The sequence below is a fragment of the Pieris napi genome, chromosome 19 (assembly GCF_905475465.1).
Source record: "Pieris napi chromosome 19, ilPieNapi1.2, whole genome shotgun sequence".
Taxonomy (NCBI): domain Eukaryota; kingdom Metazoa; phylum Arthropoda; class Insecta; order Lepidoptera; family Pieridae; genus Pieris; species Pieris napi.
This window is the reverse complement of record NC_062252.1, coordinates 9574338-9646426: the sequence shown is the minus strand read 5'-3', so window position 1 is coordinate 9646426 and position 72089 is coordinate 9574338. Positions and strand designations below refer to the sequence as shown.

General features: G+C 34.2%; 1 protein-coding gene across 1 annotated transcript; it reads left to right on the top strand.

Moving 5' to 3' along the window:
• The first annotated feature begins 37039 nt into the window (after positions 1-37039).
• On the top strand, positions 37040-65793 carry LOC125059442 (Down syndrome cell adhesion molecule homolog). The gene is made up of 6 exons (XM_047663870.1): positions 37040-37171; positions 43599-43810; positions 46752-46965; positions 58216-58393; positions 64684-64820; positions 65381-65793. The coding sequence occupies exons 1-6, from the start codon at positions 37096-37098 to the stop codon at positions 65461-65463; spliced, it is 900 nt and encodes a 299-aa protein (XP_047519826.1). The 5' UTR covers positions 37040-37095; the 3' UTR covers positions 65464-65793.
• Positions 65794-72089: the final 6296 nt, after the last annotated feature.

Here is a 72089-nt window from a genome sequence, read left to right as displayed (position 1 = left end):
TAAATTGATAAAAAAGTATCTAATGACCAAAACCCGACCAAATGTGAAATAAAAATAAAAATATGTTTATTATGGAATATAAAATACAGGTATCACTTATTCCACGTTATTAAATTTGTATCGGTTGACATCCCTACTCGGTACAGAAGACAGAGGGTGTAGGCCGAGAGAAAAAGCCGGCGAAAAAACTCTCGGTAGGTACTCTTATAAAACCTACCAGACGTGTGCCAGTTGAGACTTTCGGGGTTTGAAGTTATCGCAGTGATTGTAAAATGTAGGTATCACTATAGTTCACATAATATGTTAATTTTTTAAAAGGCCTGCGACGCATTTGCGAGCCTTCTGGTAATGTACACTATACATACATACACACATACACTTGTAAAGGTCTAGGACAGTGTTTTCCTACCTTTTTTAGCCATTCCCCACCTTATGTAACATACATAATTTTTAACGTAAAAACATAGAATTGCTCACTTAAGAAACTTAAATGATTTTATGAAGAAACTAGTGGACCCGACAGACGTTGTCCTGCATGATATTTCAAGCGATTAGTAAAGCAAAGTATGAAAGTACGCGGCATCTGGCGGGCTGATTTGTGAATCTAAACCATTCCCAGATCCCCTTGAACACACACAAAAAATTTCATCAAAATCGGTCCAGTTGTTTGAGAGAAGTTCAGTGACATACACACTCACAGAAGAATTATATATATAAAGATTACTAGGAAATTCCAATTACAAAAAAAGCCCCTCCAGTAGGGCGTGGTACGTTGATAAACACTGGTCTAGCATCATATATTTTCACGCGCAACAGCTTGAACTAGAAAATGTAAGACAATTTCCACTGCACCCGTCTCCACGTCAGCAGACATAATTATATGTCTACGTGGGCAGGAAAATATTACTCTATCGTATTAACGCTTGTTGACATCTGATTTATGATACTAGCTGAATTATATTTACGCTGCATTAAAATGAATGATTCATGTTTGCCTGTCTGGCGCATGGAATTGCTTCTGTCGCCTGAGATGAAAAAAATATTTATAAGTCAACTCACATTCAACATATAAAGTCAGTTTATATATTGAAAATTAATAACTAAACTAGTTTGGGTCATTTAAAAGTGATCAAATTTACCAAGTTTATTTAGTTCAGCCCTGCGATTCTGTAACTCACTTTTCGAACTCACACAGCGGTTTTCGCATCGGCGGTCGCTTTCAAATCAGGGCATGGGCAGATTTCATTTGAACATAACTGTCGCCGCACACGGGCCACACGCCACAGCCACAAACGCCGCCACGAGAAGCTAGAAGCGGCTACAAAGGTAGCTGAAGCGCGCGACAGCCACTTCTGGCCAGTGGTCGACACTTGCGGTCGGTGGCTGCTACTTTTTTTAACCCTTGCCTGCAGTATCATAATGGACTCTGAAGAGGAAGGTTTAATTGCGCTACTTTTAATAAAAAGACGTCGTCGTAGAAGTCGAAACCGTAGTTATTGGATACACAGAAAGACATTAAATATCCCCTCACCACGACAGGTCGGTAATCGATAACTATTGAACTATACATGATGAAGCATTTGGCAGTTTTATTCGAAAAATTTCCCACAAACAATTAGCAGATTTCTTCCCAGGCCTTCACTTTTTCTCCTCTATTACTAAAACTATCACTTTTTGAATCCCAAATCGTAGGACGGGATTGTATCTCTGATATAAATAATTCTATATCCATATTTATCTACCTATATGAAGCACAGACTACGTGCGTGCGTTACCGTCGACTTCAGGTTAACTGAGGTAAGAGAGAGAGGGGCGCGGAATCGCGTGAGTGGCGTGTGGCGGCTTTTTGTGTCGGCGTTTAGTGGCCGGTGCGAGCCACAAGAAGCAAGCTGCGACGATTTGTAGCGTGTGGCCGCCACCGGCGCAAACCGTGTGCGGCGAGTCCATATAAAATCTATGAAAATTACAGGAAATATGCCAGTGGCGGCGTTTTGTGGTTGTGGCCGGTGGCCAGTGTGCGGGGACCCTTAGATAGGCAATGACACGACTGACGGGGTTGTCACAATTGTTTAAAGCAGAAAGTGTAATTTATATACAACTAGCAGACTCGGCCAAGCGTTGCTGTGGCTAAGGTTTTAGTTATATTACATAGTAGTAAACTATTCAAGGGAAAAGGTAGGAGAAAACCAGTCATGGGGACTACCATGCTTTTTTGGTGGTAATGCCATTAAATTGTAGCTTATATGAAACGTTGGTACTTTCAGCACAGCGCTATCTGTTAGAATTGTGTCAAATAATAAACAAATAATTTGCAATAAAATTACATTGCGGGTATAAATGGAGATGTAAGCTATCCTATCTTTTAAGTTAGATCAAACTGCACACGGTGTGCAAATTTGATTGATATCGGTTCGGTAGTTTAAGAGTCCATAGCGGACAAACAACGTGACACGTAATTTATATATATTAAGATTAGCGGATCCAAAACGTTTTCCTGTATACACGTCTTACATTAAAAAAAATCTAATATTGTAAATCATTCTCGACTCCACTTGAAAACACCAAAACATTCATAAAAATCTGTCCAGCCGTTGTAATTACGAACACATGCACAGAAGATTTATATAAACCAGTTGATTATTTGCTGTATAGATTAACCTAGATACCAACTGCAGCGCCATCTGCCCGGCTTATTTATGAATCTAAACCATCCAGGGCGCCACCCAAACCCATACAAAACAAAACATTCAAATCGGTCCAGTCGTTTGTGAGTAGTTCAGTGACATACACTCGTACAGTAGAATTATGTATATGGATAAATCAGATTTGAATAATGCCCTGTTTTATTCATTTCTCCCTTTCCCTCAAAGTGGTAAAGATTCCTTCAAGCCATTAAATATGAGTAGGTGTGCCTTATAGCTTTGAGAAAATCCCACCACCTTGAAACTTCGATCCTACCTGTAGGGCTCCGTCTGTTACCTTAGGTCTCTTGATGCAAATATACGTAATTATTTATACATTCATTATTATGTTCTGGTACATTTGTATGACTTACGGTGCGTACAGACTATATAACATAACATGTTATACAACATGTTTCAGATAATGTGGCCACTGAATGTTATAAAACATGTTATTGATATGTATGCTAGGACGAACCCAGCATCTACGTTTTTTTGTTTTTCTTTTGTTATTTAAAATGGTTATATAACATTGTTACATTGCATTGTTATTCTAATGTGTACAGTATTGTTTTATGTTATAATGTTGAATAACAAGGTTACATAATGTGGACGTGTTATAAAACACAAGTTATATAATATGTTACATAGTCTGTACGCACCCTAAGGACCGTTGGATTGTTAGCTTATTACTATGATACATGACTTCATTTTAAATTGAATTAATAACCGAAGTGAAATGAATAATTTTTTCATAATTCAACGATTGATGAAGTGTAAAGTACATTGATTAATTGATTTGTGATTTCAATATTATATAAAAGTTTTTTGTTATTACAAAATTAAACTTAGCTATCATGTATTGGTGAAACACCTTTTGAAATCTATTTAGTAGTTTTTGAGATTATTTATAACAAATAAATAAATCAGTGGCACTACAGCCTCTTTAGGTCTGGGCCTTAGATTTCTGAATCTGTTTCTTGATCGTTTTTGAATCTAATAGGCAAGTAGTGAACAGTCTAAAGTGTCTGACACACGCCGTCGACTTTTTGGGTCTAAGACATGTCGGTTTCCTGACGATGTTTTGCTTTACCGTTCGAGCGAATGTTAAATGCGCACATAGAAAGAAAGTCCATTGGTGCACAGCCGGGGATCGAACCTACGACCTCAGGGATGAGAGTCGAACGCTGAAGCCACTAGGCCAACACTGCTCAATTCTTAACAAATATGTTTCTTTAAAATATTAGTATAGATTACACGCTCTTTACATACGATTGATTTATTAAATTTCCTTAAAAATTCACTCATTAATTTACTCTTTTAACTAAATAATTTTGTTTCGTTCTGTCAAACGGTGTTTACGCTTTGATGAAGAGAGATATTTATTTTATTTGTAAGAGTGATTTTTTTCTTTATAAATAATATTAATATGTTAATTGTAAAGACGGAGTTTGCCGGATATTCTATAATATTTAGCCGACTTGATACCTCGAGATATGGCGCTAATATTTCAGTATTCAGGAACCATTTCTGGAAAATTTCCTTTCTTCACGGAAACATCATAATGGGACTACAGGGAATACTCGTAATTAAATTCTAAGAAACTTTCCTATCATAAAATTGATTTTATTGTATCAGAAACTGAAATCGAGTTATTATTAGTTTCAGTCCCTATTATTTTAGTTCAGAACCAATGAGGCAGAATATAATAGAAGTACTGACCCGGCAAATGTTATTTTGCCATATATTAATACAGTATTAATATCGCTTTTAAAAAAAAGAGGCTGATAGAAAGGTGAAAAGTAAGTGTCGGTATGTATTACTCGTAATATTGTTAAATAGTGTTGTCTTAATCAAATTATATAAATTATATGGGCCACGTATATAAGTTTACGACTCATATTTTTTGTGCATGTCGTGTTATATACGACATACACAAAAAAATCATAGAATTACACTATGTTATATGTGTATATAACGTAGCAATTTTGCGTTTATACCCTATTATCAGGGTCCTTCAAGATAAGAGCGTACCAAATCCTAAAAGGCCGACAACGCACTAGCGAAAAGTCCATGGGCGGCGGTATCACTTAAAATCAGATAACACTCCGCCCGTTTGCCTCCTGTTAAATAAAAAAAACAATCTCAAGCGTGTAAAACCAGGTTTAAGTATGTTAGAGGGTAAATCGAATGTTTGGGCTCCATATGAATACTGCCTTATATTGGAGTGATTACTCGTTTTCTTTATTACAGATTGTATGGCATCTATTCCTTTATATACCCAACAGTATTTGTCTTAGGGATGGTGGGCTACAATAAAGATCCCCGTTAACGAAGGTGTCACGCCTTCAGAATGCTGTCTTAGACACTATTGTCACCTTTACTATGTTCGCAGAGTGAGTTAACAGTAGCGACATTGTTTATCTTATGTATTTAATATTATATATTTTATTAAAAATGTCACTATTGTATTAGCTTAGTATTGTAAGGATAGTGTATGTATTTTTGTGATATATGAATACTGTCCTAAATATACTATATATATTAAATATTGTTTTTATACCGTGGTTAGACCATAGCAATGTAAGGAAATTCAAGCCTTCCCACTTTTCTGACAGGGATGGTAAAAGCTAGTATTTGAAAGTAGTACTAAAATATAAATAGATTTTTAGTTTAAAGCAACGACCGCTTTTTCTACCAAAAATTGGAGCGTGAAATGAAATAACACGATTTAAGTTATAACGGCGACCTCTTTGCAGACTAGGACTGGCAAAACCACCACTTTCACCAGTGTTGGATTTAGTGAAATTTTATGAGTTTCACACATTTTTATTGACTCTTGGAATGTTTCCACTATTAGTAAAATATCTCTGATTTTATTTTAGTACGAATTACTTTATGTCTTTTCGGTTTGATTTTTTGACGTGATAACGTCTTTAAAATCGTTTTAGTCGGGTGAAATGTTCAGAAACTTGTGTCACACCAAAACCTCACGAGCGCGATCGCAGGTATAACGAGAGAGAGACGGACCGATCCCCCGTCTCATCTCGAGGGCTGCCAGTCATTCCGTGAATGTATGAAGAAAAATGTATATCATAGTCGAATAAGTAAACTTGTCATTTTACACCCGAAATTTATCATCAAAAGTTCACACTTTTAAAACGATAGATGTAATTTAAAATTTGAAAAAATTGTTATCTTCATTAATTCCTTACTTCCCAAAAACTTAAATCACCAATAAGACGTTATCACGTAAACATCTCGATCGTAAACCTACTTTACAAACAACCAATATTTTTTCAGTGTTATAAAATAAATGAAGCAGCAAAATATATCATTGTTGTAGCTGTTAGTTAGTCTGTAAAATAAGTTTTATATAAAATATGTTTTATATAAATTAAAGCTATTAACAACTCATATAATTTTAAGACTACAATACAAATAATTGTAGATAAAACAATTTATTTTATCACCACAATTAAAAGAGAACCGAGCAGTAGGTTTCAGTAGTAATTACTATGTTTTTAATTTTACACAAATACAATTCTAGAAACATTCTTCTCCTGGTTTTTTGAAAACATATGTATATGATACAATTATGTTTTGAATAGTTAGGTAAATTATCTTTATCAGTGATTTATCATATCACATAATATTGTTTATTATTATTATTAATTCGATAACATATGGTCAATAAATAATAACCAAATATTTTCGACGTGACAGAAAAGAACAGCCCTGCGATTCTGTAACTCACTTTTCGAACTCACACAGCGGTTTTCGCATCGGTGGTCGCTCTGAAATCAGTTGTGAAGCAGTCATTTTATGATTTGGCACTCTGAAAAGGTGGGAGCTTGTAGTTTATTGTTTATCAGAATGCCAAATCATAAAATAACTGCTTCACAACTGATTTCAGAGCGACCGCCGATGCGAAAACCGCTGTGTGAGTTACAGAATCGCAGGGCAGAGCTCAAAAGGTTTATAAGTTTTGGGTATTTGGAGCTTTATTCAATTCATTTATAATCCCGCATTTAGCTTGAATTAATGGTAAAACCTTTGCGGTGCAACGAAAATTTAATTTTAATCACGTAAATTATTAAAATGCAGTTCAATTCAAAATATTTTAAATACAGTAGAACAAATATTGAAAGATTAAATTATCACATAAAAATCGCGTTAAAAATAAAAATTATATATCAAAATATGAAAACCTTTTTCCCGCATTCAGTTGTAAGTGTTTTTTGTTTGCAGTTGGATTTCATTTGATAGAACTTTCAAGTAGACAATCAAAATGCGAATGTTAATGGAAAAAAATCCCGATGAAATTTTGTGTTTGTTTTTATTAGATAATTATAAAAGAAAAACTAGTGAGCGGTGTTGGCCGAGTGGTGTCAGTGTGCGACTCTCATCCCTGAAGTCGTAGGTTCGATCCTCGGCTGTGCACCAATGGACTTTCTTTCTATGTGCGCATTTAACATTCGCTCGAACGGTCAAGGAAAACAACGTGAGGAAGCTTGCCTGAGACCCAAAAAGTCGACGGCAAGTGTCATACACAGGTAGCTGATCACCTACTTGCCTATTAGATTTAAAAATGATTATGAAACAGATACATCAATCCGCTGATTAATGTTTTTAATTATAAAAGATAAAACACCTTTTTATTTTTTGGGCCTGTAACCAAGTTTGATTTAGCTTTGTTGATCAATCATAGATGACATTTGAATGTATGTTAAATTTTAGTTATTATAAACCGTGCGTGGTTTTGGGGAGAGTAAATATTATTTTAGGTTTGTTCGGAAATCATCCACAGTACGCTTCACTAGGCATTTGCTTTTTCGAAGTAGGTAGTTGTTGGATCGGCTCCCAGTGGAGAAGATCTCCTCTTATTAAAAAAAGAGCACTCTCCTTTCCAAAGAACTGCATATAGGCTGAGGCTCTTAGGCTTCCTTAAAACAGAACAAATTGGCTGATTGCAATCATCAAACTCGGTTCTCAGACGATGTTATGCAACCAAAAATACAAGTCGAATTGTAAACCGTTCTTCAGACAGCTTGAAGGCCGGCAACTCACTATGGTAGGGGAGCCCAAGAGGGGATTTCGGGATTTACTAAAGCGCGGCAGATTAATATATAGGGGGATACCTTGTACCAGGTTAAGTACCTCCACAAAATATGAGGCCCATATATAAGGCCGCCCGTGAAGGAGACAGGATCAGATTAGTAAAAAAAAATTGACCATCAAAAATTCCCGAGCGCGTCAGATTAAGGTAGGGTGAGTTAATTACATCCTAAAAAGTGTATATTCCACTAATCTGTCAATTTAAGAGTGACGGAAAAAAAGGGGAGGGCAACAAAGTTGTAAAAAAAAAAACGTCATCTCGACATTCTCGAGCGTAGCTAATTTTTTTTTTTATTTTGAAGGAAATAATTCAAGAATAATGAAAAATATATAATCTGACGATTTCCGCAAGCCGAAATAACAAAAAATCGTCGATAAAGTTAAATGCGTGCAGCTGCGTGATGCCTACATTTCCTTAAACCGATCGGAATCTACTAAGCGGCGTTCTAAATATTTCCCTCAAAATTACATTTCCTGTGAATTTGAACCGATTCGGACCGATAGATTTTGAGAAATTTTGAAAAATCTTAAAAAAATAAGAAATATATTTTTTTTAAGTGGTTTCTTTATCGATCAACTTCAAAAACTTATCCGCCTTTGAGCTTGAAAAACCACGTCGATCGCCACCAAGCTGGTCAAAAGCGGTTGATTCGTTCGAGAGATATCGTGAACGAAAGAAACCCGAAAAAGTGTTTTTTCGGGAGTACTCCGAAATTTGTGGTTCGATCAATTAAAATTGCAAAATTACTTATGAGGATGATAAAATTACGTGAAAATTGCTTAGTCCATTCAAAAGTTATTGCGGTTTGAAAATTCCAAAAATAGTGTTCTATGAAACTTCTATCAGACTTTCGAGCTGGGAGAGCTCAAATGCATAGAAATGTAATTTCTTTGAACTCAGCGAGCTCAAAATATCAATTTTAAGCGCCCAGGAATGGAATTAGCGGGAAGTTGCAGGGATGGCCCTTTAGGTGAACCGTTTTTCTAATTTTTGTTTGTCAGATCAGGCGAATCCCTCTAGATAATCGTCAGATTATGAGACAGTACGTTTAGAACATATAGATGAACCACATATATCTTAATCTGACGCGCTTGAGTATTTCAAAATTGCTATTTTTTATGAAAATGGCCGTGGGTTTGCGTCCCATCGAAATCGTCAGATTAGTGAATGAGAGCTTTTTTTTGGTGCACTTAGAAAATCTGACGCGCTCGATAATTTTTATTTTTTTTTCATTTTCAACCCTTAAATACAACCACCCGCATCATGCAAACGATCAGATTAACATACGTACATTATTAAAAATACGTAGGGCATTGATGCTATCAATATCTGACGCGCTCGAGGATGTCCATGCAACAGTTTTTTTTTACATTTATAACAATCTATAGCCGCTTCCCCCACCGATGAAAAGGTATATATCATATAACATTTTTTTCTTCTTATTATCTTAGCTTTGCATCCCAATAGGTCTCTACGACGCTCGAGTAAATCCCCATTTAGCATCGTGGGCTCCCCTACCACTAGGGAGACTTCTGGCAATGTGAGTATATCGGCGCCTGTATCACTCGCCAGTGCACCCGTTTGCCTCCTATTACATAAAAAAGGCTTTTTATGTCACTTAAATTTTTTTTAATACGCTTTTTATTAATAATTATAAGGCAAAATCTTCACACCTTTAACGCTCATATAGAAACTTGAACTTTTAATGGTTAAAAATAGACTTTTGCGGCATTTTTCACGACACGAGTGTCACACGGTGTAAAGTAAACAGGCCGTTAAAATTATTTACGGTCGCAGATCATTCATTTTTATTTATGTTTATATGCTTTTTGCACGGATGTGATTTAAATTCTGATTTTAAATAATATCAACTAAAAATAATAACTAACCTTAAAATATAATAACTAAAAAATAGTATTATTATATCAACTTAATTGTCTATTTTTAATTAGTTTTGAGGGTAATTTGAGATACTTTTTCAAATTGTTGAGGTAAATGCATAATTTGACACGGCCGCTACGTTTGATTTTATTCTCTTTGAATTTGTTGTTTTTGGTTAGACGTTGCGTAATGGTGGATTGTAGTAATGTTTATTAATTATTATATTATACACACATTATATTATACATATTAATTATGATAGTAAATGTTTATTTAATTGCTTATTACGTCCTCAATATTACATTATTTCGTGAGGGCGTGTGAACTTTTTGTGTACGTACCGAGTGAATATATATATCGGTCGAAACTTTCTCTTTGTTCCTGTATTAATTGGTCCCAGAGCCTGCCGGAGGCTGACTGTTTGCTTTGTCAAATCAAGGATATATCGAGGTATGTATTCAGGGATTCATATTTATTGTGTATCGCCACCGTACCGTTCTTTAGAATATCTAGAACTATTACAAGGCGAATTAATAATAATTTATTTTCAAGAATATGGTACAAAATGTTAGGTGGTACAATATAAAGTTCACATATTCTGCCACAATGGCGTGCAACGTCTTAAAACTAATTTTACATAGAAGTTACATACATTATGAGTCATCATTATAGATAATTCTTATATTATTTATAGTGATAAAATATTTACATTATTAAAATATATTAAAATATCATCAAATTAATATTATTTATAATGTTTCACGCGAATCATAATTAAAGTAGTACATTAAATCGATTTTAAAACCTCTAGTAGGATAATCTTTTATGAATATTAAATGATTAAAATCAATCAATCAACAATTCATAAAAATTCATACAATGCTTTAAAAATGCATTTAAAAGTAAATATTTTGTATTGTGAATAGTTCTATTGTTAATCGGTTGAAGTGAGTTAAAAAAATTAACTTTCAAAAATCAAAAATCAAAGTCGAATCGAATTTGACAATCATATTTACCTATTCCACGAATCAAATTAGCAATGTTCGCCTAGTCTTGAGCTTGTGACTCATCCCTGAGGTCGTAGTGTAGACTTTTCTGTTAATGAGCGCTCTTACCGCATGGGTCAGGCACAGAAGGCTGACCTTGCCTTAATAGGCCTTACTTCCTTGCTTTAGTGTTTGACATAATATCCCCCCCCCCCTGATGGGGCAGACGGCGTCAATAGTGAGTCTCCATCGCGTTCGGTCTTGAGCCTCGTATTTCACCGCGCTCCAAGTCTTAACGGCTCTCTTCGCCTCATCTGCAACTGTATGACACCAGGTTTGCTTGGGACAGCCACGCTTTCGCTTTCCTTGCGAGTTCCAATCAAGCGTCTGCTTGGGGATATGATTGGGATCCCTTCGGAGTGTATCCTAGTGGCCTATCCATTTCTATTTGGATCGCTTGAACTGCTGGCTAATGAGCTCCCAATGTTGCTCGTTAGAGATCTGCTCTGATACCCAAGATACGGCGAAGACAGAGGTTGACGAAGACTTGTTGGAAAGTTGGCGGTTCTTGAACATACTTCGGGTCCCTGGTCGTTGCACACACGTGTGGTCACACTTGTGTAGGCAAAACTTAGTGGCGTACTTAATCAATTTTATTAGAGGCCTGGATATGTGGATAGCAATTACTTATAAAATAATTTTGTTTTAAGTGAATGTAATAAGATTAGTTCCGTAAATGGGTTTTGGCAATGACTCTCGACCGAATGGCCAAATTGTATGAATTTTGTTAAGACATTAGTCGGAGTTTTCATCCAATTATTACGCTTGGGTTGTCTCTTGAGACCATTGAATTTTAAATACATTTAAATGTATTTCGTATAAACTAATTTAATTATTTATCGAATCAATTAAACATGTAATTTGGTCCAGTATTCGTGTATCACAAAATGTTAGTGAACTGCCAGATTAAAATGATTTTGCAATTCATTAATTTCCAACACACAAATATAAAGTATTTACATTTTTTGTAATTTACATAGTAATAATAATGATAATTAAAAATTGATAAATAAAAAAAATTAAAACTTTGTGGCGGTGTACCTGTGTACAGTGGCGTAGCTAGGTTACCAAGGGCCCTGGGGCAAATTAAAAAAATGGGGCCCCACTGCTATGTAAATTGATTAGGTTTTATCAAATAAAAATATGAATTATACAAATACTTTAAAAATGCTAAGCTACTTAAGCTTTTTTGTGCAGGGCAGGTAAAAAAAATATTAAACAGTAACAACATAGAGAAGATTCAAGGGTTTATTATATAAAGGTTGGGCCTACCTACCAACTGACTAATTAACAATTATGTTTAGTTTTCGCAAAAGTATCAATGACTTTGTTTAAATCCAGACTTGATGCGGTTTTGTTTTCAATTGCTATCTAATTCGCGTTATACAATGAGCTGTAGCCGAAATCTTTAGATTTGACACGATTTATTGACTTTAAAGGACATCAATATGAGTGGTAAAATCAAATAAAATTGAATCACTATATTGACTAGTACAAAAAAGTTTATTGACATTAGCTTACTTACTCCTGATACAGCATGAATTTTTTAACCGTTCTCAAAAAAAAATCTTAACTCGAATTTGCAATAAAACGCACATATCACAAAATGACAACACTGTCAACCTACAGAAAGAGTTTAGGGGAATTCCCTACGCCTAACTTTTGAATTTCTCTCAAATTGATTTAAGTGGGGTTGCATGCAACCTGTCATATTTATTTTGAAAATGGGAAAAATTTCCAAAAGTTCAGAACGATCGAGATTTCTGGTAAGGCTTCGAGGGCCCCCTGAGCTTGAGGGCCCCGGGGCACTGCCCCGCCTAGCCCCTAGGTAGCTACGCCACTGCCTGTGTACCTGTACACAAATTTAAAAGTTTGTGGCGGTGTACCTTTAACGCTGGCAGGATTTACTCTCTGTATTGCGATTCTTATTCGTTGAGCGAGGAAAGCACCTGCTCTTCGGTCACCGGTACTATCTACTAGCCGCTAACTTAAATCTTTAATTGGCAATCAGTTTTAAATTTAAAAAAAAAGTCAGTGGTGCTACAACCTTTTTAGGTCTGGGCCTCAGATTTCTGTATCTGTTTCATCATCATTTGTTTATCTAATAGCCAAGTAGGTGATCAGCCTCCTGGGCTTGGCAAGTCTTTTTTGGCTTATGGCAAGCCGGTTTCCAATTATTTTATATACGTATATTATATTTGATATATTTGACCCAGTTTAAAATGACAATAGACAAGAACAGATTATACGTAATAGCCCTGTTAATGTAAACAATTCCCACAGATATAAAATATTCATACTAAATACATTCAGAGCATTAATGTTTGTCAGTAACCATGTTTTAATGTGGACAATTTTGTTGTCTATACTTAATACATTTTTGTTTGTTTAGTTTAACAATAACCTAGGTATCATTTACATTGCATTCCCAAAAAAAAAGAATAATAATACTTCAAAACTTATACAAAAAAACTTTATTAAATTGAATTAAAAACCAAACTATTTGAATTTATTTTTATATTTATTTTACTATGTAGGTTAAGAAAATTGTAAATACTGTATTATCTGAATATCATAGTTTTTTTAGAAATGAAAATGATTTAGTTTATAATTTAGTACAAAAATATGCGTGATTTAGTGAAAATAATAATTCAATTAAATTAGCTAAAAAAGGTCTTGTTTATGTGGACGTAAAATTGTTCGTTTTTATCTAAAGGTTCGCTTTTTATCTGTACCAATAAATTGTTTATCTACATTTTGGATATCCAAAACAATACTGTTGTTAGCTGTATTGACTTTCATATTTGTACTTAACCAGACTAAATTTCAATTGAAAAACAAAATTCGCAAAAAAAAAGACAAGCAAAATTCTTTAGACAATTTGTGAGCAGACAACGTTTTTGTCGGAGGTCGTTACTTTAATTGTTAACGTACTTTGTTAAATTAACCGTTAAGTTATATTTATCTTTGTCTCTGTTTGGAATCAATTAGTTCTACTGTCTTTTGTTTATGTGAGTACAGATTAAAAACTTCATTAATGCGAATTATCTCTATGTCTAATATATAAAATACTCGTGTCACAATGTTCGTTCCCATACTCCTCCGAAACGGCTCGACCGATTCTTATGAAATTTTTATGCATATTCAGTAAGTTTGAGAATCGGCTACTATCTATATTTCAAACCCCTAAGTGATAAGCGAGGTCCACTCCAAAAAAAAAAATTATTTTTTCGACAATTTTTTTTTTACATACAAAAATACATACAACTCCTAATTTTCACTCTGTACGATCAACTCCTATTTTTTATTTGTTTAATAAAATATTATGAAAAACCTAAAAAGTTTTCATTCCAGAAAACCGAACATTCTCTTAGGTAGCATACCAAAATGTTCCGTATACAGATATATATATGTATATAAAATATAAAAAGTAAAATCACATTAAGGAGAAACGAAGTTCGCGGGGGCAGCTAGTATACTATATACGCGCTGACCACATTTCATACAGCAAATCAAAACGACAAGTTACGCAAATTTTGTGTCTGTCAAAAAAGTCAAATAGTTGCTGCCCTATACGAATGTTTTGAAAAAAAGCTAACTAAATTTTTAACTGCCGTTAAACTTTCAAAAGTCAAACTGCCTTTTATAAAATAAAAAATACGATGTATTTTAAAAAGTACCAATAAAATACTGGATTTAAATAACAGTTCATTTGTTTCAGGCTTATTCACAATAAAATGGCGGGAAATGTTAGCAATTAAGCACAGATGATAAATCGCTTTGTCACAGATAAAATACAATTGAAATAAATCGCTCGTAAAATGATATTAATTAAAGTGGGTTCAGATTTAGACTTATATCTTAATGAGTTTAAATTATTATGATTTATTTAAGAGTTTCTTTGTCTGTTTGAAATCTCGTCTTGCCTGTGTAGGTTTGTATGGGACAAAAACATTTCTGACTCAGTTTTTTTTGACGTGATAACGTCTTTAAAATCGTTTTAGTCGGGTGACATGTTCAGAAACTTGTGTCAAACCAAAACCTCACGAGCGCGATCGCAGGTATAACGAGAGAGAGACGGACCGATCTCCCGTCTCATCTCGAGCGCTGCCAGTCATTCCGTGAATGTATGAAGAAAAATGTATATCATAGTCGAATAAGTAAACTTGTCATTTTACACCCGAAATTTATCATCAAAAGTGTGAATAAAACGATAGATGTAATTTAAAATTTGAAAAAATTGTTATCTTCATTAATTCCTTACTTCCCAAAAACTTATATCACCAATAAGACGTTATCACGTAAACATCTCGATCGTAAACCTACTTTACAAACAACCAATATTTTTTTTAGCTTGCGGGACGACCAAAAAGGGCAGTCTTCGCAGCCCATAGACACCCATTTTTAGTGGGTGCGTTGCCGGCCTCTAAATTAATTTATCATAATTTTAAGGCCTGCACGGTTTGTGCGTCAGCCATACAAAAAAGTTAGGAAGTGCGTTATTAGATTAAAAGTTGGAGCGGAATTTGGAAAAGGATCAGATAAAGTGAAGGATATTCTGTGCCAACCAACTCCACACGTTGTTTCACACAGAATCGAACTCTAAATCAAAGAAACGTAACCATTAATTCACGGTTGATTTATTATCAACATGTGATTTTTATTTAGAGGCAAGGTGAAGAAGAACATTTTATTTAGTAAATATTTACATAAACATCTCTAAGCCTTTCCATCGTGACTTTTGTAATTATACAATTGTTATTTTATTTATTCTTTTTTGTAAATGTATAATTATCATTTTATGGATTTTAGAACCCAGCATTGTGATTCATGACTCTTAAGAATAGCTTTCGTTTTTATTATTATTTTAGTTTTGTAATTGTATGACTACAGTGTTGTGTATTTTTTAAAAATTTATTATTTACCTTTTGAACTTTACCCTAAGTATTTATTTTTACTTACTAGAGTTGCCTGTAAGAGATCGCGTGTTAGCGATAAGGCCGCCCTAAGGCTAAATTTATGTTATCTGATTGTAAATGTACCAAATATGTATAGAAACAAAGTGTTAATAAACTTACAGAATAAATATTGTTTTGCTGTATACTTCTGTATACACATATGTATATATTAATAATTCACGAATATTCTCTTAAATATACAATGGATTATTTGTGTTTCACTACATTGAACTGCACTCATTGTGGATTTACTTTTTTTATTTTGGTGTAACCACTTTCTGCCAGCCAAATCCAATAGATCATCCGCCCACCATCGCCGTGGTCTCTTTCCTAACTATGGTCCTTTCCAGGGTGTCGTGTGTTGGATCCATCGTTGGTCTGCCAGTCTGCCTAAGTACGCCAGCTTTTTAATCCTTTGTTACACCGTCAGTCTGCCCAAGTAAGACAGGGCAGACTGACGGTGTAAATACTTTTACTACGTATTTTGTCAACCTAAAGACAAATATTGACTTTATATACATTTTGCAGTCTTTATTATTATGATATTAAACTGGCAATTACATACACTTCAATTAAAATAATATATCGTAAGCGATTCACACAAATACCTTTTGTTAATGTCTTTTATACGTGTATTACGCAGTTGCTGAAATAATTGTAATAATTAAATGCCATTTAATCCGATAACGCTGCATTTCATTTAAATGCCCGGACCATGGCTCTTTGTGGACAGTTTGGATATGCAGATTACGTGTACGGACAAAATAGAAATGTCTCCTTAACGCTGTTTTAGGGGCCTCATAGCCTAGCGGTCTTATTAAGTGGAAGCTAAGTGAGGGGTACCGGGTTCGATTCCCGGTTCGAGGGCAAGTTTTAATTTAATTTAAATTTGTTCTCGGCCTTTGGGAGGGTTGTGCGGTACCGGGCGAGTGCTTAAACCGTACATAGAGGACACGGTCGAATTTCTAAAAAGACAAGCATGAATTATTAAAAAAAATCCTATACTTACTTGACGCTGGCTAATGCACAAATCGTGCCAGAGCCATTAAAAAAAAAAACGTTGTTTCAATTGTTTTTTATTTACATTGAGAAGAAGACGCTAGAAGCACGACGCCGTGTATTTAAAGGTACCTTGAAGAAATAATTATTCAGATTCAGGAACAACGGATGTCGATGTGATACTGCTAGAGTTTTAACTAATATAGGCTATAATTTTTTTGTCTGTAGTAGGTTTTCGGATATACAGGATGGTCAAAAAGTCTTGGATAAAACGCAAAATAAATCATAATTCTGCAGTGGTTGAGCTTAGAGACCTCCCGTAGAACAATTTTTTGCAGCTGATGACCTCATCTAACCCCTATTTGCGTTTGATCCACGGCTTTTTGGCCAACCTGTATATATTATCCTCATCAACGAGGCAGAATACGAAACTTCACCAGACCTCGACGTCCGTCGTTCCATAGAGCGTTTTAAGGCAGTCTTTGCCACGTACTATCACTATGTGATACCAGCTGCCCACTAAAATATTTCCGAATTTGACTTAGGGTCAAGAAAATTCAAATTCTTAAAACACTGGCAATATTAGTGTCCATGGGCACTTGTACCACTTTCTGAGCGTCCTGCCCGTTTGCATAAAAATGCCCGTTTCACATAAAAATCCTTATTTGCAAAATATTTGAAAACTTGCGTTTCTAAATATGTTATTTTAATTTATTATTATGAAAAATTTTCCTCGAGTAACTTAGATCGTACATGGGATAATCTTTTATAATTACGATACATAATGGAAAAAATACGACGATAAAGAAAATTGGTAATGAAAATTAGGTCCCCATTGACGTATTTCCAATACATGTCAAAGCCTTAACGGTTATTTATTACTAAGTAATTTATTTTCAGATCGTAGTGAATAGAAAATGGCTTCTTTAAATTACCTTTTTGATTTGTGTAAGTCGTTCTTAACCAAAATAATGTAATTTTTCACATTAAAAAGTTTATGTTTTCGGCAATCATTTCTCTTCGAAAAACGAGGTTTTAAGATCTTTTGAACTAAAGACTAACTGAAGTAGGAATAATAATCATTTTTTTGCCTCTTCACGGTATTGCATTTTACGGGTTTACATGCTGCAGGTACTGACCATCTTTGTGAGAGGCTTGTGCCTATATAGGACTATAGAAGTCCTGTGGTAACTAGCCTTCCATCGCGGATAGAAAATTTACAAAGGGATGACTACATACTATGACTAAACTAAAGTAATAAACAAATGAAAATAAAACTAAAGCATGATTTGTTGTATTTAATTAATTAATTGAATATCAAATGGATATGAATAGAAAATTTTCGGTTGCATTGAAATCAAGGCTTTTTTAGAAATTTAGTAACAGCTATTTGTATGTATCGGAAAGTTGCGTATGTAGGCCACGTGTTGCACCACGCTAATACCTCCTTCAATTAATTATAATGGGTAAAATCCAGGGTAAACGGCGTGTTGGGTAGAAGGAAGAATATTTTTTTTTTAAATATAATAGGGGGCAAACGTGCTTGCAGGACGACCAAAAAGGGCAGTCTTCGCAGCCCATAGACACCAAATTTTTGTGGGTGCGTTGCCGGCCTTTGAGGGAGGATTACACTCGATTTTTAAACATTTGGAGCTCGTATCTCTGAGGGAAGACCCCCACCGGGAGTAGATTCCACAGTTCGCTAGTTTTGGATTTGCAACGTTAGGGAGTGGACGGGTATTGCAACTGCGGAAGAGTTTCTGCATCTGGCACAGGACAAGACACGCTTTAAGAGACTGACGGTCAACCTCCAGTAATGGTGAGGCACTAAAGGAAGAGAAGGAGTACTATATGTATTTGTGGGGGTTACTATATATAAAACAGAAAAAGACATTTTGTAAGATTCGTTTCCTTAGTTCTATTCCCACAAGACAAACCATAGACATATTGTAACGTACGTAAAATTCGCCGTTTAAGATGACCTTGGGAATGTAGCATCAATTTTTCTTTAAAATAAATTTAATTTAAATCTGAATTTAGTTTAATATAATGCAAATTCCATCGCTAATTGGTACTATTTTTAACCAAATCAGAAGGTCAAGAGCTTTTTTAATAATTCCGTGAATGCCACCCAAATTAAAATATATCTTTTCACAGATTTGAATAGTCTGTTTTCGCAGAAAATTAATATGAAATTAATCATGGAAATGCTTATATTACTTTTTACTTTTTTAAAGATACCTCGAAAGAGGTGTTATATTTTAATATCTTTGGCACCATTGATTTAAAAAGTTAAGATACAATTAAGGAATGTTTAAGCCAAATGAGTTATAAAGACGAAATATTTAAATGTTGAGTCTACTAGTCTGTGGTATTGGCGCTTAAATAGTATTTAAATAAGGAATACTTCTGTTCTGAAATCGATTCCATTAATTATTTCAGAGCTAATTTAAATACGTCGCGCTTTGTATTTATTAGATTTTGTTTTATGCTCTGATATTTTTTATATTAAGAGAATTATTAAGTGCCTATTTCATTTTTAAATTAGGTCTAAAATTTGCTCAGATCAGATGTAATTAGTAATTATTTCGCCCGTTATATCAATTAAATAAACGAGCATTTCTACTGGTATGTATAGACGCTGCAATTATTTGAAATTCAGCTACCGCTACTGCCAAATGCTTTAACTAAACCAATTCTAAGCTAAACATTATAATTATTGTGTATGAAACGTGCGGTGGTTTGTAGCTGCATTTTCGCTGAAGTTAAAGTGAAATATCATTGATATGCAGAGGAGACAATATGACATCATAAGAGAATTTCAAAACGATGTACCGCGCCCGAGGGACAGATAAGGAATAATATATTTCGCGGGCTTTTCACAGTTGCCCACAAACGCAATGCGGCATTATGCAGAATGGAACGTCCCTGCTCTTCTATTTTTAAATTAAATACGTTCCTTTCCACTGAATGTATGCGGTTTTTTAGCCTATGCACAGTGGATACAAGGCTTTTTGTACTACATTTCAAGACATAGGCTTGGAATATTAAAGCTTTAATATCTGTGGTGATTTCAAGCGCAATGCTATTGAGATTGCTTTTCCGTAATTAATCTGCCAAATGCATCTCGGGTTTCAGTACTTTAATTTAATGGATATGACAATAATGGAACCTATCATAACTATATGATATTAGAAATTGTAGCGCACTGGATTAACAATTTAACATTAAGTTCTCCCAGCGGTTTTACCCACATTAATTTAATACGAGTATATTAAATATCTGTGCGAGTTAAATTTAAATGTTTTACCGAATTTTATGAAAATTAAAACTTATTTAAATTATTGGCGGTTGCTTTAACACAAATGATTAAAGGATAGTTTTAAAAAGTATCACAAAAAGTAGTCTACCTATAATAATATTATCTACATGTTAACATTAACTTAAATAAATAAAAAGGATTGTGTGGTTTTATGAAACCACGGTAAAAGTGAAACTTTTTTTCACATTATATACATTTAACTGCAAAGAATTGCAATAATATTCCATTTAGGGTATAAAAATCGCTTTATCAATCTTAATTTTATACTTGGAAAATTGGAATGATAATGGGAAATAATAAAAGTAGACTTAAGTCTCCAACTAATATTTTTATACGTATGACAGTATACACATATGACTGAGTACGACATACATAATACTTAACAATTATTTAGATTATATACACATATCTATACACTACACGGTCAGCTGCTGCGAACTGTAGGCGCCGCCATATTGGCCTTGGCTGCTATGAATAGCGCCTTTCACTTTATCCATACTCCGCGGCCGACCGTCACGGGACATGCAACAAACAGACGAAAAAGTTTGAGACGATGTAATAAAAGTTTCACAATAATAAAGGTGGGTTCCAGGAGGATTTTTGGACCAACAAACATTTTACAAGAATTTGATTTTTTTTTTTTATACGAGGTGAAAATGCGCTTACGCAGAGCCGCATCAACGATGTCGAGCTTGACGCGGGGACTGTGGAGCTGGGTCTACACTCAAAACCCTCTGCTATTCAGAGGGGTAGCGAGACCCCACCCACTAAAAACACCTCAGCCCTTCACACGCCCTTAATATGGGCCCTCGGGGTTCGCTAGGCATTCTACCCTAGAGAAGAATTTGATAACCCAGAACGGCTTATGACCATCCATATTTTTTATCTATAATACCCTTAAACTACTATTATTAAATACAAAACGATATAATATATATAATTTATCACATTTACGTTAACAAACGCTTTAAGCATTGTTGTCGATTATAAGAAGAATGTGAAATTTTCTTATTTTCTAAATAATTTCATCAGTACTATCAGTCAAGTAAGTCTGTACTATCTTATGTTCCCTGTACGCACTGTCAAAAGTCAAGAATGCGCGTCGAGGCATTTGCTTTGTTCATAACTTTGGTTCTTTAATTAATGATTCCAAACTATGAAACAATTAAATCAAATTAAACTTTTGAAAGTTATAAAAGAAAGCTCAATGATTAAACAAAGCAACCATAAAAAATCAACAGCCAATAAACTCGATCATAATATTTCCTGATAATTATAATATTCCTGACATGTAGAAAACACACACAGAAAATTAAGTTCGTTTAATATATTACGTATAAAACAAATTTTCTATTGACAATTTTGTAACTTTAAGATTTATTAGCAACGGGCGACATATTGTTTCAAAGGCGAAAACGAAAACAAACGATTTGTATGGTTATAACTTATAAAGTAATAAATAACTTTATCTTGACAACCTCTATGTGGTCTTGAGAGAAAGAAAATAATTTATGTTGTCTCAGATATATGACGAGTAAAATGTTTAATTTTTAGTTCGATTTCGAAATTGACATATCTGATTTATCTGATAATATACTATGACTCCTTCAAGAAAAGAGCGTACCAATTCCGAAAAGGCCGACAACGCACTTGCGAGCAGACAATGTGAGTGTGGGCGGTGGTATCACTTACAATCAGGAGATCCTCCTGTCTGTTTGACCTGTTATATCTATACTGGGTGGCGCAAAAGTACTGGCACTAAAGAAAATTTGTTTATTTTTTTTATATGACATTTCCTGTCATTCTGTTGTTGAAAATTGTGTAGCTGGCAGCATTTCCTCGCTGTATTGCGATTACTTATTCGTTTTTTTAGATTAGTTTTAGACCATACAAATGATTTATAATGATCGCATGTTTTGATACTGTATTTAAATTCTAGGTACATATTATTACAGCTTATTGTTTCTTTATTTCAAATTAAGATCTGTGGTGAAGTGGGACAAAGGAATATTATCAGAAAATGTATTTTTTTATAACTAAAGGGGGTTGACCTTGTGAATAATACATAATACATATATGTATATTATATTACCTGGAGCCATGGAGCACTCGATTCTTCAATTGAAACTAAAAGAAGAGTAAAAAACAAGGTCATACGAAGCCGTAAAAAAATAAAAGACGTTGCAACATATACTAAAATTTAAATGGGCTGGTCGCATTGGCTGCATCTGTGATGGCAGATGGGTCAAAAAGACCCTTTCTTGGAAGAGCCCAGTGGGAAAAAGCCGCCCAGAGAGGATGCCCACTAACAACTTGGGAAGAAACGAAAAAAGGGATAGCGGGAAAAAACTGGAAAATTGTCGCAACAAATAGGGACAAATGGAAGAATCTGGAGGAGGCCTTTACTCTTGCATGGACATGGACTTACTGTAGTTATAGTGTACTCGAATAAAGGCTATTTTTATTTTTATTTTCTTTATATTGTATTACCTACGGTAATATAGTCTCTACGTATGTTTGAACAAGTAAATACTCCATCTAAAAACTCGACAAAAAATATTATGTTTAAAACAAGGTAAATGTGAATTGTTTAAATAAAATACGAAAATAACCGTCAAACACAGACGTACCTTGTTAAGATGCAATCTGTAATGTAATATAGCCTTCCTTGGATATCTTCCAAGACATTTTTTGCCGAAAAATATAATATTCGTACGAGCTTCGGGTTAACCATTAGGGTTGATAAAATATTCTTTTTATATTTTCCTTGATCTAACAAGGAATTAAATTTAATGAATGTTGAGTTTCCGGGTTATTTCCACCTGAAAATGTGAATTGCAAGTGTATAAAATTAATATGTTGTAGACTTTGTGGGAGATAATCTTTTCGTTGTTAAGAAAAAATAGATTTAAAAAATTACATTTATTTAGTAAAGAATTTAAAACCAAATGGTACATTGGGGCTAAATTTGCGTTGCAATCGCTTGATTTTTTGCATTGAACCGAACCTAAGACTCAAGATAAAGATCCTACGAGGTAAACTTTGAGTCTTTATGCGTCCATTTATATGCTGAGCCAAGTTTGACACCACAAGATCGGTCCACAGATAGAGGAGCATTGCTTGAAATATAATAAAAAAGACAATCCTTATTGTTCTTCAGTCACACTCTTCATTTCTGAAGGTCGTGTTAGTGGTGCCGCACTCCTCAGCTCTCTCCTGTCATCAGCAAGCCTCTGCGCCTGGATGATGGTAAGACCTGTAAGACCTTTACTTGATCGGTCCAGGTCCACGTCTGGAGCCCTCCATTCTGCCAGTCACGATGAGTTTTTCTAAACGTTTATATTAATTATTGAATTTCATTGGGATTTAATGAAATTGAGATTTTCTGTTGCACTGCTTGCACAATATAACACATTATTTTTCACAGAGTAACAAAACGAGTAGCATGAATACAGCTGTATAACACAAAATTTACATGATTGTAAGTACTACCCTCTGACAGATCATCAACAGAATCTTATATGTATGTTATATAAAATTATATATTTAACAGTTAAAAACATAAAACTATTAATTTTGGCTACCGTTAGGCTATAGGCTACAACTGGCTGGACTGGTTTGAGATATAATTGAATTTGTTTCGTGCTCTTTTGAATCGGTTGGTTTCAATAGACCAACAGCTATTCATCGAAATCGATTAACTTTTAGAACACAGATTTATTTGATTGTACACCCAAATAGCTTTATTGCTAATTCTATGCCACACAACAAAGTCTAATTGTTTTTGACTTTTATAAGTGCGATGAAATATTTTGTCATTTATAAATAATTCTAATGTTATATAAAACCGAGTTTTAAATTTAACTAATATTTTATTTTATACATCGTAAATACCATTTAAATCTTGGTAGCTTTGAGGAAACTCCTGTTTCCTGAAGCTCTGATATTCAAGTGACAAGTAATATGATAGCATAGACATTCCATATTTATATACAACCAATATTGTGGCTACAAGTGTAGGGTAGATAGGCATTGTTCACCTCTTATAATATAAATTATTCATTGGATAATTTAGCTCACAATACCTCGGGTATTAAGTAAATACGCTCATTCTTACGAATTGTTTCTTCTTTTGTTAGCTATATCTTGAGCAAGGTGATTAAAAGGATATAGGCTGAGTGGGGATCATCATCATCATCAATGATTATACAGCCCCTGTTGAATCATTGATGATGATTATACAGCCCCTTGTTGGCCTTAGCCTCCTCAATTACACTTTGCCATCGCAATCTATCTAGTACTTCCTGCGTCCAATTGCGAGCCCCTATTGTTTCGAGGTCCTTCACAACTCCATCCCACCAACGCAGCCTCGGTCTACCGGGTTTTCTCTTGCCACCGGGTTGTGAGTTCAGTAAGGACCTTGGGGTTCTGTTGTTCGCAATTCTGTGCACATGTCCCAGCCACTTGAGCCTGTTGCACTTTATGAATTGGACGATGTTGGCGTCGTCTAGGATGTTATAAAGTTCTTCATTGTAGCGAATACGCCAAACACCGTCGTCGCAAACAGGACCAAAGATTCTACAAAGAATCTTTCGCTCGAAATTAAGGAGAGAGATCTCGTCTTTCTTGCTAAGGGGCCAGGTTTCAGAACCATAAGTGAGCACTGGGTCGCAGCAGAGTTTTGTCCAGAACAAGCATGGTATTCTTTCTGAGAAGTTGCGATCAGAAATATCTACAAAGGATCTCTCGAATTTCATTTAAAAAAATATTATTATTATGTTTTTAAGACATGACAATTTGTAAAAATAAATATGTTTCATCCCTAGTGATATAAACAAATGTGTGTTGAGCGTTGTTTAGCAAATAGCTTTCCCGAGTTGGGTGCGGTTAGGGCAATATGTGGCCTTAGGGAAACTATCTACTGTAATAAACCGTATTCTGGGTTATTCACCAGCGAAATCTCTTCAAAATGTTCCCCGCACGTAATACATCACTGTTATTCTTTATTTGCGAAAGGCGAGTATGAACTCAATTTTGAATTTTGAATTTCGAACGTATATTTTGATAAGTATGTCAGTTTTGCGGTACACGTGTAAAATATATGGTTGTATAGTGTATAGTATGTTATAAAAGTTTATGAAATATTTTATGTTTTTTTTTAATTATATATAAAAATAAAAGAAACACAAATAACACAATACATAAAAATTATAAGGGATGCAACGGGCGGCGTTATCGCTAATAAGCGATCTCTTCCAGGCAACCCTAGTTAAAGACAAAAACTAAAAAAAGAAACATGATGAGTGCGAGAAGTGCAGAACCAAATGTTATATAAAAAAAATATTAATAGAACTTTAATCTAAAGTAATACAAAAAAAATATTAATAACAAACTAAAAACTTAAAAGCTAATCTTACAGATTCGTGAACAGCGAATAGTGATGCAATGCAAAAGAAAAGGAAACGAAGCGAATTTTTCAGTAAGGAAGGTTTAATCAATTATAATAATAACCAAAAAGATTTTTTTTTAGATTAGAATTTCATGATTTTTTTTTTGGTTTTATAAATTATGTTTCCCACTGTTGCACTCATTATTCTTATTATTCTTAATATAGCTTAGTAGTGATAAGGACGTCTATTGCACTACTATTAAGTTTATTATTACTATTATTAACAAAAAAAAGTGTAAACAAAATATATAATTTTATTTAGCATATATCTAGATTTTTACTATGATTTAAATAAGTCTACAACTAATTAATATGTGGGGGTTCCACTACAACTTCTAGACGCGAGCTTTCACTCGTACTACAGTTAGCTTTTTGTAGGTTTAGGCGATTATTTATTTATGAACAAAATTCCTATTTTATTATGTAAATAGTAAGACTATAAGATTCATCAACAAACTTGTTAATTAATAATTAATTAATAATTCATCAATATAATTAAGATTATTCATTCATTTTTTGTAAACATATAATTTGTTGAGTAATATAGTATGGTAATCTTAATATATATAAATTACGCGTCACGTTGTTTGTCCGCTATGAACCGATCCTAAACTACTGAACCGATTTCAATCAAATTTGCACACCGTGTGCATATATATATATATAAAATTCTACTGTACGTGTGTATGTCAATTTACTCCTCTTAAACGGCTGGACCGATTTGAATGATTTTTTTTTTGTATGGGGTGGAGCCCTGGATGGTTTAGATTCACAAATCAGCCCGACAGATGGCGCTGCCGTCGGTATAGGGTTTAGGGTTTAGGGTTGAAGGACTCCTTTCTCCGCAATTAGACTCGAGGTTGGTCCGTTGTGCGTACGAGTCCTGGCTAATTTAGCCAGCCTAGCTCCTTCCAGAAGCACAGAAGTCTCCTGGGTACTTCACAGGCTTCCCGGAGCGACCTCACCGTTCCGAGGATTTTTTCACGTTGATTAGCCACAGCCTCGCATTCCAGGACTACGTGGGTGACTGTTTCCTCTGCGCTGAAACAGCCTCTGCACAGGGGGCTGTCTGTCGCGCCTAGGATAAATAGATGTTTATTTAGGAGGCAATGACCCGTTATTGTCCCTATCATTATTTTAAGGTTAGTTCTATTTAAGTTAAGTAGTCGCTTTGTCAGTTGCGGGTTTACTGCTGGCAAAGCCATTTTGGACTGTCTGCAGGCCGCACCATGCGACCATCGTTGTTGCTGGAGTTCAGCGGATCTCTGGCGAATCCAGGTTCGCACCAGCGAGAAGGGCAAAGGAAGGAGTGGATACGGGCCAGCAGGCATCATTCCGGAGCCTCTTCTCGCAAGCTCGTCCGCAGCATCATTGCCGAGAGATCCACTGTGTCCCTTTATCCACTGCAAGGTAACCCTATTGGTTCGGGTTATGACCTCCAGTGCTTCATGACACTCCAGTATTAGTTTGCTGTTGGTTTTTTTGTTTCCGAGCGCCATCAGCACGGATGCACTGTCGGATACGAATTTAATGCAAAAGTCATTAATCCCTAGCCGCTGCACGGCTCTGGCTGCTTCGGTTAAGGCGACACATTCACATTGAAAGATCGTGCTCTGTGTGCCCAAGGGTAGGTGTATGTTGATGTTGAGATCAAGAGAGAATATGCCAGCGCCTGAGCCAGACCCTGTTTTGGATCCATCTGTATATATACGTAGCTCATTTACGGTCGACCGATCATGTTCCTCTTCTCTCAGTTGTATAAGATATTTCCTGTTAAATATTAATTGGTTAGTGATTCTATCACAGGGCGCAGCAATAAGAGGTTGATACTCTATTGCCCTGTTGAGAATCGCTGTGTGTGTACTGTGGTGGTTTTTTCCCCATAGATCCAGTACCATAAGCCTGATAGCAGCCAGGGCTGCCTCCTGCTGTATGTGTAGGTCCAGGGGTAAGATCTGCAGGGCCATCTCCATTGCTGCAGTTGGTGTTGTTTTCATGCAACCGCTAGCAGCGGACAAAGCAAGCCTTTGGAAGCGTCCGAGTTTGGTAATTGCCGTTTGAAGTTCTGTTCTGGGCCACCAAACAAGGGCTCCATAGGCTAGCATTGGCCTAATTATGGCAGTGTATATCCATAATGTTATTTTAGGCGATAAGCCCCAATTCACGCCTAGCATCTTTTTGCATTGATAAAAGGCGATCGTTGCTTTGTTTAGTTTGTGTTCTAGATGTTTGTTCCAGAGCAGTTTACTGTCCAAAATCACACCTAGGTACTTGATTTCATACTTGAGTATGAGTTCAGTGTTGAAGAGTTTCGGAAGTTTGTACGGTCCAAGAACTCTTCGGTTGGTAAAAAGTATTAGTTCTGTTTTTGATGGGTTGACAGATAACTCGTGCTTATTGCACCATCTCTCAATCACTTTGAAAGCTCTTCTCATGAGGTCACATAAGGTGCTTTCAAAGTTCCCAGATATCAAGATAGCTATGTCATCAGCATATCCCACAGTGTAGAGATTGTCAGCGTTGAGTTCTGTGATTAGTTCATTAACCACAAGGTTCCACAGTAGCGGCGATAGAACACCACCCTGCGGACATCCTCTGCTGACAATGCCTCGTGTTGTGGAGTTTACCGTGAACTGTATAGCTCGTTGTTTTAGCATGTTGTTTATCCATTCTATAAGGGTTGATGGTACTCCACATAACCTTAGTGCTCTGGTTATACTCGTGAAGTTAGTTTTGTCAAAAGCACCTTCGATGTCAATGAATGCACCAAGGGTTGACTGCTTTAACTTCAGGGAGTTGCCAATGCGAGACACGACATTGTGGAGTGATGAGTCCGTTGATTTGCCCGAGCTATAGGCATGTTGATTAGGGAGTAGGAATTTGGATAGCGATACCCGGCTGCATATCTCCAGGTCTCCTAGCCTCTCCATCGTTTTTAAGAAGAATGAAGTAAGGCTAATAGGCCTGAAGGACTTCGCTTGGGTATAGTCCTCTTTACCCGGTTTTGGGATGAATATGATTTTTACTTCTCTCCATTTCAAGGGTATGTATCGGTGGGCTATACAGGCTCGGAAGACAGAGACAAGATAGTCTACTAATAAGTTCCCACTCCATCTTAGTAGACCTGGGAAGATGCCGTCCAAACCAGCCGCTTTGAATGGAAGGAAGGAGTTGATTGCCCACGTTACTTTTTCATTAGTGATTATTTTGCTGCCGTCGGTATTTTCATACTTTGTTTGCTATCCTAATCGCTTGAAATATCATGTAGGACAACGTCTGTCGGGTTCGCTAGTTATTTTATAAATAACAAACTTTAACTTATACATTATTTATTAGTAATACGCTTAAACCAACAAGAATATTAAATAACTTTGTACCAATAAATATTTTAACTAAATACACATAAAACTATCATCCATATCACAAAAATGCATGGAATAAAAAGTTGATTTAATAAATCCTCGTTATGCAATCTAGTAGGCTGCTCTTATGAAATTTTATTCGTTGAATATATGAAATTGCCATTTTATGACAGTTCGTTGAACGAAAAAATTTACCAAAATGATAATTTTTATGCTTCTCGCATTTGTAATATGAAAATTCTGAACGCTTAATATTTATTTAAATAATCAAGTATTTCACTATTATCTTTAACTGCTGTTAAACTGTGTTCTTCTGCTAATCATGAGGTCGGGTTCCATAACTGGAAGTCTATAATAATGAGCCGTTTCTTCTAAGAACAACAATTTTCAATCTATGGCGTTCCGTTTCTCCTGCGTAATATTTAGTCCTTGTATCCGAAGTATGATATTTATAGAAAAGGGAGTGCACTTGCCCCAGCAGAAGCTTACACAAGCTCATGTGAACTTTGGGTAGGTTGGCTTCAGTTTGCGACTTTCATTCCTCATCATAGGTTCAAATCCCGGCTGTGCAATAATTGACTTTGTGTCTGTACGGCGAAGGAATACATTGTAAGGAGTCTGGCAAGCCTAAGACCCAAAAAGATGACAGCGTGTGTTAGGTACAGAAGGCTGGTCACCTACTTGCCTATTATCACAAAGATACGAAACTCTAAGACGTAAAAGGTTATAGCGCCACTACTAGTAGGTTTTTTTTATAATATGTTAGCAAAAATGTATCATTTAATTCTTGGGTGAGAACTGAGATGTTTAAATTAATAATTATAAAAGCCTTTATTGCTGTAATTACTTATACCGACTAGTACATACAGATGTGAAATACAAAAAATTAACACTAAAAATAAAAATATAAATACTAATAATTAATCGGTAAGCCGGTTGGTTGGTTTCTGTTCTACAGCTTGTCCTTGGACATAGGCCTCCTCTAAGAGCTTCCACTCTTCTCTGATTCTAGCTTTACGTAGCCACATAGGGCCAGCTCCTCTTCGCACATCATCTTCCCATCTTTTTATTTGTCTTCCTCGTTTTCTTTTGTCATAAATACTATAAATATAAATTCAACTCTTGAAAAGGACGAGGAAAAGTTGTCTCCTTTACAGTGAGTTCAGTTGACACTTTAGCTTGTTATATTTGAAATATTATATAGATTCGAAGAAGTGCAGTGTGAGTACGATATATTATTAAAGTTGTTGGCCCCTGCTATACTTGGCGATGTAGAAAATTGGCGCGGCCGCGGAACAGGCGGAAAAAATAAACGGCAAATATATAAGAGTCTTTCCTCTAACTTTAATTTTGTTTACCTTGGAGAAGACTCCGTGGGGACTCCGATGGGACGTGGGGTTCGAGTGTACAGGCGCTAATTAAAGATTTTAGTTGCTGTCTGCCGGAGCGGTGAGCCCAGAGCTGGCATGCTTTTCTCGCTCAACGAATAAGCATCGCAAATATAAAAAAATGCTGACCTGCTGAAAAATAGAGGACAATATTTTTAGTATATTTTATTTTTCTCTTTATCAATTTTTAAATATTAATTTATAAGAGTGTAAGTATAAATAAGTATAATTATAAAAAAATATGTATAATGTAAAGTGCGGTTATCGCCTATGTTTGTATGTGTTTGTATCTTTCCATCCAGTGACAAAAGATTGTGTTAACTGTCGCGACTGAACACAAAAATATCTTGCGATCTAACTCAGTCTTTAATCGAAAATAATTTATATTTTTTTTAAAGAGATACACAGTCAAGATTGTTTTTTTGTATCATTAATAGAAAAACAAAACTTGCGTGCGTCTTTAGACTGAGGTGGCCAATTTAATAATAAAATCTAAATTAAAATTCTGATGCTGTTCAATAGTATTCTTGACTCTTGGCCCTAAAATTAACAAAACCCAGTTCAACGTTTTGAAAACTTTTTCATTCCGATTAAGATCTAAAAAGCCTAGTTTTCATGTAAATTTAAAGTGCTTCACGTTCTGGGTCTTTCAGTGAGATAAAAGTTTTTATTGAATTGAAAAACTTCCGGCGAAATTCCCGCCTATAAAATAAAAATGACAGCGTCGTTTGAAATGTCACGTGCGGATAGCTGACAGCGAGAGTTTTTTCGTGAAAATCCAGATCTACAATGCCCCAAGGATAATAAAATCATTTTCAAGCGCAGGTCAATAAATTGGCTCGATTGTAACATTATTTACGTTATAATTCAGAATTTTAATTTCAAAAAATTAACTTAATATTAAATTAATTAAATTCAAATTTATTTAGGTAACACAATGTATACGTATGGACGTAAAAAAGGAATACATATTATATGCTTCTAATTTTACATTTACTGCCAGTTCTCAAATCAAGGGCGTAGAACGGAAGAGAAGAACTGGCAATAAACTCTCCGCCATTCTTTTTAATCGCCAAATTTTTTGTTTTTAACATTTAACATTGGGCCATATGCAAAATAAACCCTAAATTCCTGTAAGCTTTTGTACAAATTATTTTTATGTTATCCCGAAATTTAATTCCACGTTTAAATTAACCCCTAGGTTCCTTAGTCGTCCTTCGGCTACTCTTGGGATTGGCTGTTTCTCAATGTTATAGTTCGTCCGGGAACAAACCTTTTGCCTGTTCTACTACCCATGGTAGACCATTTACCATTAAAAAAAATTCTAAAGGTCCCAAATTGCTCCCCTGCGTAACGCCAGACCAAGTGTAATATTTCTTAGATTTAATGCCATCATATTCCACATACTGCTCCCTACCTGTCATGTGACTTGCCATAAACCTAATCAATGACGCAGTGAAGCCAAATTTTGCTAATTTTTGCAAGAGCACATCATTATCAACCATGTCAAATGCTTTTCGCATATCAAGGCTGCATCAACTCGTCCCCCACTATCCACAACTGGTACTATGCAAGTGAAGAAGCTTAATAAGTTGCTCGTGGTACTTCTTCCTGCTTGAAATCCATGATGTGAGTCAGAGAGTTGAGAGCCTACCTGATCGAGAATGTACTTTTGAAGCGCTGACTCCATTACCTTCGCTGGTGTTGACAGAATCGCCACCGGTCACCATACATATTGTTCTCTATGCTTACCGATGTTAAGTTAATGAATTTTTTCTCTGAACGTTGGTAAAACAGTGGCAACATTGTTACCATATCTAAGTACACCAAAAAGGTATAGGATAAACTACCTATTACATAAGATGTTAATATATTAATTACTAGCCCCCATTGGGATTCCCTGTGTTATGGGCTAGCTGTCTCTACCATTTGACATACGAGTACTTGTCCCTTTTTCGGTGGAGAACGTTATTGTTGCAACATTTATGAAATGTCAGAACTTTACGGAATGAAAAATCAGGGTTAAGTCATTCGATTTAGGGTCGATTCGACCAAACTTCAATTTATACACGAGTAACTATACCACGAATAACCTATTCCATGATTTTAATCTCGAGTAAATCCATAGTCGTTTCTATACGTAATCGATAGCATAATTGCGCTAGGAATAACAATACGCGAATAGCAAAGAGAATGGTGAACGAAAATAAAACTCGGCAAATAAATGTTGTTCTACAACGGGACAGTGTAAGAGCATACATCATGCCAACTCGATTTTGCCGTATTATTGTGTGAAAAAGTAGCTTTTAACAGGTGTCAAATGCCAATAAAAAGTTTTTATTTGTTGTTTGTTTGAGGCTTATTGGAGGATAGAAAATAAAAAATCTAAAAATAAATAAATAAATAATAAATTGTTTAAACGTTTCATTATACAATGCCACACTATTAATTTAGTACATTGGGTTGACTTGAAATTAAAACACAGAATACATATTTGTGAAATGACAGAAATCAGCTGATTGGACTGACTGACGCCATTAAATTATTCTAGGAATAGCTGTTATTCCGTGCGAAACGGCGGTATAGTAATAATCCCCGAATAGGCCCACTATTCTTAGAATTTGTAGTTGGTAAAACGTAAAATTGATTTACTCTCGATTAACTGACGATTTATTCTAAGATTAAGATTTACTCTTGTTTGGTCGAATCGACCCTTAAAGACTTTTCTTTTACACTTTTCGTCACATTTCTCGTCTTCGACATTGCTCACGTCGATAACAAATTGTAGTCATCAAAAGCTCAAACATATGACCTCAGGATTGAACGGGCTCGATATGCCGATTAGTCAACACTAATAACAAACCATTAACAAATATCAGATCTAACTTTTTAAACACATTTGGCCATAGGGCCATAAAAACGACATAGTTAAAGTAACAAACATTTATTATAAATCCGCTTTTAACCACCGAGAGATGAAAACAACGCATCGCCAACTAGTCCTAAAACGCCACTTTCAAACAACACTGGCTTGTAACCTTTAACACCAGCGGTGTATACCACAGTGTAGGTGATCACGGCACCTGACTCACAGTATGACTTCCACGAATAAGAGCCTTTGACCTCTAAAGCCTCATCTTCGCGCCCTTTGTTTGTGATTGATCCTTCTTGTTCCTGTTTTGTACCGCCTCTTAGTTCAAAACTGTTGAAAAAAAGTATTTTAATGCCCAAACGTTCCTCACGTCTTTGTTATTTTCTTAGATATTTTTCTTTTAATCTCTAGCTAGTTAATTGAAATTCATTAAAAAAAAATATTTTTAAACCATACGCTCATGCTAGAGACGGTCTTAACCATGACTATGCAAACTAAAAAAGGCAATTTAAAATTTCTGGATTATATACGCGAGTACGTACGTACCCAAAACGTCAATTTATTTGAATAATATCCTCGTTTAGATCCGTATAAGTTTAATTTAAATTCTACATAATAAACGAATTATTTCTTGAACCAACCAAAGCACCAAATTCTTGTTTTAATCAAATTCCTATTCAAGAATATTAAAAAAACGATCAACTATGACATTAGATTATTATTTAGGACATACAAATTTAATTTAAAGATTCTATAATAGAAACGTCGAAAATGACATCATTATTATATGTATACGTATTATATATAATTTAATATAAAAACTTTTATATTTATTTGCAATTTATTTAAATAACGTATAGGATATTAAAATAATAAAGACTGTCTTTTTTCTCTTCTAGGCAACATCAGTTAATAGACGAAATACGCAACGTAACACAAAACACAAATATTAGATCATAGACATTTACAATCAATATTCGTGATTGAAATATTTACTACAGATACCGGCACACATCTTGAACAAATGTCCTTGCCTGCGCAGAAGTGATTTTTAGGTATCACTGGGAGGGGGGGCGGCGGGAGAGTAACGTGTCGATCGCGTGATTGGTAAATCAGTTGACGTTTGTGTCCCAGATGCGCAAACTTTCCCCCACTTCCCTGTTTAATGCTCAAGAAGTTTGCCAGTATCTGTAACAATATAAAATTCTGAATTCAAATATATATTAATGCTTCGACTTTACAAACCTTTTTTAATCTCTGTTTGCAATACCAATTAGACCATTTTGAAGAGTTTACAAAGTAGAATATTAAAAGCACACCTCGAGATTAGAATCAATGGACGTAATTTGGAAATCTAGACCAAACATTATAGACCAAATATCCATCCAATTTTTTTTAATAACTCACGCGTATTTGTATTTTCCGAGACTAATGTTATCTACGTCATTGCGCCAATACAGTACTTCGTTAGGGTCATAGTAGTACTCTGTGGTTTCCGAGTTTTTGGATGGGATGGCTGCTCCCGCCACTACAGCGATGACAACGGCCAGAATAATAATCTGTAATAAAATGTAGTATTATTTATGGAAATATCCAATACTATTCTACTTTATAAAAATATTGTTTTTGAAAGAGGAATAGATAGTAACATGAAAACAAAAAAGTTTACTAGGTTAATTTGTTTTTTAATATAAATAACACCAACTTCGAAAAATTAAAGTTATACAATACTTATAATCATCGGAATTATTTGTAAACTTGAATTTGTCGCAAGACGATCTTCAGGGAGATACATGTTACACTTTTTGAATGGAATCCGAACAAATATTATTTTAAATTAATAAACTTATACGTATTTAATAATAATTTTAAAATTGTATTTACAAACTTGTCTCATTTTCGGTGATCTTCAGAGGTGAATATGAAACTATTATATTTATTCACCTCCTTTTATATCAAAAGGTGATATTTATAACGTCCAAATGCCGTGACCTTATGTTTGTATATGTTACTGTAAAAGCTCGAACTACGGTTAGTCTTAAGGTTTAAGTGTAAGTCTTAGGATTTACCGACATGAGTTGGTAAATGTAAGTATTTCTGAAAATACGACGATTTTTTCGAGCTTTTACCATTCGAATTCAGTATATGCTAGGTTTTCCACTGTCAGCTGGTAGATGTTGGTTTTAGGAATAAAACAATGAGTAATTCTTAATTATTTACTTTAATGAACTATTCAACAAAACAGGTACATAGTGTTATAAAGGTATCATATGATAGTAATAAGCACAAACTAATATCAACTTATTTAAATTATTTTGAAAAAACACGTAACGTATATATATCTCTGAATATCTCAATCTCTATCATATCTATCTAAATGAATCAGTAGTTCTCTATTTGGAATTTAACAACGAAATACAAACATAATGCTTACATAAGCTAGTCATGTTTTGTTTGTGAACATTTACCGTGCCATTAATGCCAACGGAATGGTGGTAAGAGTTCGAATCGCAAACCTTTTGGGACATTTACCATTAGGAATTGGTAGATCTTAGGTTTTACTGCAATATCTTAGGATTTACTGCAGTTCGAGCTTTTACAGTAACATATACATAACACATTGCTGGTCAAGTTAAAGGTCATAACCTTTAACTTGAATTGATTCCTTCCTATGAATCAATTCAAATGAAGTTTTTGTTTAATAAAATAACGACATTCATCCAACTAAACGAAACAAACTCTACCTTATTATTAAATACTAGCAATGCCCCGCGGCTCCACACGCGTAGATCGATTCATACTTATATATTTTGCCAGCCCTCTGGCATTGAAAGTGTTCATGGGCGGCGGTATTCCGGACCGTTTGCCCCATGTTCAAAAAAAATTCACATGTACATTCATAATCTAATCAATATACAGATTTTACTTTACAATCACTATATAATCTAACACATTTTTTTATTCGTAACATCATTTACTTAGAATGTCCGAAATTAGTAAATTCAAAAGTACTGTAGAGGTATTGAGAAATTCTTGATACTATTTGAAATCAAGAATAGTTAAATAAAATTAAATTCGTGTTTCAACATTATCTAAATATCTTGTAATAATAGCATCTATTGTCGTTCATGAATTTGTAGTTGGTGTATTTGGATTATTATTTAACTGAAGACTAAATTTTTCTTCTAGAAAGTTAATTAATGGTTTTGAATTTTCAACTGCGAAATTAATGTTAAAGTCACCACCCAAAACGAGTGGTATTTTATTATTCTCATTACCAAGAAGAGCAGCACCTCCATGGCTGAGAAGCAAAGTTTCCAGCCTCCAAATACCCTAAAAAAATTAAAAACTTGAGACTGAACCTATCCCATATTCAATATATATTTTGTTTGTGGCGCAAAAGTACTGGCACTAAAGAAATTTGTTTATTTTTTTTATATGACATTTCCTGTCATTCTGTTGTTGAAAATTGTGTAGTGAACAAATGTGAAATACACTGAAAATAAACATGGACCGTTTTACTCCCCAAGAACGTGGAATAATGAATGTGCAATGATGAACGTGGGTAATTTTACCAATCTATGTAAAAATACATAAAAAAAATACATATGGCAGAACCATATGTATATATATATAACCTTTCAATTCTTGGCAAAACAATCATAAATATTTTTGATTGGCATATACCAATATAGCTAGTATAGCTACTGGCGTGATTAAATGCAAATGTACAGATTAAATGTATGAAGATTCCCTGATATAATACAAATTTGTATATATCATAATATATTTATGGAATCAATAATTAATTACTCTAAATAAAATATTAAGATGAGCTGGAAAAAAAATTGAAAGTTTGGTCCATGTTGCAGAGTCTACCTACCTTCATACATTTTATGTAACTTATACAAAAAGTATTTTACATTGGGAATCAATTATTTATATATATTATTTGTTCCAGGTAACCAAGAAGCTGGCCAGATGAAGTCTATGGCGCCTAAGTCTCGAGGTTAAGAAGATGACGCCAGCTGGTCTGCTGATATTCAGCTCGTTGCTTACACGAACACTATGTGTCATAGCACCTCAAGTAAACGGTAAGTCATCGGTCATTTGAAATTTTCAAATAACAATTTGATATTGCTTATCATAGGTAATTTGTCCCAATGCAATAGCAACAGCGATCGCGACTCTTTGAGTCGGGTTGGACATGACCGAATAGTGACTCTTGCCTGGAGTGAATTGAGTCCCATAACTTTTGGTGCTGGATGCGTATAGTCCCACCAACTTATCTGTGAACTGAGTGGTAGCGCCACCGTCGCTTTTAAGTGCTCGTTCACCCACGGCGGGAACGGCGCGATTGTCAGATCGAGCGGTTTGAACCGCAAAAATGTCGACTGTTTAAACAGTGGCGGTTAGTTAGCGATCAGTTTCAAGATGGAAGTCGAAGAGGAACTGCGTGTCTGTAGTTGATACAGAAAATAAAGAAAAGGCAGATTCAGAGAGAATCGACTGACACATGGCCAATTTGTAACACTATATCCCAATTTAAGAATGTTTGAGAGAATTTTTTGTGACTATTTGAGAATGTCAATAAAATCTTTTGATGAACTCATTGAACTAATCAGGGAAGATATTTCAAGCTCTGAAACACATATGAGGTAAGCGTGTCACCAGAAGAAAAACTCTCCACTTCATCAATAAATAACTCAGTGTCGAAGCGATAGCGAGCTCACGCGTGCTCTTGTTATGACGTGTTAATCGCGCGGTGCCCGCAATGCTAATGAACGCTGAGTAAGATCTTCATAGTAATAGGACCGCGCGGGTGCCACACGATTCTATTTTCTAGCGGTTGAGTGGCGGTAACCGCGCGGTTGGACTAACCGCGCGATTATGTGTGGACGATTATATAAACACCTATGTAAATAAGATCCGCGCGGTTGCCGTGTGATTTTCAAACCGCGTGGTTCCCGCCGTGTCTGAACGAGCACTAAAGCGACGGTGGCGCTACCACTCAGTTCACAGATAAGTTAGATTAGTGTTGCAAATTAATAAAAGTTACCCATGATTGGGTATGTCAGATAAGAAACTAGGTAAATATATAAACATAATTTTATTATTTTAAACAATACCTAACAATGTTTTATAATAATAAAATGATAATATAAGCACTAAATAGTCTTCAAAAATAAGAAAATTAATGTAGATACATACATTAGCTTTTTCTCTGGCATTCAATTGATATAATGTAGGTACCCCACTTACAAACTAAATGTTTAGCAAAGTAGGCAAATGAAATTTAATAACTTTCTTCTTCTTCTTGCCCTTTTCCCACTCTAGGACGTTATATTAAAAAAAATGGAGTGGAGAGAATTTACGCTAAGCCAAACGTACCTATGCGGGAGAGCCCCTCAGATTATTCCAGCGTTATTTTTACGCGACGAGAACTATAGGTAGTTGAATCACTCAGGTTTATATTTTTTAAGTTACAATTCCTTTAAAAAGTAATCAATGAAAAAAATATCGAGTAATTTACAAAAGGAAAGTAGACAGCACTAACCTGTAGCTGCCGAAATTCAACATGGCGGCCGTAGTTCCCATTTTCTCCATTTCATAGATAAGTTGGTGGGTCTTTACCACCATATATAGGTACCATCTTGGTTAACTTAAAAGTTATAATATTAATCCATGCATGTTTTAGAAAGTGTTATGTTCATGATAACAGTAGCTAACGTGATCTATGTACATAAAGCTACACCGATTTTTTTGTTATGTTCGGTGGGATTCTTTATAAAATCTGATAAAAGCTATGAGGCTGATTGCAGATGTATTTAAAAGGGGAAAAAAAAATGTTCGGTGGGTCCGAGGATAGGTTGTCAACTCTTTTTTATGCCGCTATGTGATAAAAGTGGTCCAATCCAATGTTTTTTGGTATTACATAGAACCCTGAATTTTTACCCTTCGATCAACCACCCTTTTTATATTTTGTAGTTTTCGTTTTTTTTATTGTTATATCATGACGTGTTGGTCCTAATTTTGTGGCCCTAATAAAAAAAACGTCGTATCTAATAGCGATATTAGTACCTACTGTCGTAAGTTTTATATAAGCCACTGACTCCTGAGATACAGGCACTAAAGCCTAGTTTAGGTGTCAGAGTCTTCATAGGATTTCTGTAATTACAAATATGTCAATAAAGATTATTATTATTATTATTATTATTGTAAAACAATGTTAGCCGGGTCAGCTAGTAGGAGTCAAGGCTGTACATTTTGCTCACTCAGGCTTTCTTAGTTTTATAAGCGTGGAGGTTTCCTAAATCGTCTGAGTTACGCCCCAAGGCGTTGTCCTAATTGGCGAAGATCGCACGATGACACGATGCGGTCTCGTCGTGCGATGAGTTCAAACATACAGATTTCATCAGAGTGTCCTATTTGAACCTCGCAAGTAATCGTGCGAGCACATGAAATGCTTTAATAACGATCGTACGATGCGTTTGATCGTGAAATCATGTAATCAAAGCAACAGATCTCTTTTGAGTGTCCTAATCGGTTACTACGCGACGCGTCGACGACGACGCGACTGTAAAGAGCCATCGTTTAAGTGGCGAGCGCCAGCCATCGAACGACGGCATCACACGATGGACATCGCGCGATCTATTAGGACACCTGTTAGGTCATCGCACGACCACTTTGATCGTGAGATGAAAAACGCATCGCGCCATCGTACGATCGCTCCCAATTAGGACGCCGCCTGAGAGTACAGCCAGACGAAGGCACTCTCTTCAACTGTTAATTTGCATTCATTCGTTTCATAGCATTTAATATTTCATTATTTCGCTTATATTCTATTGCTATACGCGGGTGAGTAAAACTAAAATCCTCTATTATTTAAAGCACCGGACCCAGGAACCGTACATATCGTATGTAATCTCATCTATTGTTACTTGAGTCTATTAAAATGTTGCCGTGCTTTAGCTACTGAATCTGATATAACCATAATGTTTCTTTATCTTTATCATGCTCCCTTATAAGAGAATACAGTTAACAAGAGTTTTACAGCTAAACACATAAACAAATTGTAATAAACAAGTTTAATACTTTTACATAACTTCTGTCATAACCGTTTCATTAAAACTTATTACTTTATTTGTAACAATACAAAAGAAGCAATAACAGTTGAAAATTGCCATGCCTGATATGAACTGAAATCTTCAAATATTAAAACATTAAAGTATTTACAAGACAGGGTAATTTAAATAATCTTAAGATGATTATAAACGGACGATTTTAGTACGTTTTCTACAAAAAGTATTATCAAGGGATTTATAAAACAAGTTACCCAAAAGGTAGGTACTGTAGAACACAAAGTAATAGAAATAATAATGACTGAGAAAAATGCTCTTTTCCATCAAGAGCTTACCAATCCTTGAAAAAGCCGTCAACGCACTCGCGATTCTTCTGGAATTGTCCATGAGCGGAGGTATCACATAACATCAGGTGAGCCTCCTGCCCGTTTGCCCCGTTCTATAAAAAAAAACTCTCATTTAATTTGTAATTTTTGTAATTAATTAAACTGTTTATTATTAGTTATATATAATAATATAACTAATATTTGGTTATCTACGAAAGATGATGTGTGATTATTTATTGCCTGCATATATAATAACTACTTAGTTCTTTAAGAGACTAAAAAGGGAATAAACATTAACAATCAAATATTTTATCGACTAATCTATTTTAAAGCGTGCTAGTAAGTGATCAGTAAGTACCTGGCGTAGACGCTTGAACGCTTCTCAACCTTGAGGTCCAGCGAAGGAATCACATAGACGTAAAAATTAACAGCGTGTGTGGGACACAGGTGGCTGATCACTTGCCTATTAAGAAAAAAATACATAAATATGAGGCATAATACGTTTCAACATCGCGACTATAGCCGTCCTAAATGTGAGGAAATTCTAAAATGCTCTTTTCACTTCAATATCAGTTCATTGTCTTTCCCTCGATTTTCTTGAGAGTATCATTTGTTAAAATTTCAGTTTGAAACTCCGCAATTCGTATAAAGTTCTTATTGTATTCAGAAGCCACTAAGGTCTGACATTGTTATTGTACTTAGGGATCATTGTTTGGAGCTTTGGTATCTCAAAGGAAGCTCGAGTCTTTGCGGAGTAGTTCATAGAAATCGTTAAACAAATATAACAATTGTGATTGAAATATTATTTGTGTCCATTTTCCTGTATTATATGTTTTGTATCAATGTAAGGAAGTTATAACGGATTGGCTAAAAACTTTAACTTATGAGGAAACTGAGCACGTTTTAGTACGAGTTCGCTAGTTTGACACACACATACATAATTATATACTTAACAACAAGTATACACTCACACACACACACACACACATATGCGCACATACACACACAACCACGCATGCATAAGTTCATAGAATCGTTAGAGAAACTATGAGAATTACATTTCATTTTATTTAATTTTTTATCGGCTTTGCTTCTTAGCTGGGTTTTGTTTTGTTTTGTTTTCTTTTCGAACAACTGTCTCAATATTGTATAAATAAGGGAAGTAGCGAGCCAACCCCAACACAAGTGTCTCTGACTACTTACGGGGGCTGTCTCAACTCATGTATTTAATGTAAAATTGAGATACAAATAAACATTTTCATTTTTCATGTTTCTTGGCAAAATAATTATTGGTCCTATTATCCATTCGGGGATACGGAACTTCGAACAACAACTTTCTGAAAGTTTAGTAAAATCAATAATTATAAATAGTAAACTTTCCATTTACCGATTTCCGGATAAAACTAATTAAACAACAAATTCTTGGGATTTTAATGTTTGCTTGTGAAATCCTTAACTATATTTTTCTCTTTTCTACAACTTTATTAGTTTTCAAAAGTCGACCACTGCTTTAAAAATTCAAAACATTAATTAGTTTGCGTACGTAATTCCGGCTTTGCTGTCCAAGTTTATAATTATACGCCTAACTTTTCTTTAAAGAATTCATTACACTTCTCTTCAACATTAATTATTGGTAAATTTTATTATTATCGTCATAGTCGTAGAATAGTGACGGATCTGACTAATAATAAACTTTACAGGGCATCCATTTGAAAATAATATAATCATGTTAGTTTTTATCATAACTATTTTAATTCATATTCTGTTATTATGAAAATTGGGTTACACGCAAACAAAAGGGTTTTATTTTAAAACAAAATAAAAATAATACCATTAAATTACACAGTTATCTAGAAAAATCACATGTTTCTATCAAATCCGTCACTTTACCGACTGATTAATTTGAAATTTAAAACACTAACACTAAATGTAGCCATAATATTAATAAACCACAGCGGTATTCTAATGTAACTTATTATGCAATCATATTATGTTTTTTTTGTAAAAAAAAATATATATTTAATTAATTATTATTATTATAATATAAAAGAATCCGACATTGTTCTACGATCATGACGTTATGTTCTTCGCTGGCGACCCAAATAATTAACCCTTGGCCTCTGGAACTAGAGATCGGTACATTTGCCGATCCGCCCTTGGAGCTCGCGTCATTATCTAATATATAAAATTCTCGTGTCACAGTTTTCGTTGCCATACTCCTCCGAAATGGCTTGACCGATTTTGATGAAATTTTTTGTGCTTATCCGGTATCTATGAGAATCGGCCAACATCTATTTTTCATCCCCCTAAATGTTAGGGGTAGTCCACCCCTAAATTTTTAATTTAATTTTTTAGACAAAATTTTTAATTTCTTTTTTTTATGATACAACATAAAAAAATACGTACAATCCTCAATTTTCACCCTTCTACGATCAACATCAATAAAAGGGTTATTATAAATGATAACAATGGCAAAACGACGTTTGCCCGGTCAGCTAGTTATGTAATAAAATTGACGGGTTCATCATGCGTTAGGACTTCTCCTATATTAAATACTCTATATTCTACATTAAGTGGTTAAACGTACGATTATTGAAGTTATTAGTTCGTACCTCTGCTGTACACGAACAAGTTTTTTTTATTTACAATTTACATTCGAAAACAAACGAATTAACAAACAAATATGGTGGCGCGGGGCATATTCCGTTCAACCAATCAGCGCGCGAGGTGCGATCCGTTTCACAATTCGACGGTTTCACTTCGATAGATTACAATCTACCGAATAATACTACGTTAAATTGTAAGCAGTGCGTTGAGGTTCACAACCTTTCGACAGTTCACAATCTCGCGAGATAGATTACAATCTAACGGTGTTTACAATTTTATGGTGACATATAGGAATACACGGTCACGTAGCGGCATGTTTTAGACCCCAATATTAACGAAGTGTCCGGCCCAGAAGGATGATCATAAGAAACTCATTCATGAATTATAAAATTTATACAACCTAAATTTAAATGTAAATTCAATTAACTAAGTTTGAATAAAGCGAAAGATAAACATCGTACTTAGATTAACTGTAAACTAAAACATATTCCAATGTTTTTTCGCAGACTTCAAACCCGGTGACAATAAGATTATAACCGGTCCATTTTGGCACGAGGTCTTCACGGAATCATACGAGTATCCAGAGGAAGACATATCCACTACCACATCAGAGCCCCTGCCCTTCTTCGAAGATGATGCTTCAACAAACAATGTTACCGCCCAGCTCGGTAGCCGCGTCCACTTGCACTGCAGAGTTCACGATCTTGGTGAAAAAACTGTAAGTATCAATTTAAGTTATATTTAACCATGTTAAATAATAATAGCAGTATTGGCTTCAGCGTGCGACTCTCATACCTGAGGTCGTAGGTTCGATCCCCGGCTGTGCATCAATGGAATTTCTTTCTAGGTGCGCATTTAACATTTGCTCGAACGGTGAAGGAAAACATCGTGAGGAAACCGACATGTCTTAGACCCAAAAAGTCGACGGCGTGTGTCAGGCACTGGAGGCTGATCACCTACTTGCCTATTAGATTTAAAAATGACCATGAAACAGAAATCTGAGGCCAAGACCTAAAGAGGTTGTAGCGCCACTGATTTTTTTAAATAACAACATAGTCGGCTGATTTAAATTGATTGACAACATTGCCTTCAAGACAAGAATATACCTCTTAAAAGTCCGGCAACGTACACGCCACAGAAAAATGGGTGTTACATTTAACGGTAGGTGAGCCTGTAACTTATTGCTAGGTAAAACATTCAACAGTCGAAACCAATTGATCAAGGAACTATGTACCTATAAGATGGTAAAAGTGCATAGATAGCAATGGTACATACTTTGATAAGTGAAATATCTATATAAAATATTATGTTGGTTTGTGTACGCTTGAAAAACTCAAAAATTTCTGCACCGATTGAGCTGAAATTTTAACATGATATATAATCCGCATCATGGATTGTTTTTATCCAATTTTTTTCCACAAGTATTGCAAAATTAAACTTATATGAAATGTTTTATTTCTCATTTCTCAACCACAATATGCCACAGCGAAGCGTGGCAGGGAACAGCTAGTCTTTATATATATAATTCTTCTGCGAGTGTGTATGTCACTGAACTTCTCTCAAACGACTGGACCGATTTTGATGAAATTTTTTGTGTGTGTTCAAGGGGATCTGGGAATGGTTTAGATTCACAAATCAGCCCGGCAGGTGGCGCTGCAGTCGGTACTCTCATACTTTAATATCCTAATACATAGCTTGAAATATCATGCAGGACAACGTCTGTGGGGTCCACTAGTATATATCATAAAATCTACTTTATGTTCCTCCCATACAAAACGCTAATTTCATTACATATGACCTAATATAATAAGTCATCTAAATTCTAGAGTATTTGGGCCTCCATATTCCATCAGGATTCTAGAAATGCGTAGATGTATTCTCTGTGTCTTATTCTGGGTATTGCTGTTAATCCTACTTATGGTTGGATTACATATACATAACTCACCCAATGTAACATTCCACCTTGACACAGACAGGTTAGAAACCTGTGATTGAGGGATTATAATTGGAGGTTCTAAATTTGACAAGCAATTTGGTATACAGATTTGGTGTTGGAGTTCAATGTTGTCTTCAATTATTCAACATATGAATAAACCATTTTACCGATGATTAAATCAATTATATTAGTAACATTGTTAGTCTTAAATCTTGATATAAATACAAAAAAAAAAAACGTGTGTGTAATTATATACATGCGTTAGAAGTTATACTTCTTTGGCGCAATAATTTTCTTCGAGCACTTTAGAGGAACGTTTCCCTCTTCGAATGGCATTTTTCTTGTCCATTTTAATTGTAACTTCCAATCGAAACTATATAATATGTACTAATCATAATATTTTACAATAAACACTATGTTTTTTCACATTGTAACGGGTTTTCTCGCATAGAAATCATTATTTTGGTTTGATGACAGACAATGCAACTTGTCGATAAAACAGAGCAAGCGCCAACTAGCAGCCCAGACTGTTTTACCGACGTTTGAACAGATATTCAGGATGGCGGATTTTTGTGACGGTGTGCGCGCATCGTAAAAATTTAGTCTCATAATTTTTCCCTAACGAGCCAAAAGAATTATAACTCCAAAAAAAATTATTTTTCTCAATCGTGAGAAAATGACCGTGTATATAATTTATGTTATATATATTAGTTTCCTACCTTTCCAAAATGGCTCGTGCATTCATAATTTAGAATAAATTATCACGGTTGAGTCATGTAAACATCATAGTAGAATAATTACGTACAATGTTGGAGTTCAGCCAAGTTCTGGACCATTGAACAGCACAGCTCTAAAGATATTTATTGTGTAAAATATTTTGGTATGTGTCCCGTAAAATGAACATTTAAGAAAAATAACTTTAAAAATGGTTATATAAAATTGTGACACAAAATTAACAGAATGAAGTTGCCCACGGAAGATGCTACGGCATTGGACATAATTTAAAAACAACATTCGAATAATAATAGAATTATTTATGTTACACTTAATGTAAGAGAATAATAATAAATATTTGTTTATTTAATTTTTCAAATGTAAACTGAACTTTATTGACTATAATGACTCCTTTTCCAGTCTTTGATTATTTAATTGTAATTAATTATTTGCATGCAATTAAAAGACGTAAAGACGGGATCATGTGTCAAACGTGTCAATCCTCTCCTATGCTAACTATTCTCTTAGAATGAAGATTAATAAATTTTAGAATGCATCACATTACAAATGGAAGAATTTTGTTGATGCCTTCACTCCATCCAAGGTCATGTTCTAATCCTTATATGTATAATTGTATTGTACGTGTGTATCTCACTGAACTCCTCTTAAACGGCTTACCCGATTTGAATGAATTTTGTGTGCGTTTGGGTAGCGCCCTGGATGGTTTATATGCACAAATCAGCCGGGCAGATGGTGCTGCAGTCGGTACTTTCATACTTTGTTTAATATCCGTCTGTCGGGTCCGCTAGTTAAATATATTAATACCATTAACTTAATACAAACTTCATTATCATAGTACTTGAAAATAGGCTATTTTTATTATATATTTTTCCACATTTGCTATTTTATGTTGTTTAATAATAATACAAACGCACATTTATATTCAATCAATATAGCGGGGGGATAAAATATATAATACTGCAAGTTCTTAAGAGTAAATTTTTTTCAGATTTCCTGGGTCCGAAGGAAAGGCGAAGAACTACATCTCCTGTCCGTTGGAAGACACACATATTCAGCCGACTCACGCTACTCCCTTGCATTTGAACATCCTAATGACTGGCGCCTGCTCATTCAGTACGTGAGTGAAAGGGACGAAGGATACTATGAATGCCAGATTTCAACACATCCACCACTTGTTAGAAGAGTGCATTTGAGTGTTGTTGGTAAGAGAAATATTTTATTTATGCCAGTATCATATATTAAAATAATTTCAATCTTTTAGCAGTTTTTTATGTAAACACACACAGTCCCAGAAGACTCGCAACTGTGTTGCCGGCCTTTTAGGAATTGGTACACTCTTTTATTGAGGGACCCTATGTCAAATTGGTTTGGAAACAATTTAGTGGGCAGCTGGTTCCACATAGTTGTGATGCGCGGCAAAAACTGCCTTAAAACGCTCAGTTGTGGAAATTAAATGGTCAGACTTGGTACTGCTATACTAACAGCATCATCTCCCTTCTCTTCTATGCTAGGACTGAACTTTCTCGCTGGTCCCTGTTTCTATCGACTAGGCTTAGGATTTTATCTAAGCTCCTTATAAAAACTTATTTGTTCTAATCTGATCAAAATCCCCTTTCGCCTATTTTTGCTTACGCTGTAAAGAAAAGAGAATATTAAGTTAAACGGTGTTTAGTATTTTCATCTTTGAATTATTAAAATATCCTGGCATAGATTGTTCAAAAATGTTTACGTTGAGATAAATAAAGTAACTAAGTGAAGGTCGGGATTTTCCTATTAAAGGTATGTATATGTGTGTTTAATTCTCAACTTTTGTATCAGTCGCTTATAAAAATCATAGAAAGTAATGGGCAGGTAAGCCTCCTGGCCCATCTTACCTATCTTAAATCAAGTCGCAAGTCCGCTGCCGACCTTCTGTGGATAAAAGTCATAACGCCAGTAGATTATTGCCAGTTCTTCTCTTCCGTTCTACGCCCTTGATTTGGGAACTGGCAGTAAATGTAAAATTAGAATTTATTTTTTGTCGTTCATAAGTGTACATTTTGTACAACCTACATAAATAAATGATTTTGGAATTTTGAGATCTAATATACAAAAGATAAAAGACAGGGGTCAAACTTTTAAACTAGTTTTAAGTTTCTTTTTAATTATTTTTATTATTACTTTGTAGGTAAATAAAATTGTAAATACTATTTACCTGATTGTAATCATGACTTTAATTAAAGACATTTTTATATTGCAAAAAAAAAATATAAAAGATAAATCTGTGGCGCTACAACCTCTTTTGGGTCAAGGCCTCATATTTCTGAATCTGTTTCATGACCATTTTTCAATCTAATAGGCAAGTAGGTTATCAGCCTCCTGTGCCTGACACACGCCGTCGAATTTTTTGATCGAAGACATGTCGGTTTCCTCACGATGTTTTACCGTCCGAGCGAATGTTAGATGCGCACATAGAAAGAAATTCCATTGGTGCACAGCCAGGGATCGAATCTACGACCTCAGGGATGAGAGTCGCACGCTGAAGCCACTAAACCAACGCTGCTCTGTAAATAAAAGATAAGACACATTAAAACAATGCCATAGAGAAATGAGAATTACGTTAGAGTAAAATTAACTTACTTTAACGCAAATGGGTACGGTCATTATGCCCGAGTATGCCTAATTAAAATAATAACCGTACTTAGCACGTCATATAATTTTATTAAATAAAGATGTCACACGCTAGAAGTACTTACTTTGTGAAGGATCAGTTCATAATGTTGTCTTTTGTCTGTTCAAAGTGTTCTTTACAGTACTTTAATCTTTTAATTGTAATAAAGAATTAGTTTAAGTTAGTTTGTCACTTTTATAACTTTACAAGAAACTTTCTTTCTATTAAATATATACTACTAGCCGACCCGGCAAACGTTTTTCCATGTATATTATTTCGAGTAAAAATTTTTTTAGGTCAATAAAAATAACTATCTGCGACTCTCATACCTGAGGTCGTAGGTTCGATCCCCGGCTGTGCACCAATGAACTTTCTATGTGCGCATTTAACATTTGAGGAAACCGACATGTCTAAGACCCAAAAAGTCGACGGCGTGTGTCAAGCACATGAGGCTGAGCACCTACTTGCCTATTAGATTGAAAACTGGTCATGATTCAGAAATCTGAGGCCAAGACCTAAAGAGGTTGTAGCGCCACTGATTAGACTGAGAATTTTATATATATGGATATGACTAATTTAAATTATATTTTTGTAATTTCTTAATTTAATTTTAATAATTTTTTTAATTCGACATGTCTAAGACCCAAAAAGTCGACGGCGTGTGTCAAGCACATGAGGCTGAGCACCTACTTGCCTATTAGATTGAAAACTGGTCATGATTCAGAAATCTGAGGCCAAGACCTAAAGAGGTTGTAGCGCCACTGATTAGACTGAGAATTTTATATATATGGATATGACTAATTTAAATTATATTTTTGTAGTTTTACGAACTACTAAAAAACGAAATTGTTATTTCGCTTCCATTTGAGGCGACACAATCAAGTAACTTTGTTTACAGATATAAACCTAAATTTACATTGTTTGCTCGACATTTTGAATGCTTTCAGCCAGTCGTGGTCAGCGAGACTGCAACAATGCGTTTCGTAAATTATATCGTAAATCGTTAATACGTTTATTTACTAGCCACGTAAACTATAATTTATGGGGAGGGGGGGTTACTTTAAGGGGAGTTGATGGCCTGAAATGCTTCGAGAAAAGGATGTTACGCTCAGTTAGTTAGTATTACGCTTAGTTAGGCGACAAACAATATATAGTTTACTAGCGACCCGCCCCGTCTTCGCACGGATGCAATGCTGATACTAAATTCAAAGTGCTATAGAGTATAGGGAAAACCGCGGCCTCCGACGCGCTGCGTCCCGCAATTTTTAAATTTGTAATATCTTCGAAAATATTCATTTCAATCATATGCTGTAAAGGGCCATATAGATCTATATTAAATCTGTACCTATTGGTTAAAATCGCTTCGAAAATTAGCCATTATTTGTCGTAAATGACAAAAAAATGTTAATGTGGGATATCCATGAGAGATAGACATACACCATCCCGGAGTTTTCTATAGACCTTTTCAATGTGTACAATACTAAGTACATTATTTTGATAAATCTCATAGGGTTCGCAATGTAAGCGGAAAAATTTAATTATTTACGATTTACGACATCACATTAGAAACCTCAAAAATAACAGTATTTCTCCATCTATATTTAATGGATGTTATTATACATGTAAACCTTCCTCGTCAATCACTCTATCTATTAAAAAACCGCATCAAAATCCGTTGCGTAGTTTTAAAGATTAAGGCATACATAGGGGCAGAGAAAGCGACTTTGTTTTATACTATGTAGTGAATACACTACTTAGTATTGTCTTTTATTAACATAACTTTTACACATTCAAAGAAAACACTTTTTTAACGTATAGAAGCTATGTATATTAACTTATAATTATTTTACATTACACGACGTTTCGCGTGCTTAACAGCGTGCGTGGTCACGGTGACTGAAGACAAAAGGTGTTGAATGTCAAAAAGTATCACAGCAGCCTTGCGATTCTGTAACTCACTTTTCGAACTCACACAGCGGTTTTCGCAGCGGCGGTCTGCGTGAAGCAGTCATTTTATGATTTGGCATTCTGATAAGGTCCCTCCTTGTAGTTTATTGTTAATCAGTGTAACATAAATTCTATTATTATTCGAATGTTGTTTTTAAATTATGTCCAATGCCGTAGCATCTTCCGTGGGCAACTTCATTCTGTTAATTTTGTGTCACGGTGCGCGCGCATCGTAAAATTTCACTCTTATCAATTTTTTATAACGCGCCTTAAGAAGTATAACTTCAAAAAAATCCTTAAATTACCAAACACCTGGGATCCAATATTATCCAAATTAAAATCTCAAGACAAACAATCCGGCGAAATTGAGGACACCGTGAGTCATTTCTGCAAAAACCCTTTATCTTTTAGTCGATATCAACTCTGGTGTGTTCTTTAAATACACTACTTACTTACTACCGAAACACTTTGTGATGTGAGATATCTTAACGTAGATTAAACAGTCGTAAATGAAACCCCAAGATCGAACGTGAACGCTGCCTTATCATTATGAGAAGCAATTATATGCAGTATGGTATGTGAGGATCGTAAATGCGTTCTAACAGCCTACACGAGCCTTTTACTGCCCAGACACCCTGTATGAGCCGTTAAGCCTCAGGAATGCCAAGTAGGGACGCAATAAACATTGATTTTCGTTTAGCAACCCCAAAATTGAAAATTAAGTTGTCTATTGGGTAGGGGAATCCTTTTTATAGTTATCGTTTAATACTATTTAAGTATCTATAAGGTTTTAAGAGCATTCAAAAAAGATTCGAAAAATTTCAATATAAATAAAAACGAATCCAGCTCCGTAAATATACGTAATGGCTATGAATAATTAACAGAAAATGAGGGTAGGAACGAAAATATTATCGTGGAAAACAATTTGATACTATCAACACCTGAGCAAATAACAATTTGGATAAAAACGGTCGTCGGACTTAACTTAACCGTGTTCGAACTGGCCCGGATTACTCGGGACCAGCAGCCCACAGAATAAATATTGATTGGAAATAATATATGTGGAGTATTTGACATTTAAAGAAAACATACATAAAAAATAAAAACCAAAGAAACAAATAATAACAAATTAATAATTTTTCTTTGTTCTGAGAAACAAACTACACTAATATTGATCGATCGCAATCAATTTTTTTATACACTCTTCGTTATATGAAAATCTTTTATAATGGTATAATTTATATATTTATGAACTTTTTTTATATCTAAAAACTAACTTAAACGTACTTTTTAGTGCATACCTACATAGTACAAGAAACATTTTGCTATGCTACCCAGAGACTGTTTGGTTTTCCGGAATGAAAACTTTTTAGGTTTTTCTGTGAATTGTTCTGTATATAAACCTCTAAGTTCATGTCATAAGTTTTAATTTAACAAATAAAAAATAGGGGTTAATTTAAACACAGGATTGGATGTATTTTTGTATGCTGTATCATAAAAAATAAAAACAAAATAACTGTCTAAAAAATAAAAAAATCAATTTTGGATTGAGAAGCCGATTCTAAAACTTACTGAATATGTATAAAAATTTCATAAGAATCGGTAGAGCCGTTTCGGAGGAGTATAATGAACATTGTGACACTAGAATTTTATGTATTAGATGGGATAAAAATGTTCATAATATTTTCAGACGTTTTACTTGTAAAAGTCAATTTATATTTGTGATGAACGGTTCTCTCATTCATATTTGCATAATTTTTTATTCCCATATAATATAATGCTTACAATTTTCACGTGGATATGAAATAAAATAATTTGAATGTCGGTTTTATTATTGATATAAAAAATGCTTACAATTTTCACGTGAATTCATATTCATAATATTAATAAAATAATTTTAATGTTGGCCAGCAACTTTCATCCCTACCTTGCGATTCTGTAACTCACTTTTCGATAAGGAGGGAGCTCTTAGTTTATTGTTTATCAGAATGCCAAACCGTAAAGTGACTGCTTCACGACTGATTTGAGCGAGACCGCCGCTGCGAAAACCGCTGTGCGAGTTCGAAAAGTGAGTTACAGAATCGCAAGGCTGATACCTAATCCGTATTATTAAGCAAAAAATTACAAGTAAATTTTGTTATATTTTAATTTTTGACGTGACAACGTCTTATAATTCGATGGAGCCGGCTGCATGCACGAAAAAACATGACTCATGCGGCGTAACCTCGCTCTGAGGCGTCACCTCGCTCTGAGACGTTACCTCGCTCTGAGGCGTTCCATTTAAAATTGACATAATTGTATTTATGCGTACAAATAAATGTAACTTGATCAATTCAATTGTGATTTCCATTTACCTCCTTCTCTATATCCATACAAAATACCTATCAAACAATTTTTTTTTTTTTTGAGAAATGCAACCATCCCATCAATATTTTTTTATGACGTTGTCACGTTCAACTATCGTCAGTAAACCGACTTTACAGACAACCGATTTTTTGTAACATATATGTTCACCATAATTGTCATGTGTTTTAGAATAGATAGCTTGTAACATATACTATAGATGTGGTGAACTTTAATCAATAAATAAATCTCAATTGATTACGCTTCGCTTAGCCACTAAGCGTCCATTTCCGGGTAACCACAAGTTAAATTAAGAAACAGGAAACAACTGTTTTATGTGCTCTGTGGTTGTCCTTAATCCTCCCTTATGTCGTCTTCAATTACACGTTTATGCCTCTCAGTTAAGCTCAGGATAAACTCACTTCTAGGTCTTGATATTACAGTTAACTACAACAGTTAAGTCAAGTGAATCCGAATGAAATTTATTTTAACAGTTACTAGTTTCACATAATAATAAATAATAGTTTAAAAAACTAAAAAAACGCGCTTTTAAAGCACATCAAACTAAAAAGTGAAAAATAATTCCTAATTTAGGCTGAAAATGGTAATGAACAAAAAATACTGGTATTATTGTGAAAAAGCGTGGGGCGCCCTGTGCTATATTTTTCGTCTATCGAGCAACCCACGCGTTTTTTAGTTTTTTTAAACTATTATTTATTTTTTAGTTAAATTTTTTTTATTTTTTTTCTGATTATTGCATTGTCATCGATCTTTGACAGGTGCGCAAAGTTTGAATTAAATCTGTCCGTTAAAAGTGGGTCAAAATCTAGTCCGAAGGAGTCGGTTACATACATACATACATACATACATACATACATACATACATACATACATACATACATACATACATACATACAGGTGGAGCTAATATAAAACGTGTAAAAATGAAGATTCTTATTATCAAATGATTCGGTTCAATTATACTTTATATCTCAAACAATTACCTACATTCACTAAGTACGAAAATTTAAATTTAATGTAGGTTAGTTGTGTACATGTGCAGAGCAGTGTTGGCCTAGTGGCTTCGGCGTGCAACTCTCATACCTGAGGTCGTAGGTGCGATCCCCGGCTGTGGACTTTCTTTTTATGTGCGCATTTAACATTTGCACGAACGGTGAAGGAAAACATTGTGAGGAAACCGACATATCTTAGACCCAAAAAGTCGACGGCGTGTGTCGTGAGTCGAGGCCCTGGAGACTGATCACCTACTTGCCTATTAGATTTAAAAATGATCTTGAAACAGATATAGAAATCTGAGGCCAAGACCCAAAGAGGTTGTAGCGCCACTGATTTCTTTTTAGTTATGTACAACGTGTTATTAAATTATAACAAAATAAAAATATTCGTTGATCTGCAAATATTAAAATATCAACTATGTATTGTGTAAATTATATACGATTTTTATAGACACGTGTGTTTTTTTTTTGTTATTATATGTATGTTGTTAATGATCATTTAAAGTTTTTGAAATTTGTAAAAAGGTTTTATTTATTTTAAGGGCTGATGCTTATGGCAAGTAAAGGTATAAAAATTAAAACAAGACTAATTACAAGTTGCGCTACAACCCTGGTCTCACATTTTGTGCCTTCTGTATTTGATACACGTCGATTTGGGTCTTAGGTATGCTGGTTTCTTTGCTTTTGCCGTACCTGCGATTATTAATTAAAAAGCATAGACAGAAAGTCCATTGGTACATAAGTAAACATACGATCACAGGAATGAAAGTTGCACCTTTAAGGCCCTATCCCAGCACAAATTGCTGTGTCAGTGTCTCGCGGTGCGCTGTGGAGAGCTGGTGCACTGAGGTGCGCCGGCCCGTAATAAGAATTAGTTATGTAAAACATTAAATTAATGTAATTTTATCAATTTTTTTTCTAAAATGGATTACTTGGCTTGCGATAAAATATATCGTGTAAATTTCAAAATCATGTTCTATATACATTTTCGTCATAAAATAAATTAAAAGTGTCAAAAATTGGCTATGTTTGGATTTTTTTTCTATCGAGCGTTATTTGTGTAACGATCTTTCAAAATGGATACATAAACTACTCAACTCCACCATATTTTTTTCCATTTGCCCTACTTCAAGCAACGATGACGAAACATGGAAAGAAACAATGTACTTTTTTGGAATTTGGCGACCAGATAGGTCCTTAAGCTAGGCCAATATTGCTCGTAACATTTAAACATTAACAAAATCAACATTAAAATCCTTACTAATCTCATATTCACGTGAGAGTTGAAATTGTAAACATAAGTTAGTTTTAGAGAGTCGCATGCTGAAGCTAACCCAACATTGACACTACGCTAGTTAACAAACATGAAATAAAAGTATCCACATTTACGAGAAGGCCTCACAGCGTCACAAGATACTCTATATGTTTATCGCAATGTTTTTTTTTTAAACTATATGTATATGTCTGCAACGCTGTACGGTGATAAACAAAAATAATAACAGCGAAATATAATAATAATTTATTGCAAGAATATGGTGCAAAAATTTGTAAGGTGGTACAATGGCGCGCAAATTTTAAGTTTTCAATTCACATTTTAGTCATGTGAATTGGTCAGTTCTTATATTATTTGTATCGTACATATCATTATCAATTTTTTTCCAAAAGTAATACACCAAGTCAATTTTTAAAGACTCTAGTTGGAAGATCTATTAATTTTTAATAGATTATATAATCATAAAATAATTATTGTAACAGTTCCGGAATGATTTTTGCCTTTTTGCCTTTTTTTGAATGACACCGCCAATTTCTCCCCATGTCTACTTCTTACTTCGACTTCTTGTAATAGTATTTGATCGACCTACTTAGCGCTTAGTTTTGACTCTTCGATTACTCGAAGACTCTTCCAATAGATATCGTAAATAAATAATTGAATATCTAAAGATCGCGAAACAGCTAGAAAATTTACAGATAACCTGATATATGGAAGCTTAGGGCAGTGAAAGATCATAAATGAGGTGTTTTTTTTTAATTTGTCTTAATTTTCCTAAGTAAGCGATTTTGGTAATCCTAAATCAGCGATTCTAACCGCTGTAAATGTGAGATTCAGAATCATGTTTTAGCTAAGACTCACGTAAGTCTCTGAGAATTTGGTATATTTATAAACTACTAGCTGGCCTGGCGAACATCGTACCGCCTAACAGTCGATTCTTTATTTGTTTAAAATACTTATTCTGCTATTCGGGACACCAGTCTAGCTAGTAAGATAAAAAAAAGAAAATTGATAAGACTACAAATACATTATGTCAAAAAATAAAAATTTACCTTCCCGGAACCCCTCCACTAACCCTTGAACTTTATGCTATGGTATTAAAGTTCAAATTGACTTTTAAGTATTATTACGAATATTTTGTATGGGAATATAGAAAAGTGTTGTTTTTAGACTTTTTACTCAATTTTTTTTAATTTTTCTCCGAAAGAAAAAAAATCAGATAAATCGGTCAAGCCGTTTTCATGTTATGTCGTGACAACGGAAAACGGGTTTCATTTTTATATATATAGAAGAAAAACCGAAACGGAAACATTACAACAAACATAAATAAAAAAAAACGTTTTTATACCTTCTATTACATCAATCTTAAATTTTTGAAGCTAAGTAATCACATCCCATGTTGGCAAAAAAATAAATTTTAAGGGTTTTTCGGGTATTAATATTTGAGGGTAAACAATTAACAACGTGGAACAAAATTATACTTACTGTGGTAAAACGAAATGACTGTGTGAGAACAAAAAATCAACTCACGTCCTCTGGATCGGACCTCAGAGTAAATAATGTTTTAACTCAATGTTACTTATTAATTCATCAAAGACTAAATGTAACCCGCAAACTTACTTTGAACTTTGATCCATTAATGTTCGTTTCCTTTTTAAATTAATGAATCTATTTAGTTATTTTCTAAAATCTTAAAGTTGTGATGATGATAGGACTTGAGTAGGATATGAACATTGATATACAAAAAACCCAAGATGCACAGTCTCGAATAAAAGTAGCGCTCGAAAGTGTCCCGAAACACTATTTCTGTCCCTTTCTATAACAGTATGTCTATAACAGTATATGTTACAAGCATATATTATTGCAAAATCAACCTTACGCGAATTGCTTAAAGTTGTTATTAGAACGCAGTGTATACGTACTTAAAGTAATAAAATTTTACAACCGACCGTGGTCGGTAGGATGGAGGGTTTTTTATTTACAACTATTTAACATAATTTTAAATTTATCCGACGTTTCGGGTGCTTTACAGCGTGCGTGATCACGGTGTCTGAAGACAAAAGGTGTTGGATGTTAAATAGTTGTAAATTTATAATAATACATAACATTAATCCGGTTAAAAAGTTTTTTCTTTAAATTAAAAAAAAATGTTAAATTGGCTACCTCCTGACCTACACTTTATATAGCGTAAATATATTTGTCAAAAACTACACACAAAAAAGTTCAAAAGTACATAAATTTATTTATAAAAAAAACACAAATAAATAACATCGACTCCACTTATTAGACGCGAGACTATTTGAAATGAGCGCACAATTTAGAATGTTGCGCTCATTTTTTGAGGACGTTTTTTTGACGTTGAGTGACGTGACGTGCATCTTGGGTTTTTTGTATATCAATGGATATGAAGGATTTAGTTTCCAACACTTGGAGAAATTTTCAGATAAAAATATAATTTTGAATTGCGTGGCACAGAAGACTTTTACTACAGAACAAAGACAGACAATATAGTGTCTGAACTCTCTGGGGACTCAGTTTACATACATTTAGATGTATGAAACTTGATTGTTAGATAAGCATCAAATATAAATAGATGTTGATTTTTTTTATCGCATTCACATTCAATAAGAATTTCAACCATTACCAGCGGCATTATACGATTGTGATTGGACATAATTGGAGATTTCCTAACCCCAGGCAGATGACATATCAGATTTTATTAAAATTACAGGATCAAAATATATATATATATATCTATTTTAATATATATAAGTCACATTGTTTGTCCGCTATGGACTTCCTAAACTACCGAACCGATATCAATAAAATTTACACACCGTGTGCAGTTTGATCTAACTTAAAAGATAGGATAGCTTACATCTCAATGTATACCCGCAATATTATTTTATTGCAAAAGAATAGTTTATTATTTCATAGTTACAATTCTAACAGATGGCGCTGTGTTGAAAGTACCAACGTTTCAAATAAGCTACAATTTAATGGCATTACCACCAAAAAAGCATGGTGGTCCCCATGACTGGTGTTCTCCTACCGTTTCCCTTGAATAGGTTACTACTATGTAATATAACTAAAACCTTAGCCACAGCAACGCTTGGCCGGTCTGCTAGTATAATATAAATTTATCTTCCTATGTATGAATTGTTTATGTAATAAATAGGCATAAATGGACAAATATTTATCACTTACATTGTACATTTCTTTTCAGTTCCGAAAGTGGAAATAATCGATGAACGCGGCCAACCGCTGCAGGACAAGTTTTACAAAGAAGGTTCAATAATAGAACTCAGGTGTATTGTCAGTGAGGTACCTCAGCCCGCTAAGCAAGTCAACTGGAAGCATGGGGGCCGCTTGCTGAACTACGACACAAAAAGAGGTGGTGTCAGGTATGTTTATAGTTTTAATTTAAAGAAATTTCAACATTTTAGTAAAGTATTTACAGAATTTCAGTTCAATTAACTTTTAATCGACTTCAATGACAATTTATTTTCAACACAAAAATAATAATAATCAGTGGCGCTACAACCTTTTTAGGTCTGGGCCTCAGATTTCTGTATCAGGTGATCAGCCTTCTGTGCCTGAAGCACGCCGTCAACTTTTTGGGTCTAAGGCAAGCCGGTTTCCTCACGATGTTTACCTTTACCGTTCCAGCGAATGTTTAATGCGCACATAGAAAGAAAGTCCATTGAGACACAGCCGGGGATCGAACCTACGAACTTAGGGATGAGAGTCGCACACTGAAGCCACTAGGCCAACACTACTTTATGAAGTAAATTAATACACAAATTTAACCTTACATAACCTCACAAATGTTCTTACATTACATTACAAGCTATTGATAAGCACTGCTATTCAAACAATGAATATTAAAGTTTCTATTAAACAATTCCATTAAAATGATATAATATTAAAACAGACTTCTAAACGTTAAGAACGTTTTCGTAAATTAACATTCGCAAATTATTTTCCTTCACCGTTTTCACTCATTCATTATTCATATTTTTTCTTTGAATTTAACCTTTCCTAAATTAATGGCTTGTAATAGCATGTAGTTGTTTATTTTCTCTTTGACACTGAATGTTTTAGCTTTGTATTTCTTAATCGACTCTCGAGAAGGAGGCTCAATTGGGTGGTATCTCTGTGTGTATCTTAAATTCTCGAAAGGACCGATTTGAACAATTATGGATACGTTCTTTGAAATGGTTTCAAGGTTCAGAAGTTGATTGCTACAAGAGATATAAAGGGATCTCAAATTATTATGACCTACAAAATGGCATTATAATTAGTGCATTTTGAAAATAGCATTAAGTTTTTTAATCTGAAAAAAAAAAACTATCGATTAATCCTAAAAAGCTGCTGAAACAGATAAAGTAGGTACTGTTATGTTTTTTATGTTAATATTTCTATATAATTTAAGAGCAATATACCTACAGTATTATAAGCGATGTTGGCCATTGGAATTCAGCGTATTGCTCTTATCTTAGAAGTAGTACCGGTTCGAACCCCGGCTGTGCACCAAACGTGCTTTCTACGTGGGCATCTAACACTTGCTCGGCGACACATGTCATGCCATCACCTTAGAGAAGACTCATCACCTACTTGACAGTGCAATAGATGATCATAGCGCCATCGGATATATCATATCATATAACATCGCCTATAGTGTCTTACATTTACAGAATCATTTATTTTTAATTTTATTTATCTCTAACGATAGCATAATATATCTCATAAACGGTGCAATTCAAAGCTTGGTTATTTAAGGACTGATTCAAGAATGCATAGGACAGTGAAGCTTCCGATTGGATGTAAACTAATTTCATCTTCTAATTTGCTTAAATACATAGAAAATGGAGCCAAAAGGTTTCGACCTGATATCCCAGAGACCATTGATACGTAGGACCACAGTCCACGATGGAAAGACAGTTGGTTAACTGCCTATCAATGGAGAAGAGCAGTGCGTGACAGTACTCGTTGGAAAAAGTCCTTTGCTCTGGCAGGTCAAAATTTAACAATGTTTAATAACATTATGAACAATTTCTAACTCAATGTATTCTTTACGTGCGCCTTGTACTAAATAGTACGAAGTAAGTGAAACTAAAGAAATATTTTAAAGATGGCGACAAAATAGAATTGAAATTTCCAAAACAATAAAGACGTTCTAAGTAAACATCTGTGCACGGTTTATTCTGTTAAAATAAGCTTCTTGCAGACGTTTTAAACGTGGACTTTTAAAGCGATGACTTCGTAAAATTCTGTCTAGTCAAGCAATTTAGAAATTCCTTAAAATTCACGCTTAGAAACTGCGAAACGTGAGAGATTGAAGAATTACGGTTTTAATTCCAGAGTGGATTTCTCTGTTCTATTATCGCATATCTGCACACGTTTAGGTTTTACTGAGAGAAAAACGTTTATTATTTGGCTTACATGCATTTCATCCGTTTTTGTTCCCTTTTCTAAATGATAATCTCACGGTATTCATGAAATCCTTTTGGCAGACCATTTAAGAAGAGACTAAAACGTCACTTATGAAATTATTAATATTCCTTAAGCTAGTTTCAGCAAAAAGAGGATCTGTATTTGAATATAACACACACACACACACAGTTGACGGTTATTATGTCAAAAAAACATAACAGATTAAAATTAATTGATTTAAAAAATAAGAGAGATTTAAGATTTTTAATTATATTTAAGATTAATGTTGTTTAGTTAATACTAATACAATAATAGTTAATTTGTAACTATTAAACACCAAAACTACTATCTATCTAAAATTATTTTACCATCATATTCCTACAATTTAAAATATTATTCCAACCGTGCAAAACGGACGGTAATATTTAATTTATGATAAGGATATTTATGCAAACATCTTGTTTGTACTGAACTTGTACTATTAAGTTGATATGTTGGTAATACTGCCAAGTCCAACTTCTTGCTGTTACATCTTGAGTGAATATATAAATGGCTCAAATGTAAAAACCAGTGGCTCTACAATATTTTAGGTGTGGGCACCAAATTTCTGTATCTATTTCGTAATTTTTGAAGTTATACTTCTTTTGGCGCGATGGAGAAAAATGATGATTCCTATTATTTTTGAAAATGTAAAATAGGGTATGTCAGTCAGAATGACCCAGCTTTCTAATGGTGAAAGATGTTTTGAAATCAGTCCAGTAGTTTTTGTATGAAAACATCACTAACATACATACAAAAACACAAATGTTTCCTCTTTATAATATTAGTATAGATAATATAGACTACATGTTTAAGTCTTTCCCTCTAAGGTAAATACTCAAAATAATCGCAAACAAATTCATGGTTAAATAAATAAAATATCTAGCTTTAATTAAACCAAATATATTCAATGTTTATTAATCTTAAAGTTAATTAGAACCACCCCCATTCATCTTTGCAAATTTCAAATAAGGGTTGTTAGCACGCCGTTAATTAATTGGCATCACTTGCCGTAAAGGGTTAAATGTTTTTAGCGTATTGGACACACTAGGAAACTAATTAAAAACCAAACCGTAACGGTCTATCGTAAAACGTTACAATAGTTTGTTAGCTTTGTTCCCAATTTTCGAAACGATGACCATGACGAGACGCGCGATATTTAGTTGCCGATTTTTATGGTTGAACCTATGGCTCGAGTATGCCAGTCCTGACGTCTTACATTCAAATTACGTGCACTATTTTTGAAGTGAAACTTCTTTATCGGGGTTGGAAAAAAAATTTGTGTAACATTTTTTCGTTACGCGTCACATTTTTCGGTTACGCGCCATGTTGCTTTTTGAAGTCAAACTTCTTTATCGGCGTTGGAAAAAAATTGACCGGCACATTTTACCACGCTTGATCCGAAGAGATTCGAAGCCATTCGTTATTATATATACAAAAATATATAATAACGAAAACAATGATAGTAATTATTATTAATATATATTATATAATATAGTATATTAATTCTATTACAATCAATGAAATTCTGTAATAATCTTAGTAGTAATAAGTTAAAATGAAATAATTTTGTATTTGTATTTATGTCTATGATAATAAAAGCCTTTTGTTAAACTTTATCTAATTTAACTTTATTTAACCAATTTCTGTAAAGTTGCATATAGTAGATCATTTTTCGAAAAATAAGGTCATAAGAAGTTTCACTTCTTACGTGTGTACACCTAGTACACGCACATATTTTTTTTTTCTATACGCGTAAACTCGCTACCTTGGTGAAACCGGAAGAGCATCTGGAAGACACCGGTAGGCCCAAATAATCGCGTGTCAGACACAGAAGGATTACCTACACACAGAGACACAGAAATCTCAGTCTAGGACGAAATGTAAAAGTGCGTTGTGCGTCAGCATACACAGAGTTTGCGATTATTCTGGCAGGTACAATTAGGTTTGTTATAGACGTATGTACTCACAGCAGCAGTGTTGGTCTAGTGGCTTCAGCGTGCGATTCTCATCAGAGAGAACCTACAACAGGTTCGATCCCCGGCTGTACACCAATGGATTTTCTTTCTATGTGCGCATTTAACACTCGTTCGTACGGTGAAGGAAAACATCGCGACCAAACCGGCTTGCCTTAGAGTCGACAGCGTATGTCAGGGACAGTTTGATCACCTACTTGCCTATTAGATTGACAAATGATCATGAAACAGATTCAAAAATGAGGCCCAGACCTACAAAGGTTGTAACGCTACTGATTTATTTTTATGTACTCACATTCTGGTTTTCTTTACAAATAAACTCTTAAAGCCTCTTAAAGCTCGATTATTAGCAATACGTCCTGATACATGTCTTTTTGTAGTAATTAATGTGAAGAAAAAACTTTTTAACCGTATTAAAGTTACCACCACGTCACGTCTTCAGTCACCACCACGCTGTAAAGCACGCGAAACGTTGGTTAAATTTAAAATTATGTTAAATAATTGTAAATTTATAATAATACGTAACTTTAATCCGGTTAAAAAGTTTTTTCTTTAAATGTGTAAAGGCTATGTCAATAAAAGATAATACTAGTAATTAATTTGAATAAATACGTTTTTTACAAATTTAAACGTGTTTATTACACGCGTTGTCTGTATAATTACGCCGTGCAAGCTTTAAAAATCCGAATGTAAAAAGAGAAATAGTAACAATTTTTAGTTGATACACACATGCATTCCGTAACCGGTATTCAAATATGCAAGGAATTAAAATGGAAGGTTTTTAGTTGTATAGAGGGAATTTTTCCGTTGTTGGAATATGAAATGAATGGGGATGCGAAATTAAATTTACCTGAGTCTGTGACATAATGTTAACAAAGAGAAATTTTTGTTTGACAAAATTGTCGGAAAAATTGATACATGTCTAGTTTTTAAAATTAGTTTTCCAAAAACTACTGTATCTCATACAAGTGACGTTATAATTTTTTATATTGATTTTGTAGATTCATATTGCTTATGTATTAAAATGTAGGGAATCTCTTAGAGATAAATTCAAGGAAATTAATATACTTAACTTTCCCTCGCAATATATTTATGAAAATATTATGTATGAATACAAAAATAGTGATAAGTTTATTAGAATATAACATACGCACAATGTTAATACTCGGAACAAACGCAGGCTGCAATTTCCCCGTACCTGACTATCTAAAGTTAGTCATTCTTTTTTGGGAAAAGGGATACTCTTCTTTTATAAAATCCCAGAGGCTCTTTTATCTATGCCTTTTAATAAATTTAAGAAATGTATTAAAGAAAAGCTGTGTAAAAAGGCTAACTATAAAGTTAACGATTATCTAGTTGATAAAAGGGCTGTCTTGAGTAGGGGTGCCTACAAATTCAAATTTAATGACGTGGAATAAGTGATACCTGTATCTTATGTACCATAATAAACATATTTTATTTTATTTTACCTTGAATCCTCAGTGCCGGAAAACAAAAGCCGTTATTTAAACTGTCATTTCGTTTCACGAACAACAGGTCAGCGCAACGATCAGGTGGCCTGAACTACTATAGCCGTATTTCTAATAATAATAATAATTTATTGAAAAATTATGGTACAAAAACGTGTAAGGTGGTATAATCGTGAGTTCGCATACTCTGCCACACACAATGGCACGCAAATTTGTCTTTAAAGGAATTTTACATTTTACATTATTAGTCATATGAATTGGTCAGTTCTTATATTATTTGTATCGTACTTATCACATCATACGTTATTAAATTAATATCAACACACAGTGTCTCACGTAAATAATCATTTATTGTATAATACATTTTGACGTGACAACGTCTTATAATTCGATGGAGCCGGCTGCACGCACGAAAAAACATGACTCATGCGGCGTTACCACTGAGGCGTTTCATTTAAGGCTTGAAGTGCAAACGTGAGCGCGACAAAGAGGCACAAAAAATTGAGATAATTGTACGCATAAATACAATTATGTAATTTTTTTAACGAACGAACGTTGTCGAACGCGGAGGCCGATTGTGCCTCTTTGTCGCTCGTTCCGCGCTCTCGCTTGCACTTCAAGCCTTAAATGGAACGCCTCAGAGCGAGGTAAGGCCGTCATGTTTTTTCGTGCTTGCAGCCGGTTCCATCGAATTATAAGACGTCGCGTCAAAATATTGGTACAATTTTTGTAAACAATTTAAACCCTATTTTAAATGTATAAACATTGTTTCAGTGTAAAAACGGAGGCGACATCTAACGGCGCATTATCAAGACTGTATATAGCCAATGCGAATAGAAATGACTCTGGTAACTACACGTGCGCTTTAGCCGATGTCACCGCTTCTGCTGTAGCGGTTCATGTGCTAAGAGGTAAGATATAGATAGTATATAATATGTTAACACGAGATTTGTCGCCATCAGCCTCATACATAAATACGTGGTAGTTAGGAATGAAGTTTTGTTTATATATGACAATACAGTAAAATATGGAATTTAAATGCCAACCCCTTTTTCAAATAGTTTCGAGCATGTCAAATATAAAAAGAATTAAACATGATCTCTTAAAACTCAATTCCAGTTTGGTAGAAGATTAAAGATGCTGTATTGCATATACATAAAATGAACTAGACGCATTTCATTTATAGTAAATATGTTTGGTGTGTAAGAAATTGTTTTATAAAAATATAATTTCTAACTTTGACTTGCTTAGATCTGCTGTGAATTGTTATAATATTACACTTTTGAGTTAATCAGTGTTATGTATAAACAACAGTAATTCCATTGATTAAATATAACTCGCTTAAAATCGAGTCAAAAACTGTTCTAAATTCTGTGCTAGATATCCAATGATCGACATCCATTTAGCAATGATCAAAGCATCGCTCTCGCTTTACCATTCGAAACCGATTTCCATATTCAAATCATTGCAGGCGAAAATCCTCTGGCGATGCAAAGAGGGAACTCCTCAGGAGTACATCCATCAATGGTTCTCATCCTAGCGTTAATCAGCTGACACATATGGAGCGCGTAATGAACGCGCAAGTTTTATTGTAAATATTGTACCGTTGTGATATAAGTATTTGTAATGTTTGAATTGTATCTTATATTTAATAAGGCGATAGTTTAAAATCATATATAACACTATGATCAGATATGTATCCATACCATTGTCATACTACGTTAAATAAGAAATAATTTTTGAATTAACGATTATCATATGGAATTCGTATCGAGATTTTATCTTGCGTAAAGTTGATTACTATATATTTAAACATAAGAATCTATATATATATAATGAAAATGGTCTTCGTTTGAGGCTCAATCACGCCTAAACCACTGATCGTATCGACATGAAATTTTTCCTAGATGGTTTATGGCTATTTATTTATTAAATTCCATTTTTTCATCGTTCCTTCACTTTTTTATTGCTGTTTTACTTTTATGAAAATTTATCCATACGGACTTCACCGCGGAAACATTCGGGGAGGCTTCCTAGAACCTCTAAACGTCAACATCTGTTAAAAACTCGATTTTCGAAATATTTCAATTTTCTTAGCGGGAAGTTAAAAAGAAGAATAATAAAAATATGAAAAAAAATAAAATAATGAAACATAAAATTTATTTTAATTCGTCCAGCAAAGCGGGCGCGAAACGGCTAGTTATATATATGTATTTTGCATAAATATTTATATTTATTATCTACCTTTTTTGTGGGGATGTGCGTTACGCATACCCGCTGTGCGGCTGCCTCGTGGTGAAGGGTTATGTGGGACTCGATGCAGTGCATACCCACTAAACCCCACGGCGCCACAAGCAATTACTCAAATCAGGACACAGTGACAGCATAGCCTTGTCCGCCAGGATATCGGCCATTGAAATCACGGCCACGCATGCTCCTTGCACCATACTGCTTGACTTGTATTAAAGGTAAAAACTAACCTGCGAATATTCCTATATTATATGTTTTATTCAACATAGTTATGTCACTGACTGCTGTCTATGGCATTAACTATTGTTATTAAATAAATTTCATCCACTCTGTTTAATTAAGTGAAACAACTGCTTAAAAATGATTAGAAAGAGGCAATCACGTATCTGGTATACCGTGAAACCGCGCTTTTTGAAATTAATTTTACAACAAATTCGGCGAAAGGGCTTGTATTCAGTTTGTCTAATTTAAAGAAAAACTGTGTGTACTAATGTACACGCGTTAGAAGTTATACTTCTTTGGCTCAATAATTTTCTTCGAGCACTTTAGAGGGACGTTTCCCTCTTCAAATTGCATTTTTCTTGTCCATTTTAATGGTCACTTCCAATCGAAACGATATAATATGTTCCAATCATGATAGTTTACAATAAACACTATGTTTTTTCACATATTAGAACGGGTTTTCTCGTATAGAAATCTTATTTTGTTTTTAATAAACACGACTCTGAAAAGCACTACGCCATGACAGACAATGCAACTTGTCGATAAAACAGCAAGCGCCATCTAGCGGCCCAGACTGTTTTACCGACGCTTGAACAGATATTCACGGTGTCGGTTTTTTTGTGACAAAATTTACTCTCATTATTTTTCCCTACGGCGCCAAAAGAAGTATAACTTCAAAACTGACCGAGGTGAATAGTCTTTAAAACTGCGCAATTAATTTAATAGCACTTGAAATATAACTTTGTGTAGCGTATCTTTAACTAGTAAGAGATAAACAACAAAGTCAAACTTCCTTTGTTTACACGCTCTGAGTGGATAAATTTCAAATTACCAACGCCAGCTGTAGTCTGTTTGCAGAACTGTTCATCGTCTACCATTTCAACTTTTAGTTTTGTGATTAACATTCAGTTTGGTCTACAGAAACTAAAATGTGTTTTTCTAGATTACCAAAACAAGTAGGTATATATTAAGATTCTGTGATTTACCACTATCCCCGGTTAGGGACCGTTCAAGTATTACGTAACGAATTTTAGGAGCCCTTCATCATTTTGTAAAACGTTACGATGCGGGGCGGGGATTGAATTACACGTTATTGTTAATATTATTTTCGACTTACACCACATAATAGTAACTGAAGAGTCACTAGGTGGTCACGAAACGTTTTACTATACTTGGGTACTGAAAAACGTTACGGCGAGTTACATGGGGGAGGGGAAAAATTGCGTTAAGTAATACTTGAACGCTCCCTTATGGTAAGGATATATAAGAATGATGAGGTTTTGGCCTCAACGAATGGAGAAAGAGAGCCATAGACATAGTCAGTTGGGAAAAGCTGGAGGAGGCCTTTACCCGTGGGAATCAGATCGACGGTACTGAAGGTAGCTAGAATATAGGATAACAAGCAAAAGAAAAAAAAAAAGAAAAAAAGTTAAATAATCTAAGCTGTTTGTTTTTGTCATGATTGGAAATAAAACGGGATTTATTATCAATATCACCAATGAACATAGGCTATAGAATATTTTCCAAAAAGTTAGGGATTCATATGAAAACTTCGTTAGGTTACACTAACAAGGCGTGAAAGATACCAATAAATTCACAATCGAGCAAAATTATGTACAGTCTACCAAAAAAACTTTTGTTTAAACATTACATTTATCGAGGTAGGCTATAAAAACTTCACGCTACGACCGAATTAACGTGTGTGGAACCAAAGAGCAGAGCTAGTCTTAAATAAAGATAAACAATCGTGGTCTCAAAATTGTTTAAATAAAACGAAGTCTAGTAATAATAATTAATGGCTTTTCGTAAAGCCAAAGAAAGGTCTTCTTTATGATAATTTTCTTTCTGCCTCGTAATTAGCTCTGCTTATATATTAATTATTGTGACTCAGTTACCCCTTTGATTGGTTTTCAAATTTTTATTTATACCTATTTTTATTTATTATTATTGTAATTTTTTCTTTAGATTTTACTTTATTTTATTTTAGTTACTGTAACGTGTTATTTTGAGTTTTTTTTTTCAAAATTATTTTTGCATGTTTTGTACCCTCTAAGTGTTTCTTTTTCATTGTTCCATATTAGGGTTGCCTGGAAGAAATCGCTTGTTAGCGATAAGGTCACCGGTTACCTTATAACTTTTGTAACCTGCTTTTTTATTTTTGTTATGTGTATGTTTTTGAATAAGGTAATAAAGTATAAATAAATAAAGGTCATGATAGCAATAACTAAATTGAAATCTCGGTACAATATTTCATTTTACTGAAGCTTGTGTTACGTATAATTATTATTAAATGTATTATCATTTATAACTAAATTCTAAATTAAATGAAAATGATTTTTTTTACAAATTTTACTTCACATGGCATGGTGCAAAAATAACATTTCGGTGCAATATCATTTATAATTAAGTCATAATATTTTATATTATTAACCGTCTATGAAACGACTTTTGAGTATTGACTTTAAATACATCTCAATTGGTATAGGTTTCTTTGCGATAGTAAATAAGAACTATTTATAATAAATTCTTAAATTTCATAGCATAATATTTTATTTACTCCAATATAACACCGAAATATATACAATTATAAGTAAAAACAAAGCGATCAATTATTATAATTGAGTTTAAAATAATCCCGATGTTCAGAGCATTTTGCTATGTATAAAATTATGATGATTGGTCGTTTAAAAATATATAAAAAATTGTCATGAATGTAAAATTATTGTTGAAAACATGTAAATATAGATTTAGGTATTGTGTATAACCCTAGATATGTATTAGTTTTATTCCAGAGTTCTCACTGTAATAATAATTAAAGCTGTGTTTTGATTCGCGTGGTTTAATTACAAACGAAAATACTTTATATTCAACTAATAACATCGACATGATCCGGTGGCCTTTAAGAGAATAATCATGACAGGAACTTGCGCCTGCGCATGATCACGACGGGAACTAACCCGTCTACGGGACGTCGTCTTTAGGCAGACGTCGTCGTTCCCGTTTGCAGTTCCCGTCGTCAAAAACAACGTAGAGCTGGTGGATAGATCGGTTGGCTTTGATGTTCTTATGTTGTATAAGGCGTAATTAAAACTAAAGCCCAAAAACCGTACACATTTTACAGGTAGTTGACATTTAAAGATGACAAGGATTAATTTCATCAATATTTTATTAATTTCGTTCAATTAAACAAAAGTTTAATGAGACTTTGGAAGACGTTGACACATGAATGCATGTGCCGTGAATTATTGATTCGATGCGAAAATTCTTCGTATTGGATGTGACAAATGTTCGAGATTGGAAACACAATATAGCCTCTACTTGTCAGCTGTGTATGTATGTGTGTGCATAGATAGAATTCCCTTATATCTTTAAAAGTCGAGAATCAGGCAACTTTATGTTGAATTGTGCAATCCACACGAAATTTGTACATCAATTGCTAATATCCACATAGGAAAGTTAGTTACGATCCGCCGTAAAAATTTAAATGAAAGTACAGTAATTATTAAGTCAATGAAATCTCTTTGTAAAATAATTTCCACGGAAACAATTTGTAAGCAATGTAAAATACGAATGAAGTTTGTCTTTTTAACATATTTAATGATTGTAAATGAATATTGTTTAAATAAAATAAACGTTTTCATTAAGTTGTTTTATTGTTCACCTATTTTATTAAATCCGCATTAAAATGTTCTTGTTAATATTATAGGGTGTTTGCGTAGCAGCGCAAAGCTTAGAAACTAAATATTAATCCAGTAGATTTCACAGTCCTATAATGGCCTTGGCCACGGATTGCATCCATTTCTTTGATCATTTTTATTTTTTGGATTTGAGACATAGGTTCCTCACAATGTTTTCTGTTAGATGTACACATAAACAGAAATATCATTAGTGCACAGCCCGGGATTGAACCTACAACCTCAAGGATAAGATACCCATGCTTAGAAAGTATTGAGTTAGCTTAAGGTCCAATGGAGAAGTTTTAGAAGCAGGATATTTATTATATAACTAGCGGACCCGACAGACGTTGTCCTGTCTTAACTATGAATATTGATTTCAAATTGGTATAATGAATTAAAACATATTTCAGAAACAAAGTGTTTATTATTCTAAATATTGTTATTATACAACATTCTTTGTTTGTTTTTCTGGCTCGCATATCATTATATTATCAATATAATAACTCCGATCGAAGCATTTATTTTGAACGATATTCATTTTCCTTACATCCTCTGATATATATATAGATTATTGAATTCAAACACTGTCGAAAGTAGTTCAAAATCAAATACTTGTGTGTATACTTATTTGGACTAAGATTAACAGCGGTGTTTGCCCAGTGGCTTGATCGTATGACTCTCAACCGTATGTTTATTATGGAACATAAGATACAGGTACTTACGTAGGTCGTAGGTACCCCAGATGTACACCAATGGACTTTTCTTTATATGTATTTAACACTTACATAACATCGTGAGGTAACTGGCATGTCTTAGACCCAGAAAGACAAAGATTCGTAATATATAAATCTAACAAACAACATGGAACAAGATGGTAACAAGATGGAAAGGCCCATAAGGGAATATAAAGAGAGGTCGCTCTCTTCCACGATGGGCTGATGGTATTAGAGAAGTTAGTGGGGATTGGGATGGAGCCGGTTGGAGGTGACCTTTACTGTGTCTGTAAAAAGTTTTATTTAAAGGAATAAATGAGGCTTAATCTAATATATAAAATTCTCGTGTCACAATGTTCGTTCCCATACTCCTCCGAAACAGCTTGACCGATTCTTATGAAATTTTTTATGCATATATAGTTTGAGAATCGGCTACTATCTATCTTTCAAACCCCTCAATGTTAAGTGTGGTCCACCCCTAAGTTTTAATTTTTTTGATAAAATTTTTGTTTTACTTTTTTACGATACAACATACAAAAATACATACAACCCTTAATTTTCACCCCTCTATGATCAACCCCGATTTTTTATATGTTAATTAAAATCTTATGACTTGAAGTTTGAACTCTGTTTATATATAGAGGAAAATTCACAGAAAACCCTAAAAAGTTTTCATTCTAGAAAACCGAAAAGACTCTAGGGTAGCATAGCAAAATGTTCCATGTTGGTATGTACTAAAAAGGTAGGCTAAGTAAAATCACATAAAGGAGAAACGAAGTTCGCGGAGCTAGTTATTATTATATAAATCTAAGAAAAAGATGACGCGGAGCTTTTAAAAAGTTTCAAGTGGAAACAGCACAACAAAAGATAAAATAAAATAAAATGCTCATTAGTCTGGAGGCGCTCTAGGATTCCCTGTGTCGCAGGACAGGAAGTATTTACTACTACTTTGCTATGAAAGCATGAGATTGGAGAATCTTTTGCTGATTTTCAGGGACATGAACTGCAAACATATACGACTGTTTTCACTGTATATTGTGAACACGGGCATGTTTTTTATTAAAACCACATATGAAAGACATAAAAGGTAAGACGGTTAATTTACTGTTAGGTTTATCGAGATTGTATTAATACAATATTTTAAAATAAAAATTATTATGCATTCAATTCGTAGGTTTAAGATTAGTTTTAGTTACTAGAAAAATTATGGGGTTAAATATAATGATCACCATAAAATGCTTTGATACCCTTAGTTCTTTTACCAAAAATATATACTTAACACCAGATAAATAACGTCTAAAATTACAATAGTACTAGC

Excerpts from the sequence above, each read along its gene's own strand:
- LOC125059442 (XM_047663870.1), top strand. The coding sequence starts at position 37,096 with ATGACGCCAGCTGGTCTGCTGATATTCAGCTCGTTGCTTACACGAACA. Across the intron at positions 43,811-46,751 it reads ACGATCTTGGTGAAAAAACT|ATTTCCTGGGTCCGAAGGAA; the intron begins GTAAGTATCAAT and ends AATTTTTTTCAG. Across the intron at positions 58,394-64,683 it reads ACAAAAAGAGGTGGTGTCAG|TGTAAAAACGGAGGCGACAT; the intron begins GTATGTTTATAG and ends ACATTGTTTCAG.